The 72089-nt window shown below is 41.7% G+C and overlaps 1 protein-coding gene across 2 annotated transcripts in view; it reads right to left on the bottom strand.

The window, feature by feature from the left end:
- Positions 1-71161: 71161 nt before the first annotated feature.
- Positions 71162-72089, bottom strand: part of LOC122009964 — a 5643-nt gene continuing 4715 nt past the window's right edge. The window contains exons 6-8 of one of the 2 annotated variants that reach the window (XM_042566286.1): positions 71966-72057; positions 71499-71546; positions 71162-71427 (exon numbers count right to left, since the gene is read on the bottom strand). In XM_042566286.1, the coding sequence (XP_042422220.1) occupies positions 71313-71427; positions 71499-71546; positions 71966-72057 (255 nt within the window). In that variant the 3' untranslated portion in view covers positions 71162-71312. Of the gene's footprint in view, positions 71428-71498; positions 71547-71965; positions 72058-72089 lie in introns of those variants that run through there. The other variant, XR_006119738.1, reaches the window with a different exon arrangement.

Here is a 72089-nt window from a genome sequence, read left to right as displayed (position 1 = left end):
TTCTCTGGACTAGGTCAGAGAGGGCTCGGTAGCTCGTTCTCTGGACCGGACGTGGAAGTCGGAGAGGCGTTGGCTCGTTCTCCGGACTAGGTCGGAGAGGGCTCGGTAGCTCGTTCTCCGGACCGGACGTGGAAGTCGGAGAGGGCTCGGTAGCTCGTTCTCGGACTAGGTCGGAGAGGGCTCGGTGGCTCGTTCCAGTGATACTTTGGGTATCTGGATCGGTCTGCTGACCGATCCAGTGATACACTGATTCTCACTGTGGGTCATCTGATCGGTCTGGTAATCGATCAGTAACCAAACAGATTGGGAGAAGGAATAGAAGGGATCGGTCCACAGACCGATCAGGGATCGCAACCAACTCTCTGTAAGAGTTGGGATCGGTCTGGGGACCGATCAGCGTAGGGCCTGATCGGTCCCCTGACCGATCAGATCTACCCTGGATCGATCAGGGTGGAGCCTGATCGGTCCAGGTCTGGCCGTTGAGTCACAACGGCTAGAAATCTGTGTCTTCTTCTTCGCAGGTTCATATAAATCAAGAGGTGGCGGGCCTCTACAGTAACGACAGAACAGTAAGGTCGACTTCTTCTTGCTCCTGCGATATGAGCTTTGTTGAGCTCTCCACTGCTGAAGCTTCGTGTGAGCTTCCCTCGGCTGGGTCTCCAACTGATCAGTTGTTGTTGTGGTTGGCATCCGTGAAGTTGCTGCTTCATCAACAGTCGACGAGAAGGCAAGCAAACTAGTGTTTTTACATTCATATTGTTCTTGGCTTCTTGCTGTATTTCTTGTACTCTGATCTTGCTGTTGCAAGAGATTGTGGCAAGGTTTCTCCACCCAGAAGGAGTTTTTATTAGCCGGTTTTCTGGGGTCTCATCCACCGACGGATTGATAGGATTCATCCACCTTACGGACACGCCGAGTAGTAGGAGTATCATCTCCGAACCTCGTTATATCGTCGCGTTTGAGGTTTGTTCTCCATTTTCGTTTCTACTTTTTATTTCCGCTACGCTAACTCAAATTGTAGGAAGAAACGAGAATTTGGGGTCGGCTATTCACACCCCCCCTCTCTAGCCGCGTCCGAAGGTCCTAACAAGAAGAAAGGGACCTGCTCTGCTCGGCGATCAGAGATAGGGCTCTAGGGCTGAGGAAGGCCGGCGGCAGCGCTGGGTCGGTGGCGGCGAAGCAAACTCGGCGGCGGCACAACCCAATCTAGGGCACGACTGGCGCTGCTCCGGTCCAGAGAGGGCAGCGGCGTCGGCAGGGCTCGGCTAGGGCACGCGATGGCCGGCGCTAGGGCTGTGCTCGCACGTCGCCGGCGCTTGGACAGGGAGGAGGAAGGGGGTCTCGGTGTGAGGCGAGGAAGAACGGTGGCTCAAGAAGGAAATGGAGGAGAAGCATAGGATGCCAAGAACTCTCAGTCGCGGCTCTAAATTGCGAGATAACTGCTCGGCGTCGGCGCCGGTTAGTGTTGGAGTGTATACTGAAAGCCTAAGCTTTGTAAACATTCATTATGAATAAAGAATCACATTTGGTCTAATTATCTACATTTGTTTGTAGTTGTTCATTTAATTTATATTGTAGATAACATAGTATGTGGTGTCACATACAGAAGATGATGTTATCAGTACCTTATAAATTATAAACAGTAGCTCACGACCAGAATGGAAAGGAACAAACCATTAGAAGGTCGTAGTGTAATTAGGTATTAGTTTATCTTGACTATATAATTACACTAGTACACTCAGAGTGTATTGAGTAGGACCATTTGAGGTCGTTCCTTTTATACTGACTTTATAAAGGAACAAAGACCTCGGTTAGAAGTGTGTGCTCTTAATCCTAATATAATAACAAGCACATATGTTTGATATTTATTTCTTTAATTTATCAATGGGTGAGATTTAGTTCGATGAATCAATAAACCCGATAAATTGGGAAATGGTATCACTCATAGTGTGTGTTGTTGATTATAGAAGGAAACTGTGTCCTAGTGATACTAGGTTGATAATGTCCTCAAGAGGAGCTCATAAAGATTGTCATGTTAAACCTGCAGGTGGACTTAGTCCCACATGATAATAAGATTGAGTGGTACTACTCTTAGACTTAGATATTAATTAAATGAGTTGCCGGTAACTCACCTAATTAGTGGCCATTCGATATCTTAAACACGGGGAGACTAACACACTCATAATAAGAAGGAGCCCAAAATGTAATTTGGGATTGGTGCGGTAGTTCAATGATAGTTCTCTAGTGGAATGAATTATCATTGATAAAATTAAGTTGTGTGTTCGGGGCGAACATGGGATGCTTAATTTTATCGGAGACCAAAACCAATTCCTCCTCTCGGTCCCTATCGTAGCCTCTTATTTATAGAGTACTATACCCACATATACCCACCTTCATACCCACCTAAAGGGGCCGGCCAAGCTAGCTTGGGAACCAAGCTAGGGCCGCCTAGGTTTAAGGTTGGGCCTAACTTGAACCCAAGCTAGTAGGGCCGACCATAATTAATAAAAAGAAAATTTAATTTTAATGTTTATTATTATGTGGAAGATTTAATTTAAAATAGAATTAAAATTAAAATATCTCTCTTGTAAAGATTTACAAAGATTAAAGAAAGATTAGATCTCTTTCCTTATTTGTAGATTGGAGAGATGTTTTATTTTCTCTTTAAAATTATTCACATGTTAATAAAATTAAAATTATAGATATTTCCTTTTATTAACCATGAAGAGATTTTAAAGAGAAATTTTATTTTTTAAAATTTCCGGAAACAAATAAGGAAAGTTTTAATTGTTGATTGAAATTTGTCTAATTTGCTTCCTATTGATTTGGCCGGCCATCATTGTTTAATTGGGGAAATATTATTTTATTTTTCTCAATTAAATCATGTCAAGGAAATTAAGAAAAATTTATTGTAATTAAATTTCCTAATTTACCTAGGCCAAGGAATATAAAAGAAGGGGTGAGGGTGCCTTCACAAGACACAACATCTATTATTCCTCTCCCTCTTTTGTTCCTTGGTGTGGCCGGTCATCATCTCCTTCTCTTCCTCTTGTGGTGGCCGAACCTCTCCTCTCCCTTGGAGTTCTTGTGGTGGCGGATACTACTCGGAGAAGAAGAAGAAGAAGGAGAAAGCTAGCATCTCTTGGAGCTTGGTTAGTATTTTGGTTTTCTCCTTGGTAAAGCTTTTCTTTTGTGGCGAACCTTGCTTGGAGGAGAAGAAGGTGGTTGGTGGTTTCTCATCTTGGAAGATCGTTGCCCACACAACGTCCGAGGTTAGAAGAGGAATACGGTAGAAGATCAAGAGGTTTTTTCTACAAGGTATAACTAGTAATTTCTATTTCCGCATCATGCTAGTTATTTATGGAAATAATACCAAATACAAGAGGCTTACGTTCTAGTATTTCGAATATGTTTTTCGAAGTTGTGTTCTTTTGTTTCTTTCTTTTCCTTGTGATTTGATTGTTCTCTTTGGTTAACCTAAAGTTATTTTAGGAAATTAAATATTAGCTTTCTATTAAAGGTTTTGTCTAGTCGGTGGTGGTTGCTCCCATATCCAAGAAGGTCATGTGCCTCGCCACGTCAATACTGGGAACCTTTATGGAAATTAATATTTAATGGAATTAATAACTTAAGGAGACTTGGGTCGAACGTGTTAAGTTCCGCAAGAGATCCAAGTCAAAACCTAAAAGAACAAATAGATTAAGTTTTGGATCAAACGTGTTAAGTTCCGCAGGCGATCCAAAATTTAATTTAAAAGAACACATGGTAGCTAGGAAAAGGTTCAGACCTTTGTACAAAATTTTTGTACAGTGGAACCTATAGGTTTTCCGAGTAGCAACCAACAATTGGTATCAGAGCTAGGGTTTTGCCTCTGTGTATTTGGTATTTAGTTTAATTATGCACATGTCATACATAATTTAGGCAGGATAATAGTAGGATGTGCTAACTTTGTGGATGCAGGATCCAACTATTATGACTTTTAGTTAATTATGTGTGATTGGACCCTTGGACATGTCAAGGGCAATTTATATGTGTGTGCATGATTGTATTAAAATACAGCAGGAGCTATATTTAGTTTTATTAGGATTTTATTTTGATCTAGATACATGTACATTCCTTTTATGGAATATAGGATCAAAATGTAAAATTCTATTTATGTCATGGATCGAATCTTGCAAAGCGTGGAACCTTCTAAGGACCAGAGGTGCAGTGGAACTCGGAGCAAGATAGATGCGACGGTGGCGGTGGCCAAATATGGCGGCAGCTTTGGATGACAACACACGGAGGACAATTAAAGATAAAAGCCATAATAGTTGAAAATTAGATTTTCTATTTATTGCTTTTATATTATCTTTATGTGCATGTTAGTTTACAAGTTTAGTAGGCTAGCATAGTTAAAATTCCTCATTTATAAATAACTAAGTGGGAGAGGGATTTTAAATAAATCCCATGGTCTCCATTATTGGTTTGTAAGTGATGCAAACAAGCTGCGCGTTGGCTCGAGTGCCTTCCTCCATAACGGATGAGCTTGTTTGTGGATCACTAGAACAAACTTCCAATTTTGGATGACTATAGGAAATTAATTAAGAGCGTGTGATCTTCCCCAACGGAAGGGGCATAATCTTATTAATGGACTTAGTGTCAAGTAATGGTATACACTTAGACACATCTAATAGTATCCTCCCCAACGGAGTCACTATTATTATTTGTGTGACCAAATAATACCAACTATAAATTTTATTTGTCAAAAAGTTAGGTTGACAAGATAACAAAATTAATGGGTTAAAACCCTCCTTTTACAAATGTTGAATTTGTATACGTCCACACTAACGTGGCATACAAAATTCACGGTGTGATGAGGTGTTGGTTAATTTAAAATAGTATTGTTTGAGGAATCAATATTATTCTAAATTTAGAGTTCTGACCAAAAGTTATTTGTGATTCTTAGGATGTCTTTCAACCCACTGTCCATCATACTTCAACAGAATAGACTTACTGGACCAAACTACATAGATTGGAAAAGAAACCTGGACATTGTTCTTACTGCTGAAAGCTATAAATGACTGAGCGATGTCCTGATGCACCTACTTGTGAATCTACCCAAGAGGAGATTGAATATCATAGGAAATGGGTAAAGCAGATGAGATGGCGCGGTGTTACATTTTGGCTTCAATGTCAAATGTATTGCAACATCAGCATCAAGATTTACCAACAGCCTATGATATTATGAACAATTTCAAGGAACTCTTTGGTCATCAAGATAGGGCTTCTAGGCAAGAAGCCATGAGAAAGATAATGACAGCCACCATGCAAGAGGGTACTCCTGTAAGGGATCATATCCTAAAGATGATGGCTTATCTGAACGAGATACAGATCCTTGGAGGAGAAATTGATGGGAAACCCGGATCGATATGATCCTCCAAACGCTACCTAGAAGTTTTGGGCAGTCGCCCGAACTATAATATGAATAAGAGGGTTTATTCATTAGCGGAACTACTGACGGAACTTCAAGCAACAGAAGGATTATTTCGTCACAATGCTCAAATTCACTATGTTTGAAAATGGTTCTACTTCTAAACCGAAAGGAAAGAAGAAGAAGAAACAATTTGGTTCAGCAAAGAAAGTGAATAAATCTCAGAGTACGGGATTTAAAGTTGGAATGAAGAAGAAGGGCAAGTGCTTCATCTGCAAGCAGGCAGGACATTGGAAGGCGGATTGTCCTCGTAAGAACCAAAACAAAGGTATATCTCATGCTCTAGTTGTTGAAACATGTTTAGCGGTGTTATCTACCAACACCGGTGTGAGATACGGGAGCCACCGATCATGTCTGCACCTGCAGGGGTTCGAAACCCGACGACTATCTGAAGGGAGATTACCGTCTACATGGGCAATGCTACTAAGGTGGCAACTGTTGGGAGGCGTCTACTTATCTTTTAGTAGAAATAAAATTTGGTTTTAAGAAATTGTCTTTATGTACCCGTTTTAGAAAGAATTTAATTTCAGTTTCTAAACTGTTTTTAGATGGATATTCGGTTTCTTTCAAGAACGATGTAGTTATTAAAAGAAATAAAGTGATTATCTTCTGGTACATTAGTTGGCAATTTGTATACTTTAAATCCAATTTCTTCCATAAAGCAAAACATGGAAATTTATAACTCATCTTCTAATTCTAATAAGAGAAAAGAACCTTCGCAAATGAACCAAGCATATCTTTGGCATCTAAGACTTGGACATATTAACTTAAGTAGGATTCAGAGGCTTATAGCCGATGGACTTTTGAGTTCATTTGAGTTGGAAAATTTTCCAACTTGTGAATCTTGCTTGGAAGGTAAAATGACCAAGAGGTCGTTCAAGGCCAAGGGGTATAGAGCCAAAGAAGTGTTAGAGTTGGTTCACTCTGATTTGTGTGGTCCTATGTCTGTCCAGGCAAGAGGAGGTTTTGAATATTTCGTCTCTTTCATAGATGATTATTCAAGATATGGATACATTTACCTAATGCGCCGCAAGTCCGAGTGCTTTGATAAGTTCAAAGAATACAAGGCTGATGTGGAGAAACGACTAGGTAAAAGTATCAAGACACTACGGTCAGATCGTGGTGGCGAATACCTCTTAGGAGAGTTTAATTACTTATCAGAGGCCGGGATTCAATCCCAATTGTCTGCACCTGGAACACCCCAACAGAATGGTGTGGCAGAACGAAGGAATAGGACTCTTATGGAGATGGTTAGATCAATGATGAATTATTCAGAATTACCAAATTCGTTTTGGGGATATGCTCTGGAAACAAGCAGCGCACGTTACGAACTTAGTACCTTCTAAATCGTTTCTTCTACTCCCATAGAATTGTGGAATGGGCGAAAACCCGGTCTAAGACATATTGGATTTGGGGTAGTCCAACACATGTCTTGAAACCGGATCTTGATAAGTTAGAATCTCGTCTGAAGTTCGTGTTTGTAGGATATCCCAAAGGAACAAAAGGTGGTTTATTTTATAGTCCTAAGACCGGAAGGTCATTGTTAGCACCAATGCCCAGTTTTAGAAGAAGACTATATAATGGATCACAAGCCCGATAGTAAAGTCGTTTTAGAAGAACTTAGAGAGGACATGTCTACTTCAATACCAGCGGTACAAGATGAAGTACCACAAGAGACCGCAACACGTGTCACACATGATACACAACCACGTATAGTGCCTCGTCGTAGTGGGAGGGTTGTGAGGCGACTGAAGATTCATGTTTTTGGGAGAGTCTTGGACTTGATCCCGGAAAACATGAACCCGATCCCATCATATGATGAAGCACTCCAAGATATAGATGCATCTTGGCAAAATGCGATGAATTCGAAATAGAGTCTATGTACTCTAATAAGGTCAGGAGCTTGTAGAACCACCGATGGTGTAAAAGCCGTTGGATGCAAGTGGATCTACAAAAGGAAAGAGGGACGAGACGGAAGGTAGAAACCTTCAAAGGCTTGTTGCGAAAGGGTACACTCGAGAAAGAGGGAATCGATTATGAGACCTTTTCACGGTAGCCATGCTTAAGTCTATCCGGATACTCTTATCCATTCTTTGCTCATATGGATTATGAGATTTTGGCAAATGGATGTCAAGACGACTTTCCTTAATGGAAGTCTTGAAGAGAACATCCATATGAAGTAACGGAAGGATTTATTGAAAAGGCAAAGAGCATCTAATATGCAAGCTCAATCGGTCCATTTATGGACGAAGCAAGCTTCAAGTCTTGGAACATCCGGTTTAATGAAGTAATCCAGTCATATGGATTTATTCAAAGTCCGGATGAGTCTTGTGTATATAAGAAGTGTAACGGAAACGTGGTGGTATTTCTTGTACTATCGTAGATGATATTTTGTTAATTGGCAACAATGTCAAGGTATTATCGGGCGTAAGGGTATGGTTGTCCAAAAATTTGATATGAAGGACTTAGGAGAATGTGCACACATTCTTGGGATCAAAGTTATAAGGGATCGCAAGAAAAGAATGTTGTGTCTATCCCAAGCTTCATATATAGATACAATCCTTGCTCGTTTTAGCATGCAAGAAAGGTTTCTTACCTTTTAGACATGGAGTAGCTCTATCTAAAGAGATGTCTCCAAAGACATCAAAAGAGATAGAGGACATGAAAGCGGTTCCTTATGCTTGGTGTAGGAAGCCTAATGTATGCAATGTTATGTACGAGACCGGATATCTGTTTCTTGTAGGCATGGTCGTGATCGAGTAACCTGGACAAGGACATTGGCTGCGGTAAAGCATATATTAAAGTACCGAGAAGGACTAGGGATTATATGCTAATTTACCAAGCGATGATTTGCTCGTGGGTTACACGATTGATTTTCAATCGAGATAGGGACAATAGTAAGTCTACATCAGGCTATGTGTTTACTTTAGGAGGTGGAGCCATTTCATGGAGGAGTGTTAAGCAGAAATGCGTTTCGGACTCAACCATGGAAGCTGAGTATGTAGCAGCCTCTGAGGCAGCTAAAGAAGCAGTATGGCTCAGGAACTTTCTAATGGACTTAGATGTGATTCCTGGTTTGCCCAAGATCATCACAATTTATTGTGATAATAGCGGTGCAGTTGCAAACTCGAAGGAACCACGAGCTCATAAGGCGAGTAAACATATAAAGCGCAAGTACCACCTGATACGAGATATCGTGAAGCGAGGAGAAGTTGTCATTGCCAAGATTGCATCAGCGGATAACCTGGCAGATCCTTTCACTAAGGCCCTTCCGGCGAAAGCTTTCGATCGGCATGTGGAGGGAATGGGAATCAGATGTATGGTAGAAGATATGGCAGCTTAGTCATTAGTATAAGTGGGAGATTGTTGGAGTGTATACTGAAAGCCTAAGCTTTGTAAACATTCATTATGAATAAAGAATCACATTTGGTCTAATTATCTACATTTGTTTGTAGTTGTTCATTTAATTTATATTGTAGATAACATAGTATGTGGTGTCACATACAGAAGATGATGTTATCAGTACTTATAAATTATAAACAGTAGCTCACGACCGTAATGGAAAGGAACAAACCATTAGAAGGTCGTAGTGTAATTAGGTATTAGTTTATCTTGACTATATAATTACACTAGTACACTCAGAGTGTATTGAGTAGGACCATTTGAGGTCGTTCCTTTTATACCGACTTTATAAAGGAACAAAGACCTCAGTTATTATGGAAGTGTGTGCTTAATCCTAATATAATAACAAGCACATATGTTTGATATTTATTTCTTTAATTTATCAATGGGTGAGATTTAGTTCGATGAATCAATAAACCCGATAAATTGGGAAATGGTATCACTCATAGTGTGTGTTGTTGATTATAGAAGGAAACTGTGTCCTAGTGATACTAGGTTGATAATGTCCTCAAGAGGAGCTCATAAAGATTGTCATGTTAAACCCTGCAGGTGGACTTAGTCCGACATGATAATAAGGTTGAGTGGTACTACTCTTGGACTTAGATATTAATTAAATGAGTTGTCAGTAACTCACTTAATTAGTGGACATTCGATATCTTAAACACGGAGACTAACACACTCATAATAAGAAGGAGCCAAAATGTAATTTGGGATTGGTGCGGTAGTTCAATGATAGTTCTCTAGTGGAATGAATTATCATTGATAAAATTAAGTTGTGTGTTCGGGGCGAACATGGGATGCTTAATTTTATCGGGAGACCAAAACCAATTCCTCCTCTCGGTCCCTATCGTAGCCTCTTATTTATAGAGTACTATACCCACATATACCCACCTTCTATACCCACCTAAAGGGGGCCGGCCAAGCTAGCTTGGGAACCAAGCTAGGCCGGCCTAGGTGAAGTGTGGTCGGCCTAGCTTGAACCCAAGCTAGTAGGGCCGGCCATAATTAATTAAAAAGAAAATTTAATTTTAATGTTTATTATTATGTGGAAGATTTAATTTAAAATAGAATTAAAATTAAAATATCTCTCTTGTAAAAGATTTACAAAAGATTAAAGAAAGAGATTAGATCTCTTTCCTTATTTGTAGATTGGAGAGATGTTTTATTTTCTCTTTAAAATTATTCATATGTTAATAAAATTAAAATTATAGATATTTCCTTTTATTAACCATGAAGAGATTTTAAAGAGAAATTTTATTTTTTAAAATTTCCGGAAACAAATAAGGAAAGTTTTAATTGTTGATTGAAATTTGTCTAATTTGCTTCCTATTGATTTGGCCGGCCATCATTGTTTAATTGGGGAAATATTATTTTATTTTTCTCAATTAAATCATGTCAAGGAAATTAAGAAAAATTTATTGTAATTAAATTTCCTAATTTACCTAGGCCAAGGAATATAAAAGAAGGGGTGAGGGTGCCTTCACAAGACACAACATCTATTATTCCTCTCCCTCTTTTGTTCCTTGGTGTGGCCGGTCATCATCTCCTTCTCTTCCTCTTGTGGTGGCCGAACCTCTCCCTCTCCCTTGGAGTTCTTGTGGTGGCCGGATACTACTCGGAGAAGAAGAAGAAGAAGGAGAGAAAGCTAGCATCTCTTGGAGCTTGGTTAGTATTTTGGTTTTTCTCCTTGGTAAAGCTTTTCTTTTGTGGCCGAACCTTGCTTGGAGGAGAAGAAGGTGGTTGGTGGTTTCTCATCTTGGAAGATCGTTGCCCACACAACGTCCGAGGTTAGAAGAGGAATACGGTAGAAGATCAAGAGGTTTTTCTACAAGGTATAACTAGTAATTTCTATTTCCGCATCATGCTAGTTATTTATGGAAATAATACCAAATACAAGAGGCTTACGTTCTAGTATTTCGAATATGTTTTTTGAAGTTGTGTTCTTTTGTTTCTTTCTTTTCCTTGTGATTTGATTGTTCTCTTTGGTTAACCTAAAGTTATTTTAGGAAATTAAATATTAGCTTTCTATTAAAGGTTTTGTCTAGTCGGTGGTGGTTGCTCCCATATCCAAGAAGGTCATGTGCCTCGCCACGTCAGATCGGGAACCTTTTATGGAAATTAATATTTAATGGAATTAATAACTTAAGGAGACTTGGAACGTGTTAAGTTCCGCAGAGATCCAAGTCAAAACCTAAAGAACAAATAGATTAAGTTTTGGATCAAACGTGTTAAGCAGACGATCCAAAATTTAATTTAAAAGAACACATGGTAGCTAGGAAAAGTTCAGACCTTTGTACAAAATTTTGTACAGTGGAACCTATAGGTTTCCGAGTAGCAACCAACAAATTGGTATCGAGCTAGGGTTTTGCCTCTATTTGGTATTTAGTTTAATTATGCACATGTCATACATAATTTAGGCAGGATAATAGTAGGATGTGCTAACTTTGTGGATGCAGGATCCAACTATTATGGCTTTTAGTTAATTATGTGTGTGATTGGACCCTTGGACATGTCAAGGGCAATTTATATGTGTGTGCATGATTGTATTAAAATACAGCAGGAGCTATATTTAGTTTTATTAGGATTTTATTTTTGATCTAGATACATGTACATTCCTTTTATGGAATATAGGATCAAAATGTAAAATTCTATTTATGTCGCGGATCGAATCTTGCAAAGCGTGGAACCTTCTAAGGACCAGAGGTGCAGCGGAACTCGGAGTAAGATAGATGCGACAGTTAGACCCGGTGGCGGTGGCCAAATATGGCAGCAGCTTCGGATGACAACACACGGAGGACAATTAAAGATAAAAGCCATAATAGTTGAAAATTAGATTTTCTATTTATTGCTTTTATATTATGCTGTGTGTGCATGTTAGTTTACAAGTTTAGTAGGCTAGCATAGTTAAAATTCCTCATTTATAAATAACTAAGTGGGAGAGGGATTTTTAAATAAATCCCATGGTCTCCATTACTGGTTTGTAAGTGATGCAAACAAGCTTGCGCGTTGGCTCTGAGTGCCTTCCTCCATAACGGATGAGCTTGTTTGTGGATCACAGACTTCCATTTTGGATGACTATAGGAAATTAATTAAGGCGTGTGATCTTCCCCAACGGAAGGGCATAATCTTATTAATGGACTTAGTGTCAAGTAATGGTATACACTTAGACACATCTAATAGTATCCTCCCAACGAGTCACTATTATTATTTGTGTGACCAAATAATACCAACTATAAATTTTATTTGTCAAAAGTTAGGTTGACAAGATAACAAAATTAATGGGTTAAAACCCTCCTTTACAAATGTTGAATTTGTATACGTCCACACTAACGTGGCATACAAAATTCACGGTGTGATGAGGTGTTGGTTAATTTAAAATAGTATTGTTTGAGGAATCAATATTATTCTAAATTTAGAGTTCGACCAAAAGTTATTTGTGATTCTTAGGATGTCTTTCAACCCACTGTCCATCATACTTCAACAGAATAGACTTACTGGACCAAACTACATAGATTGGAAAAGAAACACGGACATTGTTCTTACTGCTGAAAGCTATAAATACTTGTCCTGATGCACCCATTGGTGAATCTACCCAAGAGGAGATTGAATATCATAGGAAATGGGTAAAGCAGATGAGATGGCGCGGTGTTACATTTTGGCTTCAATGTCAAATGTATTGCAACATCGACATCAAGATTTACCAACGACCTATGATATTATGAACAATCTCAAGGAACTCTTTGGTCATCAAGATAGGGCTTCTAGGCAAGAAGCCATGAGAAAGATAATGACAACCACCATGCAAGAGGGTACTCCTGTAAGGGATCATATCCTAAAGATGATGGCTTATCTGAACGAGATACAGATCCTTGGAGGAGAAATTGATGGGGAAACCCAGATCGATATGATCCTCCAAACGCTACCTAGAAGTTTTGAGCAGTTTCGCCTGAACTATAATATGAATAAGAGGGTTTATTCATTAGCGGAACTACTGACAGAACTTCAAGCAGCAGAAGGATTATTTCGTCACAATGCTCAAATTCACTATGCTGAAAATGGTTCTACTTCTAAACCGAAAGGAAAGAAGAAGAAGAAACAAGCTGGTTCAGCAAAGAAAGTGAATAAATCTCAGAGTACGGGATTTAAAGCTGGAATGAAGAAGCCGAAGGGCAAGTGCTTCATCTGCAAGCAGGCAGGACATTGGAAGGCGGACTGTCCTCGTAAGAACCAAAACAAAGGTATATCTCATGCTCTAGTTGTTGAAACATGTTTAGCGGTGTTATCTACCAGCACCTGGTGTGTAGATACGGGAGCCACTGATCATGTCTGCAATTCCCTGCAGGGGTTCCAGGAAACCCGACGACTATCTGAAGGAGAAATTACCGTCTACATGGGCAATGCTACTAAGGTGGCAGCTGTTGCAGTGGGAGACGTCTACTTATCTTTTAGTAGAAATAAAAATTTGGTTTTAAGAAATTGTCTTTATGTACCCAGTTTTAGAAAGAATTTAATTTCAGTTTCTAAACTGTTTTTAGATGGATATTCAGTTTCTTTCAGTAACGATGTAGTTATTAAAAGAAATAAAGTGATTATCTGTTCTGGTACATTAGTTGGCAATTTGTATACTTTAAATCCAATTTCTTCCATAAAGCAAAACATGGAAATTTATAACTCATCTTCTAATTCTAATAAGAGAAAAGAACCTTCGCAAATGAACCAAGCATATCTTTGGCATCTAAGACTTGGACATATTAACTTAAGTAGGATTCAGAGGCTTATAGCCGATGGACTTTTGAGTTCATTTGAGTTGGAAAATTTTCCAACTTGTGAATCTTGCTTGGAAGGTAAAATGACCAAGAGGTCGTTCAAGGCCAAGGGGTATAGAGCCAAAGAAGTGTTAGAGTTGGTTCACTCTGATTTGTGTGGTCCTATGTCTGTCCAGGCAAGAGGAGGTTTTGAATATTTCGTCTCTTTCATAGATGATTATTCAAGATATGGATACATTTACCTAATGCGCCGCAAGTCCGAGTGCTTTGATAAGTTCAAAGAATACAAGGCTGATGTGGAGAAACGACTAGGTAAAAGTATCAAGACACTACGGTCAGATCGTGGTGGTGAATACCTCTTAGGAGAGTTTAGGAATTACTTATCAGAGGCCGGGATTCAATCCCAATTGTCTGCACCTGGAACACCCCAGCAGAATGGTGTGGCGGAGCGAAGGAATAGGACTCTTATGGAGATGGTTAGATCAATGATGAGTTATTGAATTACCAAATTCGTTTTGGGGATATGCTCGGGAAACGATCATTCCGAACTTAGTACCTTCTAAATCAGTTTCTTCTACTCCCATAGAATTGTGGAATGGCGAAAACCCAGTCTAAGACATATTCGGTTGGGGTAGTCCAACACATGTCTTGAAACCAGGATCTTGATAAGTTAGAATCTCGCTGAAGTTCGCGTGTTTGTAGGATATCCCAAAGGAACAAAAGGTGGTTTATTTTATAGTCCTAAGACCAGAAGGTCATTGTTAGCACCAATGCCCAGTTTTTAGAAGAAGACTATATAATGGATCACAAGCCCAGTAGTAAAGTCGTTTTAGAAGAACTTAGAGAGGACATGTCTACTTCAATACCAACAGTACAAGATGAAGTACCACAAGAGACTGCAACACGTGTCACACATGATACACAACCACAGATAGTGCCTCGTCGTAGTGGGAGGGTTGTGAGACAGCCTGAAAGATTCATGTTTTTGGGAGAGGGGAAAACATGAACACGATCCCTGGTCATATGACGAAGCACTCCAAGATATAGATGCAGCATCTTGGCAAAAGGCAATGAATTCTGAAATAGAGTCTATGTACTCTAATAAGGTCTGGGAGCTTGTAGAACCACCTGATGGTGTAAAAGCCGTTGGATGCAAGTGGATCTACAAAAGGAAAAGAGGGACAGACGGGAAGGTAGAAACCTTCAAAGCTAGGCTTGTTGCGAAAGGGTACACTCAGAAAGAGGGAATCGATTATGAGGAGACCTTTTCACCAGTAGCCATGCTTAAGTCTATCCGGATACTCTTATCCATTGCTGCTCATATGGATTATGAGATTTGGCAAATGGATGTCAAGACAGCTTTCCTTAATGGAAGTCTTGAAGAGAACATCCATATGAAGCAACCAGAAGGATTTATTGAAAAAGGCAAAGAGCATCTAATATGCAAGCTCAATCGGTCCATTTATGGACTGAAGCAAGCTTCAAGGTCTTGGAACATCCGGTTTAATGAAGTAATCCAGTCATATGGATTTATTCAAAGTCCGGATGAGTCTTGTGTATATAAGAAGTGTAACGGGGTGGTATTTCTTGTACTACACGTAGATGATATTTTGTTAATTGGCAACAATGTCAAGGTATTATCAGACGTAAGGGTATGGTTGTCCAAAAAATTTGATATGAAGGACTTAGGAGAATGTGCACACATTCTTGGGATCAAAGTTATAAGGGATCGCAAGAAAAGAATGTTGTGTCTATCCCAAGCTTCATATATAGATACAATCCTTGCTCGTTTTAGCATGCAAGACTCCAAGAAAGGTTTCTTACCTTTTAGACATGGAGTAGCTCTATCTAAAGAGATGTCTCCAAAGACATCAAAGAGATAGAGGACATGAAAGCAGTTCCTTATGCTTGCTGTAGGAAGCCTAATGTTGTGTACGAGACCGATATCTGTTTTGCCGTAGGCATGGTCAGCAGATATCGAGGTAACCTGACAAGGACATTGGACTGCGGTAAGCATATATTAAAGTACGAGAAGGACTAGGGATTATATGCTAATTTACTAAGCAGATGATTTGCTCCCTGTGGTTACAGGATTGATTTTCAATGAGATAGGGACAATAGTAAGTCTACATCAGGGCTATGTGTTTACTTTAGGAGGTGGAGCCATTTCATGGAGGAGTGTTAGCGAAAATGCGTTTGGACTCAACCATGGAAGCGAGTATGTAGCAGCCTCCGAGGCGGCTAGAAGCAGTATGGCTCGGGAACTTTCTAATGGACTTAGATGTGATTCCGGTTTGCCCAAGATCATCAAAATTTATTGTGATAATAGTGATGCAGTTGCAAACTCGAAGGAACCACGAGCTCATAAGGCGAGTAAACATATAGAGCGCAAGTACCACCTGATACGAGATATCGTGAAGCGAGGAGAAGTTGTCATCGCCAAGATTGCATCAGCGGATAACCTGGCAGATCCTTTCACTAAGGCCCTTCCGGCGAAAGCTTTCGATCGACATGTGGAGGGAATGGGAATCAGATGTATGGTAGAAGATATGGCAGCTTAGTCATTAGTATAAGTGGGAGATTGTTGGAGTGTATACTGAAAGCCTAAGCTTTGTAAACATTCATTATGAATAAAGAATCACATTTGGTCTAATTATCTACATTTGTTTGTAGTTGTTCATTTAATTTATATTGTAGATAACATAGTATGTGGTGTCACATACAGAAGATGATGTTATCAGTACCTTATAAATTATAAACAGTAGCTCACGACCAAAATGGAAAGGAACAAACCATTAGAAGGTCGTAGTGTAATTAGGTATTAGTTTATCTTGACTATATAATTACACTAGTACACTCAGAGTGTATTGAGTAGGACCATTTGAGGTAGTTTTATCTTGACTTTATAAAGGAACAAAGACCTCAGTGATTATGGAAGTGTGTGCTCTTAATCCTAATATAATAACAAGCACATATGTTTGATATTTATTTCTTTAATTTATCAATGGGTGAGATTTAGTTCGATGAATCAATAAACCCGATAAATTGGGAAATGGTATCACTCATAGTGTGTGTTGTTGATTATAGAAGGAAACTGTGTCCTAGTGATACTAGGTTGATAATGTCCTCAAGAGGAGCTCATAAAGATTGTCATGTTAAACCCTGCAGGTGGACTTAGTCCGACATGATAATAAGGTTGAGTGGTACTACTCTTGGACTTAGATATTAATTAAATGAGTTGTCAGTAACTCACTTAATTAGTGGACATTCGATATCTTAAACACAGGAAGACTAACACACTCATAATAAGAAGGAGCCCAAAAATGTAATTTGGGATTGGTGCGGTAGTTCAATGATAGTTCTCTAGTGGAATGAATTATCATTGATAAAATTAAGTTGTGTGTTCGGGGCGAACATGGGATGCTTAATTTTATCGGAGACCAAAACCAATTCCTCCTCTCGGTCCCTATCGTAGCCTCTTATTTATAGAGTACTATACCCACCTTCTATACCCACCTAAAGGGGGCCGGCCAAGCTAGCTTGGGAACCAAGCTAGGGCTGGCAAGCATGGTTTAAGGTGGCCGACCCTAGCTAGTAGGGCCGGCCATAATTAATTAAAAATAAAATTTAATTTTAATATTTATTATTATGTGGAAGATTTAATTTAAAGAGAATTAAAATTAAAATATCTCTCTTGTAAAAGATTTACAAAAGATTAAAGAAAGAGATTAGATCTCTTTCCTTATTTGTATATTGGAGAGATGTTTTATTTTCTCTTTAAAATTATTCATGTTAATAAAATTAAAATTATAGATATTCCTTTTATTAACCATGAAGAGATTTTAAAGAGAAATTTTATTTTTAAAATTTCCGGAACAAATAAGGAAAGTTTTAATTGTTGATTGAAACTTGTCCAATTTGCTTCCTATTGATTTGGCCGACCATCATTGTTTAATTGGGAAATATTATTTTATTTTCTCAATTAAATCATGTCAAGGAAATTAAGGAAAATTTATTGTAATTAAATTTCCTAATTTACCTAGGCCAAGGAATATAAAAGAAGGGTTGAGGTGCCTTCACAAGACACAACATCTATTATTCCTCTCCCTCTTTTGTTCCTTGGTGTGTCCGGCCATCATCTCCTTCTCTTCCTCTTGTGGTGGCGAACCTCTCCCTCTCCTTGGAGTTCTTGTGGTGGCGGATACTACTCGGAGAAGAAGAAGAAGAAGAAGAGAAAGCTAGCATCTCTTGGAGCTTGGTTAGTATTTTGGTTTTCTCCTTGGTAAAGCTTTTCTTTTGTGGCGAACCTTGCTTGGAGGAGAAGAAGGTGGTTGGTGGTTTCTCATCATGGAAGATCGTTGCCCACACAACGTCCGAGGTTAGAAGAGGAATACGGTAGAAGATCAAGAGGTTTTTCTACAAGGTATAACTAGTAATTTCTATTTCCGCATCATACTAGTTATTTATGGAAATAATACCAAATACAAGAGGCGTAAGTTCTAGTATTTCAATATGTTTTTCGAGTTGTGTTCTTTTGTTTCTTTCTTTTCCTTGTGATTTGATTGTTCTCTTTGGTTAACCTAAAGTTATTTTAGGAAATTAAATATTAGCTTTCTATTAAAGGTTTTGTCTAGTCGGTGGTGGTTGCTCCCATATCCAAGAAGGCCATGTGCCTCGCCACGTCAGTACTGGGAACCTTTTATGGAAATTAATATTTAATGGAATTAATAACTTAAGGAGACTTGGGTCGAACGTGTTAAGTTCCGCAGGAGATCCAAGTCAAAACCTAAAAGAACAAATAGATTAAGTTTTGGATCAAACGTGTTAAGTTCCGCAGGCGATCCAAAATTTAATTTAAAAGAACACATGGTAGCTAGGAAAAGGTTCAGACCTTTGTACAAAATTTTTGTACAGTGGAACCTATAGGTTTTCCGAGTAGCAACCAACAGTTAGGGCAAGGGAAGAAGGCTTCGGGCGCGCATGGTCTCGGCGAGGAAGAGAGAACGACGGAAATAAAAGAAATAAAAGGAAATAAAGAAAAGGAAATATAAATATAAACATTTCCTCGTTTAAACGGGGTAACCTAATCAGGCTTTGCCGGACCCCGTTTTTGTCCCCGTTAACTCATCCGTACGAGCTCCGAAAAATTCCCGAAAAAATTCCAAAAATTTCGAAAAATTCCCTTATCAATATTTGCCTATTTTCGATATTTTACATTCTCCTCCACTAATAAAAATTTGGTCCCTAAATTTCATTATCTACCATCAGCAAGTACCAACAATAGACAGGAAGTATAAATGCTGAACGGTAAACTGAATCACATACCTCAAGTGAAAAGATGGGGGTATCGAGCTCGGATAGTATCCTCGAGCTCCCAGGTAGCCTTCTCATCCGAATGATGCTGCCATCCGACTTCAACCAGCCGGATAGTCTTGTTCCGCAACTGACGCTCCTTCAGGTCGAGAATCCGTACCGGAACCTCCTCATAAGGACCAATGTACCGCGGAGCTAGCTTACCTCTGAGGCCAAATCTCTTCACCCCTTTCGTGGGTGAAACTTGCAGAAATATATGGTCGCAAATGGAGAACTCTAAGAGTCTCCGACTACGGTCAGCATAACTCTCTTCTGGCAATCCTGTGCCTCTGACACTCTCCGTCTAATAGTACGGACCAACTCTTCCTCATGCTGGGCTCTATTAGGTCCCAACAACTGGGCCTCCCCAACCTCATTCAAATGGTGGATGTCCGACAAGACCTACCATACAACACTTCAACGGTGGCATTTGGATAGCCGAATGCAAACCGTTGTTGTAGACGAACTCTACCAATGGCAAATGGTCCTCCCAACTGCCTCCGAAATCCATAACACACGACCTCAGCAGGTCCTCTAAAGTCTGAATGGTCCGCTCTGACTGTCCATCTGTCTGCGGATGGAAAGTTATACTAAATCGGAGCTGCGTGCCCAAGGCCTGCTGCAGACTCTGCCAGAAACGAGACGTGAATCGGGGGTCTCTATTCGAAATGATACTCAAAGGAACACCATGTAGTCTGATAATCTCCCGACAATAGAGATCTGCCAATCGATCCAGGAAATCAGTCTTCCGGATCGCTAACGAGTGCGCGGATTTGGTTAATCGATCAACGATTACCCAAATCGCGTCGTGACCTCGTCGTGTCCTCGGCAACCCTACCACAAAGTCCATGGTAATGTGATCCCACTTCCACTCAGGAATAGGAATCCGCTGAAGTAATCCTGCAGGTCTCTGGTGCTCAGCCTTCACCTGCTGACAAATAAGACATCTTGCTACGAAATCCGCGATATCTTTCTTCATGCGGGTTCCGCCTGGATGGATAATAAATCGAGAACGGTGTGCCTCCTGGAGTAGCTCCTGTAAGACCAGATGAGACTGTGGTACGCATAATCTGCCTCGAAAGTATATAATACCCTCCTCGTCTCGTGTAAACTCAGTCTGCTACCCGGAAGCTATCTGACTACTAATGAACTGCAAATGCTGATCACCAGCTTGTGCCTCTCGGATCCTCATTGATCCGGTGGTAAGGACGGGGGACCCTCATGGGCGGAGGGTCAAAGACACGTGGAGGTCAACCCCAAGTTCGCGCCGAACGAAGGATGCCAAGCCGAACGGAAGGATGCCCTGCCGAACGGAGGATGCCGGGCTGAACGGAAGGATGCCCTGCCGAACGAAAGATGCCGGGCCGAACGGAAGGATGCCCTGCCGAACGGAGGATGCCGGGCCGAACGGAAGGATGCCCTGCCGAACGAAGGATGCCGGGCTGAACGGAAGGATGCCCTGCCGAACGGAGGATGCCTGTCGAGCGAAGGATGTCGGGCGAGCGGAAGGATGCCCCGCGAGCGGAGGATGCGGGCGAGCGGAAGGATGCCTGACGGAAGGATGCCCGGTACGACATTGGCCGAGAGCTTCCGGGCGGAAGACAACCCAACCATGGGCTCGGCCTTTCATAGTGAAAAGGTCACTGGCGGCGGATAGCCCGCTCGTAAAGCATCGCTGTCGTTCTTTGTGGAACACTCTCGTGAGCACCGGTCGGACCTATGCTAGCGGTGGCTACTCGTGAGGCGGAAGAGACAAAGGACAAAGGAAACATCGAGGAACATCTCCTGATATGTTCAACGACCAGGCCATACGCAAGATCTTACAACAGAGGATCCCGCTGTCCCATCATAGATGTGCTCGGACTGTAGCAGTATGGTGTCAGGTAAGCTCTTCTGACAAGCTCATACCGAGGTATGGACAGAGGACACGTATGCACCTCGGTATGTGTGCCCGAGCCTCTTCACAACTCTATATAAAGGGTCCTCACCCTTCGCCGGAGGTACGCGTTCTTTGATATTCTGAGCCACCTTTTGCTATCCACTTGCCTGACTTGAGCGTCGGAGGGTCATCGCCGGGAACCCCTTCCCGGCCCGACTTCCTGGGTTCTTTTGGAGGTCATGCGGCCAGAGATCTCGTCGGCAACTCGGAGGCGCCACGTGCCAGTTCGTTGATTCGGTCGGACGGGATCAATTTGGCGCCGTCTGGGGGAACGCTCCTGCAGGATGACCGCACACGGTGATGCTCTCCACAAAGGAGCTCGGCGCTCTAATCAAGGCAAGAGCGCTAAGCTTGTGGAGCAGAGAGAGAATCGAAGTCGGTGGTGAAGCAACAAACAACGTCGACATTGGTCGGCGGAGGCAATGATCCGGCGGGCGCCTCCCGAGACAATGATCCAACCGGCATTCAAGGGGGAGCACCACCGAGAGGACGAAGATGGATTGGGACTTGGATCAACCATGAAGCGCAAATTATCTCCAGCCTTTCCGGGGCAGGGTGAAAGGTGCACCAATATAATGTGTGTTGTATATTTTCCGTTTGGCTGTATATTTGAAATGCAGGAAGCAAAATGTTAAAACACAATTGACATTATCTGCCGAGCGGCCTATCTCCATGATGTATAAGATCCGAGGCACCGACTCAATGTCGAAGACCCCGGGCTGATCGGCCGGGCGTAAAAATTATCTGAGCCAAGTAATCGAAGACGAAGAGCCCTCGCCGCTCGGTAGGACGTATGTCATCAGTGTTAAAATTAGCCTTAAAGGCCGTCGAGTTCCGACGTTAAAAATCGAGAGTCGAGCCGGCGACTATAAATCATCCGAGCGGAAGACCGTCGAGCTCCGACGTTAAAAATCGAGAGACGAGCCGGCGTCTATAAACCCTCCGAGCGGAAGACCGTCGAGCTCCGACGTTAAAAATCGAGAGACGAGCTGGCGTCTATAAACCCTCTGAGCGGAAGACCGTCGAGCTCAGGAATTGAGAGAGCAGGCGTCTATAAACCCTCGGCGGAGACAGCCCCGACGTTAAAAATCGAGAGTCGAGCCGGCGACTATAAATCATCCGAGCGGAAGACCGTCGAGCTCTGACGTTAAAAATCAAAAGTCGAGCCGGTGACTATAAATCATCCGAGCGGAAGACCGTCGAGCTCCGACATTAAAAATCGAGAGATTCGAGCCGGCGACTATAAACCCTCCGGCCGGAAGACCGTCGAGCTCCGACATTAAATATCGAGAGTCGGACCGGCGACTATAAACCCTCCGGCCAGAAGTAATGCTGTTTAGCGGTAATTCCAGTTAAAGCCATGCATGTATTCAACTAAGCGAGTCCGGCGGACCAAGTGTGCAAGCGGGCGGGTTACCAAGAGTACCCCGTAAACATCTGACGAAAATCTCATTTGCGAAACGAGATATATTCAGCCGAGCGGACTAGCTATAAAAAATACTTCGTGAGAAATCCCTTGCAAAACGCAAGAGAGGTGGGATGAGAGGCGATTAACGAGGAGAAGCGGAGGATGGTTTTTTGGATGCACCGCTCGGCACTACGAGCGTCCAGTCAGTCGGACTATGCGCCTCCTTCGACTAGACTTGAAGGGGAGGCATGTGATCTGGTGGTAAGGACGGGGGGCCCTCATGGGCGGAGGGTCAAAGACACGTGGAGGTCAACCCCAAGTTCGTGCCGAACGAAGGATGCCGGGCCGAACGGAAGGATGTCGTGCCGAACGGAGGATGCCGGGCTGAACGGAAGGATGCCCTGCCGAACGAAAGATGTCGGGCCGATCGGAAGGATGCCTTGCCGAACGGAGGCTGCCGGGCCGAACGGAAGGATGCCCTGCCGAACGAAGGATGCCGGGCTGAACGGAAGGATGCCCTGCCGAACGGAGGATGTCGGGCCGAACAGAGGATGTCGGGCCGAACGGAAGGATGTCCTGCCGAATGAAGGCCGCCGGGCCGAACGGAAGGATGCCTGCGAGCGGACGGAGGATGCCAGAGCGAGTTCTCGAGCGGAAGGATGCGGTAGGCCGACCATTCGGCCGAGCTTCCGGGCAGAAGACAACGACCATGGGCGGGTTTCAGCTCATAGTGAAAGGGTCACTGGCGAGCGGATAGCCGCTCGTGGCATCGCTGTCGTTCTTGGAACACTCTCGGTAGAGCACCGGTCGGACCTATGCACTCGGCGGTGGGCTTCGTGGAAGAGACAAAGGAAAAAGGAAACATCGGGGCGTCTCACGGTGAGTCGTTCGGCCGACATACGCAAGATCTTACAACAGAGGATCCATTGTCCCATCATAGATGTGCTCGGATCGGTATGGTGTCGAGTAAGCTCTTGACAAGCTCATACCGAGGTATGGACGGAGGACACGTATGCACCGGTATGTGTGCTTGAGCCTCTTCAGCTCTATATAAAGGGTCCTCACCCTTGAGATGCGCATTCTTTGATATTCGAGCCACCTTTGCTATCCACTTGCACGACTTGGCGTCGGAGGGTCGTGGGGGAACCCCTTCGGCCCGACTTCTTTAGTCGGAGGTTCGGGCCGGTCGGAGATCTCGTCGGCAACTCGGGAGGCGCCACGTGCCCAGTTCGTTGATTCACCGTTCGGACGGGATCAATTTGGCGTAGCAGCTCATCCGATCGGAGTAATGGGCGAAGGCGGGCGCACACGGTGATGTTCTCCACGAAGGAGCTCGGCGCTCTAATCAAGGCAAGAGCGGCTAAGCTCGTTGAGCAACGAGAGAGAATCAGTTTAGTGAAGCAACAAACAACGTCGACATCGGTGGTCGGCGAGGCAATGATCCCCGCGGCGCCTCCCGAGACAATGATCCAACCGGTATTCAGGGGAGCACAGGACGAAGATAGATTGAGACTTGGATCAACCATGAGCGCAAATTATCTCCAGCCTTTCCGGGCAGGGTGAAAGGTGCACCAATATAATGTGTCTTTGTATATTTCCGTTAGTATAATCAAAATGTTAAAACGCAATTAACATTATCTGCCGAGCGGCCTATCTCCGTGATGTATAAGATCCGAGGCACCGACTCAATGTCGAAGACCCGGGCTGATCGGTAGGGCGTAAAAATGATAAAACGAAGGCGAAGAGCCTCGCCGAACGGCGGTGTTAAAATTAGCCTTAAAGGCCGTTGGCGTTAAAATCGAGTCGACGCATATAAATCATCCGGCGGAAGACCGAGCTCGAGCGTTAAAATCGAGGCAAGGCATCTATAAACCCTCCGGCGGAAGACCGTCGAGCCGGCGTTAAAATCGAGAGGCAGTGGCGTCTATAAACCCTCAGCGGAAGACCGCGAGCTCCGGCGTTAAAAGACGAGGCAGCGTCTATAAACCCTCCGGCGGAAGACCGTCGAGCTCCGACGTTAAATATCAACTTATCGAGACCGTCGAGCTTCGACGTTAAAAATCGAGAGACAAGCCGACGTCTATAAACCCTCCGAGCGGAAGACCGTCGAGCTCCGACGTTAAAAATCGAGTCGCGCGGCGACTAGAAACCCTCCGGCCGCAAGACCGTCGAGCTCCGACGTTAAATATCGAGAGTTGGCCGGCGACTATAAACCCTCCGCCCGGAAGTAATGCTGTTTAGCGGTAATTCCAGTTAAAGCCATGCATGTATTCAACTAAGCGAGTCCGGCGGACCAAGTGTGCAAGCGGGCGGGTTACCAAGAGTACCCCGTAAACATCTGACGAAAATCCCATTTGCGAAACGAGATATATTCAGCCGAGCGGACTAGCTATACAAAATACTTCGTGAGAAATCCCTTGCAAAACGCAAGAGAGGTGGGATGAGAGGCGATTAACGAGGAGAAGCGGAGGATGGTTTCTTGGATGCGCCGCTCGGCACTACGGGCGTCCAGTCAGTCGGACTATGCGCCTCCTTCGACTAGACTTGAAGGGGAGGCATGTGATCCGGTGGTAAGGACGGGGGACCCTCATGGGCGGAGGGTCAAAGACACGTGGAGGTCAACCCCAAGTTCGCGCCGAACGGAAGGATGCCGGGCCGAACGGAAGGATGCCCTGCCGAACGGAGGATCTTTGGGTTGAGCCAGGACGAACGGAAGGATGCCGAGCGCGAAGGATGCCCCGGCGAGCGGAGGATGCGGGCTGAAGATGCGCCGACGGAGGATGTCGAGGATGGCGAGCGGAGGATCGGAACGCGGAGGATGCCTCAGCGGAGGATGCCGCGAGCGAAGGATGCCCGAGCGGGGATGCCGGCGGAAGGATGCCACCGACGGGCCGGGATGCACGGCCCAACGGGAGGATGCCTCGGCGAGGCCGAGCGAGGATGTCCGGGGAGCCGAATGAGGATGCCGAACGGATTTGGCCCAGAGCGGGATGTCGAAGACGACCGACGCATTCATGCAACACCCGGATAAGCTCCCGGGTGGAAAAGAACACGATAGTCATTTAGAACACTCTCGGTCGAACACTCACTCGCTGCGTGGATCGCCTATGCCCGCCGGCGGCCACGACAGAGAGACAAAGGACAAAAGAAACATCGGGGAACATCTCCGGCACCGACTGTGCCATCGTTCAGCAGGCCATACGCAAGATCTTACAACGGATCCCGCTATCCCATCATAGATGTGCGATCAGAGGTAGAGGTGTCAGGTAAGCTCTTCTGACAAGCTCATACCGAGGTATGGACAGAGGACACGTATGCACCTCGGTATGTGTGCTTGAGCCTCTTCACAGCTCTATATAAAGGGTCCTCACCCTTCGCCGGAGGTACGCATTCTTTGATATTCGGAGCCACCTTTTGCTATCCACTTGCCTGACTTGAGCGTCGGAGGGTCGTCGCCGGGAACCCCTTCCCGGCCCGACTTCCTTACAGGTTCGTCGGAGGTCCGTATGACCGGTCGGAGATCTACGTCAGCAACTCGGAGAGCGCCACGTGCCCAGCGTTCGGACAGGATCACTCATCCTGATCGATGACTGAGCAACCATGGTAACCAGAATACCCTGCTCTGTCGGTCCCTGCTCCCCAAGATCTAACTCAGAGAAACCCTGAATCAAGTCCGTGACTGAAGTCCGGTGGCAAGCCAAAGTCCCTCTGGACTTTCTGCTAAGCGCATCGGCAACCACATTAGCTTTACCCAGGTGATAGCTAATGGTACAATCAAAATCCTTCAGAAACTCCATCCATCTCCTCTGTCGGAGATTAAGTTCCTTCCAAGTAAACAGATATTTGAGACTCTTATAGTCAGTTAGAATCTCAAATGTAACGCCATATAAATAATGTCGCCAAATCTTCATGGCAAAAAAATAATGGCGACTTGCTCCAGATCATGTTCAGGGTATTTCTTCTCATGCTCCTTCAACCTACGAGAAGCATAGGAGACTACCATATTGTGCTGCATCAGAACAGCGCTCAAACCCTGAATAGATGCGTCGGTGTAGAGGACATATCCGTCCTCTCCAGAAGGTAAAACCCAAAATTGGAGCCGACACTAATCTCCGCTTCAGCTCCTAGAAGCTGGTCTTGCCATCCTCAGTCCAAGTGAACTTCACGCCTTTCCTGGTCAAGCGTGTAAGTAGCATAGCAATCCGTGAGAAACCCTCAACGTATCTCCGGAAATATCGAGTCAAACAAAGGAAGTTGTGAGCCTCTTCTATAGACTACGTCTACTCCCAACGACAACAAACTCTATCTCCTGTGGAACCACGGTATACTCCTACTGGTGCCCGTGTGTCTCAAACATCTCACAGAAGACAACCAAAATACGCACTACTGATCTTCACATATAGATGTTTCCGTCGAAGCATCTCTAGAACTATGCAAAGAGGAAGTGCGTAACTCACCGTGGATCCGAAATAGATCACAACACCGTCAACAAAGACAATGGAAACCGATCCAAACATCCTGGGAATACCAAAATCATCAAGTCTCTTAAAACCTCTAAGGTTTCCCAAACCCTAATGGTAATATCATGACACATAATGTCCGTATCACAGACATTTCTAACCATAAGATCCCTGACAATAAGTCTGAAATATGATCACCAACGATATAAATCATCTAAGCATAGATCCTCCAATGTGAGAGCAACGCTCCATCACAGAAAATACCACATATGTGGGAGCAACGCTCTACCACAAGAAATCCTCAATATGTAGGAGTAACACTCCACTACAATAATCCATAGCATGTATCTGCAATAGATATGGGAGCAATGCTCCGCTACAAGCAATCCGAAATATGTATATGTGGGAGCTCCGCTCCACCACAAACGATCCATAAGTGTACAAGGCACCTAACTATCCAACTAGAGGCTGCACGAGATCACTCAACCACATATCATTGTGGGCAGCCAAAGGTATAAACAACCTAGTAAACAAATCAAATCCATAGTCAACTCTATCATCATCCTAGTGGGTTGGTCACCCACAATAGAAGAATTAGTTGACAGGGTTATACAACCAATAACATAATGTAGACACTCAGCATTCTACATTCAACATAGGTAGAATCATGCTGCTACCTGTTGGTTGCTACTCGGAAAACCTAGAGGTTCCACTGTACAAAATTTTGTACAAAGGTCTGAACCTTTTCCTAGCTACCATGTGTTCTTTTAAATTAAATTTTGGATCGCCTGCGGAACTTAACACGTTTGATCCAAAACTTAATCTATTTGTTCTTTTAGGTTTTGACTTGGATCTCCTGCGGAACTTAACACGTTCGACCCAAGTCTCCTTAAGTTATTAATTCCATTAAATATTAATTTCCATAAAAGGTTCCCAGTACTGACGTGGCGAGGCACATGGCCTTCTTGGATATGGGAGCAACCACCACCGACTAGACAAAACCTTTAATAGAAAGCTAATATTTAATTTCCTAAAATAACTTTAGGTTAACCAAAGAGAACAATCAAATCACAAGGAAAAGAAAGAAAACAAAAGAACACAACATCGAAAAACATATTCGAAATACTAGAACGTAAGCCTCTTGTATTTGATATTATTTCCATAAATAACTAGCATGATGCGGAAATAAAATTACTAGTTATACCTTGTAGAAAAACCTCTTGATCTTCTACCGTATTCCTCTTCTAACCTCGGACGTTGTGTGGGCAACGATCTTCCGAGACGAGAAACCACCAATCACCTTCTTCTCCTCCTAGCTAGGTTCGGCCAACAAAGAGGAAGCTTCACCAAGGAAGAAAATCAAAATACTAACCAAGCTCCAAGAGATGCTAGCTTTCTCTCCTTCTTCTTCTTCTCCGAGTATCCGGCCACCACAAGAGCTCCAAGGAAGGGAGAGAGGTTCGGCCACCACAAGAGGAAGAGAGGGAGAGGATGGCCGGCCACACCAAGGAACAAAAGAGGGAGAGAAAATAATAGAGGTTTTTTTTTCATGAAGGCACCCTCACCCCTTCTTTTATATTCCTTGGCCTAGGCAAATTAGGAAATTTAATTACAATAAATTTTCCTTAATTTCCTTGACTTGATTTAATTGAGAGAAATAAAATAAAATTTCCCAAATCAATTTCAAGTGGCCGGCCATATCATTGGAAAACAAAAGAGGACAAGTTTTAATCAACAATTAAAACTTCCTAATTTGTTTCCGGAAATTTTAAAAAATAAAATTTCTCTTTAAAATCTCTTCATGGTTAATAAAAGGAAATATCTATAATTTTAATTTTATTAACATGTGAATAATTTTAAAGAGAAAATAAAACATCTCTCCAATCTACAAATAAGGAAAGAGATCTAATCTCTTTCTTTAATCTTTTGTAAATCTTTTACAAGAGAGATATTTTAATTTTAATTCTCTTTAAATTATATCTACCACATAATAAAAATTAAAATTAAATTTCTTTTTTAATTTATTTTTGCCGGCCCTACTAGCTTGGGTTCAAGCTAGGGCCGACCACCCAATTTTATACCTAGGCCGGCCCTAGCTTGATCCCAAGCTAGCTTGGCCGACCCCTATTGGGTGGGTATAGAAGGTGGGTATAGGTGGGTATAGAACTCTATAAATAAGAGGCTACGATAGGGACCGAGAGGAGGAATTGGTTTTGGTCTCCCGATAAAATTAAGCATCCCGTGTTCGCCCCGAACACACAACTTAATTTTATCAATGATAATTCATTCCACTAGAGAACTATCATTGAACTACCGCACCAATCCCAAATTACATTTTTGGGCTCCTTCTTATTATGAGTGTGTTAGTCTCCCTATGTTTAAGATATCGAATGTCCACTAATTAAGTGAGTTACTGACAACTCATTTAATTAATATCTAAGTCCAAGAGTAGTACCACTCAACCTTATTGTCATGTCGGACTAAGTCCACCTGCAGGGTTTAACATGACAATCTTTATGAGCTCCTCTTGAGGACATTATCAACCTAGTATCTCTAGGACACAGTTTCCTTCTATAATCAACAACACACACTATAAGTGATACCATTTCCCAACTTATCGGGTTTATTGATTCAACGAACTAAATCTCACCCATTGATAAATTAAAGAAATAAATATCAAATATATGTGCTTGTTATTATATTAGGATTAAGAGCACACACTTCCATAATAACTGAGGTCTTTGTTCCTTTATAAAGTCAGTATAAAAGAAACGACCTCAAATGGTCCTACTCAATACACTCTGAGTGTACTAGTGTAATTATATAGTCAAGATAAACTAATACCTAATTACACTACGACCTTCTAATGGTTTGTTCCTTTTCCATTTTGGTCGTGAGCTACTGTTTATAATTTATAAGGTACTGATAACATCATCTTCTGTATGTGACACCACATACTATGTTATCTACAATATAAATTAAATGAACAACTACAAAAAATGTAGACAATTAGACCAAATGTGATTCTTTATTCATAATAAATGTTTACAAAGCTTAGGCTTTCAGTATACATTCCAACACTACCAACAATACACCTGGCACACTTGCTCACACAACATATATATGATCGACATAATCCTCCCACTTGTACACATCATACATACTCACAACACAGGTATAAACCAGTGTGACACCTCCAACAATACCTACCGAACCCGTGTGCATATATCAACATAGTTATAATCGACAATACACCTCAAACAACCTCACATGACATATATACACCTATGTCAAGAGTATAATCAACGTAATACTTCCAACAAAGCCTAATAGACACAAGTGCATCCACAAATCAAATATAATCAATAAAATGCCTCGAATATTACACCGAACACATCTGCACATATCAGAACTCATATTAAATCGATAAGATACCTCCAAATAAACAATCAGACACGTATGCCTAACCACTAGGGTATAATCTACTAGACACCCACAATAATCATAACTGAACAAGTATATACCACATAGATATACCTAATCAGCATATTTAATCCAATCAACCTGACATTCCCTATTTTACCTTCTATGTTATCCAAATCCGACACAATACTCAACCATTTTCCTCCAGCCTTGACATTGATGAAAAATTGGTTACATTTAACACTTCAATCTAATTTATATCCTTAATATCTGAAACCATTACTAATCATTCATATGGAGTTATATGATCAAAAATTTTGCCAGGATTCACAAACCAATCCAATCATAATCAACCGGATATCATGTTCCATACATGTATCCACTCAGCAGACCCAGAAAAATTTTTAACTATGACAACCAAAGGCAGCACAACAAAAATCCTACCAGTCCATTGATCCATAATCCATACAGAACTATCCGAAGGGATCCATCTTTATAAACACCAGAGCAAGTAACAACTTGACCCCCAAATAAATTGTCAAATAACTAAATCAGTTCATGGGTCAATTCAACACTAATTACATCAACTCAAACTAGAAAATACCAGCCCACATAATATCATATATATAAATGTATACGACCCAAATGAAGAAGTCAGAATTCAAGATCATCTAGACACACTCACTTTTATCCTCAAAAATATCAGATGAATAAATCTCTACTCCCCATGAGAGCAAGTTAGCATTCAAAACATCAAATCATTATTTATCCACATAGTCCAATATCCGAGGAAGCAAATATCAATTTTATCATCCTGTTAACTAACCACAACTAACCAGATTTATTAAAATCTCATAGACACACCAAACCGTAAGCTCTCTAGCACCCGATTTATAATCTGATCACCAACTATAATCATCAAACCTGTGAATATCATACATGACACTCACTATATCACTATCAACGACAACCCAAATAATGGAACATCAAAATAGTTGACACGAAAAGATCATCAAAACAAATATCCAGTAATAGATCATCAGACAACTACATAACATTTACTCTCATAAATCATTAGAAATCAACATATCACAATATCTGATCTCAAAATATCCCTCAACCTCAAACCATTCTCAACAATGATCAAACATGGTAACTCCCAAATGAACAATTTTCATCGTATCGGGTACCCTAATATCTAAAAGATACGAGTATAAAAACTCTACTGACTAAATCAACAGGAATTATGTAGGTATCATCCACTACCCAGCTAACAATAGTAGAGACTGGTATGTGCCTCCATCTCCTACTAGTAGTAACAGAAGCTAAAACTACTGATGATATGATAAGAAAAATCACCAGAGACTATAATCCTTGATCTCTATTAAGGTCAACCATGCTCAATGGCTAACCCATCACAGGTAATATGTGCTACAACAACCAAACAGGTACTACATAAAGAATGTTAATACCTATCATAAACTATAAAATTAAACATCATACCTATATGCCGTCTGGAGATGTTCCATCGCTATCCAATCTCCAACTTCTGACCTCAAAGTTCCGAACATGAAAATCACCGGAAATCCATATAAATCCGAAACGGAAGTCCAAAATATATACATAATGAAAAATCCGTGCAATCCAAATAACTACCCAGTTTGCCTCGCAAACTTGGGCTAATCCAAAAAATCCAGAATACCAAAAGCAGGTATCATAACCCACTCTGATACCAATAAATTGGAATCAGCCAAATCTCGAAAATCCATAACACGAAAATCAACAAGTATCGCCAAGCTTTGGCGCTCTGATACCAATAAATTGGTATAAGGTTATCCCCAATATCCAAAATACAAAACAAACGATCGTAAAACCTCGCTTTGATACAACTAAATTGACATGCCCCAGAGGAGTCCCTGCCCGAGAAAATTTCGGCAGCATCTCCCCTGTACGGTGGACAATCTGAAACTTTTCTACATCCTCATATACCTCAGCCACAGGCGGCTGGAATAATAAAAACCAATAAAATGCAACCACACATACATCCACGTAGTTTATATATAAGTACACAGATCAGTAATATCATGACTCGAAAACAACCCTACTCCACTACACTCGTAAAGCTCAAATCCGACAATAAAACCAACTTACCTCTTCTGCCATCTAAGCAGGCATGTAGTAAAAGCAAATCCAAAACCAAATCCATTGACATCACAAAATCCATACAATGTCCAAGTATCATAATCCAAAACATAACAAGTTCAGAACATAGTCTAAATAAAGAAGAAGACCAAAAGATCCTTAATATCCTCGAGGTCTGCAGGGGACTAGCAACTGGAACTCTCTCCTAACAGCATCAACCTGAAAATATCAACAATGGAGGCGGGGTGAGTCCAACACTCAACAGGTACAACTGATATACAAAGTAAGGAAATAACACCTAGCACTAATCATGCGTACAGTCTCCTGATGTAATTAAAAATAAATGCAAACTGAAGTAAACAGGAGAATACTGTACTAACCAGGACCTGGGTATAAAGACAAGCAGTCCGAGAGATATGGAAATCCTGTATGCATGTTAAACATAGGTATCCAAACAATATGCAGCATATAAATGCAGCAAACACAAACACAAGCAATAAATGCATCATGCATATGATGCCAATGATGCGTCCTGGTCACCCCTGACGTCAGTCGATCATCTCACATAATAGTGAGGCCGAGTGGGTAGGGCTGTGACAACCGTGCACTCTGTCGTCACTACTCCTGATGAGTGACAGAGTGGACAGGATGCTGTCGGAGTACACCTATCCTCCTACCCCAAATCATAAATGGGGGAGCGCAATGCTCTCATCTCCCGGTACACGATGACGGGGAGGAATCACTGCCAGATAACACGTTGTGTCACACTACCCATGAGTGGACCAACGGTGCCTAACAGAGTCCCTGCTGCAACACACTCTGCTTGAATCGACCACTAACCCATGAGTGGTGGTGTGTGCAGATCCATGTAACTGGCGATGTGCTCAACAATAATGGAGCGAACTATCGCACAGCATGCAATCATGCAAATGGTGCATGGCACTAACCACAAGATATCCTGACCTAATCCATATATATATATATAAGTGCATCATAGGTCAACGAATCAAATCAAATCAAAGGTACACAAGGTATAAAACCTAGGTCCTGAACATGGTGAAGCATGATATATCACTACCCCTCTAAGCATGTATAAACAAGTAATGTATACATGAGATGCAAACCAATCAATCAATCAAGCATGTATCATGTTTTGGGTAGTGATTAACCAAAACAGAATGAGAAACATAATTAATGCAATTTGTTAAATTCACTACAATGTATATCAAATGACATAGGTCAAAAGTACCCGCCTCCAATCGAAATGGTCCAATCCGAAAAATTGAGATACTCGTCTCGCGTCAAGGTCCTGTGATAAATCCTACAATTTAGCTAAGTATAAACAAATAACTAAACAAATTCCTAATCCACCGACCATCTAGGGTTAGTTTCATTAACCCTAATTACACCATCAATCGAAATCAACCAACATATTTGATTGTATTCATTAAGCCTTACCTCTGGATCAAACAAAAGGAAGATCACAGTTGTTAGTACTCTCTCTCCAGCAATGTCTGCAAAGGAAGTCACCATATAAGGTCTACACAGGATTTAATATAATTAACCCTATGCTTACATAACAAAAGTAATACCAATAGCTCAAACCATTGAAATCATCAAATTCATCTTTCCAAACTCACCTCAACATATTCCTAATTCTTCAGCCGAGACCTCCAAGCCATAGACTCAAATCAAATCTTACCTAAAGATGAAGTGGTTGATGGTGGCTACAATGGGTAGAGCTAAGCACAGCCCGGGAAGTCTTCGGCAGATCTAGGGCAGATCGGGTGAAGACTCGGCTGTACCAGGAGATGTAGGATGGCTAGGGCACAGGGCTAAGATAGAAGAAAGGGACCTGCTCTGCTCGACGATCGGAGATAGGGCTCTAGGGCTGAGGAAGGCCGGCGGTAGCATTGGGTCGGTGGAGGCGAAGCAAACTCGGCGGCGGCACAACCCAATCTTGGGCACGACTGGCGCTGCTCCGGTCCAGAGAGGGCAGCGGCGTCGGCAGGGCTCAGCTAGGGCACGCGATGGCCGGTGCTAGGGATGTGCTCGCACGTCGCCGGCGCTTGGACAGGGAGGAGGAAGGGGGTCTCGGTGTGAGGCGAGGAAGAACGGTGGCTCGAGAAGGAAATGGAGGAGAAGCATAGGATGCCAAGAACTCTCAGCCGTGGTTCTAAATTGCGAGATAACTGCTCGGCGTTGGCGCCAGTTAGGGCAAGGGAAGAAGGCTTCGGGCGCGCATGGTCTCGGCGAGGAAGAGAGAACGGCGGAAATAAAAGAAATAAAAGGAAATAAAGACAAGGAAATATAAATATAAACATTTCCTCGTTTAAACGGGGTAACCTAATCAGGCTTTTCCGGGCCCCGTTTTTGTCCACGTTAACTCGTCCGTACGAGCTCCGAAAAATTCCTGAAAAAATTCCAAAAATTCCGAAAAATTCGCTTATCAATATTTGCCTATTTTCGGTATTTTACATTCTGTTCAGGAGTATTTGTATAAGAGGTTTGATGAATGGTACCATCAGAAGCAAGTAATTGTGAAAAATGATTCAAAGTATATTCTGTTGGTGCAATCGACCTCCAAGGTTTTAATGTCAGACAAATATGTTTAAGTACGTTTTAAGTATGGAGCTTGATCAAGGAAAGTCCTAGTTGTAGGCTAGGCAAGGGAAGAAATCTCGGTAGATCGTGGAAGCCAGGTGGATAGGTTTGGAGGACCTGATCCCTGGGTAACCGAATTCTGAGTCCTAGTTATAGGCTAGGTAAGGGAAATCTCGGTATATCATGGAAGCCAGGTGGATAGGTCTGGATGACTTAATCCCTGGGTAGCCGAATACTGAGTCTTGGTGAGTGAAGCCAAGTGGAGAAAATCCTAGGGGTTGGTAACCTTAGGTTCTAGTGAGTGAAGCCAAGTGGAGAAAATCCTAAGGGGTGGTAACCTTAGGTTCTGGTGAGTGAAGCCAGATGAAGTAAATCCTAGGGGGTGGTAACCTTAGGTAACGAGAAGTCTTGGAGAAGTGAACTCCAAGCAACGTTGATCGCGCGATCGACCGGACCAGCGGATCTAGGTAAATCTAGATTTAGGTTTACCATTGTATTCTGTATTACTATTATTGTTGTTGGCTAATATAGTATTACAGGAAAAGTCTTAGTGGATCGGACGATCAGACACTGAGCTGGTAAAAGTCCAAACAGGTCTGGAGGACCAATGTTTGGTAGGTAAGTTGAGGTATGCAACTAGAGGAGCGATAGTGAGGTCGAGTTCCTAAAGGGAACAACCTTAGATCGCTGATCCAACTGAAGAAACCGGGAAGGTTTCCAAGTTGAGATCAAGACAGTTCTACTGTCTATATTACTCATGCATTATATTACTGTGGTAACCTTTGTTTTACAGGAATATTGTTTAACTCTGTTTTGCAGATTTGACCTAATCGATCGACCAAACAGGAGGATCGGTCGACCGAACCATCTTGACTCAGACTAGAGATCAGTTCAGACCAAAGCGAAGCACAATCCGATCGAAGCTTGATCGGTCGACCGAACTAGGGATCGGTCAACCGATCTAATCAGTATTAATGGAGCATTAAATGAAGATCTCAGCAGATTTCGACGAACAGGGAAGGAAGATGTTCGGTCGACCGAAAAATAGGTTCGATCGACTGAACCCTTAATGACCAGTTAATGCAGAAGATCGAGCCAGTATCAGACTCCAGCCAGGAAGGAAGGGAGCGGGTTCGGTTGACCGAACCTAAGGATCGATCGACCAAACGTTGATGATTCTTATAAAAGTCAAGCTCCGAGTCCGTGGCTAGGTAACGGGTTCCGATATCATCTCTGTGAAAAAGTTGTTTGTGCTACTACTCTTCTACACATCCATCAAGCAAGTTGTTGTACCATCCAAGAAGTACCGATCGAGCTATATCTTCTATCTAAGTAATCGGTATATTTGTTTAACTTGCATTGTACTTAATTCAAGTAAGATAGTAGGCTGTTACTATCTTACTCTGCTCATTTGTATAATCTGCTTCTTTCCGAGGATCTCGAAAAGAAGAGTTATAGTGGATTGCCCATCGGTGCGATCAAGGATCGCGGGCCTTAAAGTAAGAGTCGAGCTAGGCTCCGAACGAAGTAAAACAGACTTGTCTATTCTTTTACTTTCCACTGTGCACGACTCTGTTTTTAAAAGACTAAAGAAAAGTTTTAAAAAGACGCGATATTCACCCCCCCCTCTATCGCACTATTCGATCTATCAATTGATATCAGAGCAAGGTAGCTCTAAAATAACTTAACCATTTTTTCGAGCAACTTTTAAAACTTTTTCCTTTTCCTTAATTTTTTTTAAAAGTAAGACTTTTTACTCTTAATCCCGCACTACTAATCCCAAGACAAAAGTCTTGGAAATTTGTTTTCTATTATTTTCTTGCAAGAATGTCAACATCTTATCAAGAAGGGAGAAGTATCTATGAACCTCCACTATACGATCAAGTTTATTTCAATATCTGGAGGTGAATGATGGAGTCTTTCATAGGAAGTGAAAGTTTTGACAATTGGATCGCACTTAGACAATCTTCTCGAAACTCACAAACAAAAACAAAGGTAATAGATATATTAATTAGTGTTTTGCCTAACAAAATTTTGTGTCAATTAGAAGATTACAAAAACGCGTTTGAGATGTGGACCAAATTGATCGAGCTTCACGAGATTCCGTCGAGGCTAGAAGATCAAGGCGAAAGTGAGTCCGAATCCGAATCCGAAGAGTTATCCTCAAAGCCAGATCTAGAAGAACAAGACCAAATCAGCTTCATCGCTCTAGTGGCTGAGGAGGAGGCTGATGGATATGAACTCGAGTCCGACCGAACACTTGAGCCTGAATCCAAAATGGCAATGGTCAAGGGGGAGAATCCTAATGAGGATTCAAAAGGTAATATTTTAAATACAAAATTTAGAGAGCACATAACATGTTTTAATTGCAGTGAAAAGGGGCACTACAAAAATAAATGCCCGATGAACCAATTCGCACAACCAGAGGCAAAGGAGGAACCGATGCCTAAAGTCCGGAAAAAGAAGGACCATATCGAATGTTTCAAGTGCAAAAAGATGGGGCATTACAAATCTCAATGTCTGGAGAGAAGACCCAAGGATTCAGGGGGAGCAATTAAGGTAAAACAATTTATGTTACATGAAAAATTGTATGATTTAGATCCTTCGTGTTTGAATTGTACTATGAATCTAAAAATTCATGAAAATCCTACCTTACTTAACAAAACTAATTTAATTAATAAAAAATTAAATAATTAAAATATAATTAAAATTGATCAAATCAACTCAAACCTTAATCAAGACCCCGATTCAGTTAATCAAAGTTTATTTATTCAAGATAATTTGAATTTAAATCAAAATAATAATTATCTAGAATTAAATAACAATAAACATAATTTAACAAAAAATTTAAATAAAAATAAGAAACTAAACTATAAATCAAAGTTTAGAAAATTAGAAAAACAAAATAATGTTTTGAAAAACAAAATTAGTAAATTAGAAAACATTATTAATAATTTTATCAACTCACAAAATCTAGATTTAAGTTATAAATCAAAACCAAATCTAAAACAAAAGCTCCACAAACCTAATTATAATCATGTACCTTTTAATTATGAAACTAAATAATAATAATAATAATAATAATAATAATAATAATAATAATAATGACAATAAAACAACAACAACAATAATAAATAACAATAACAATAATAAATAATATAATAATAACAATAATAATAATAATAATAATAAATAATAATAATAATAATAATAATAATAATAACAATAATAATAAATATTAATATAACAATAATAAAATAAAACAACTATAACAATAATAAATAATAATATAACAACAATAAAATAAAACAACTATAACAAAGTAATAATAAACAATACTAAATAATAATAATGACTTGTTTGAATTGTTTGACTTGCTATGATCATGCATACTTATCTGTTAAATTCCATATCATGCATCTTCTCTTTATGCTGTTAGAACAATTAGTTATAAAAGGTTTACCAAACCCTACAACATAGCATCAGAATGGATTGGGATGATAGTACGTCAAGGAAACTTTGTCGAAGGTATGTCTAGGCTGAATATAGAATTCTACCTGGTGCACTAGACTTAGTGGATCTGACCGAAGCTACCCCAATCAAACATGGACTTGTTAGATCAAAATTTAGTATTAAGTTTTTTATGCGAGAACAGTTTGGAAAGTCTTCAGCAAGTGGTCCACCGTTGATACACAAGAAGGTCATATGTCTCGTCACTGAACTGAAAGCTTATACTTAGGAAGCCTGCTTGATTAACCCAAAGCTAAGTTTGAATCTAACATGGGTTCAATAACCTTTTTCAAAAATTCAAATTTAAATAATTACAAACATAATTAAATTAAAAAAATAATTTCAAACTTAACTAAATAATTAATCAAAATTATTTTTAAGCTTAATTAAAAACTTAAAATTAATCAAATTATTTTTAAACTTAATTAAAAACTAAAATTAATCAAAATTATTTTAAAACTTAATTAAAATTATTTTAAAACTTATTTTAAAAATTAATCAAAATTATTTAAAAAAACTTAATTATTTTTAACCTTAACTAAAAACTTAAAATTAATCAAAATTATTTTAAAACTTATTTTAAAACTTAATTAAAATTATTTTAAGACTTAATTAAAATTATTTTAAAACTTAATTAAAATTATTTTAAAACTTAACAAAATAATTTTAAAATTAATCAAAATTATTTTTAAACTTATTTTAAAACATAATTAAAATTATTTTAAAACTTTATTTAAAAAATTAATCAAAATTATTTTAAATAAAAAAAAACTTAATTATTTTTAAACCTAATTAAAAACTTAAAATTAATCAAAATTATTTTAAAACTTAATTAAAATTATTTTAAAACTTAATTGAATTTATTTAATTAAAATTATTTTAAAACTTAATTAAAATTATTTTAGAAACTTAATAAACTAAATTAATTAATTAACCCTAATCATTAACTAGTTTAACTTAATTAACTTAATATACTTAATTAATTCTTAATCTCAAATCTTAAATCAACAAATAAAATAATTTAACATTAAACAAAATTAAATTTTCAAAACTAATTCTAAAATATTTTCCTAATTAATTCCTAAGAAACTAATTAAATTCATAGTCAATTAATCTATAACTATTAATTATGACACTTATAATCAACCTTATTTGAAATAAGTAATAATTAATTATAAATCAATTTTTTAATCCTTAATTAATTAAAAATAAATAATCATACTAAATTAAACTAAATTGAAACTAACTTTTAAATTAAGTTTAAATTAATCAATAATCAAACAAATCAACCTATAACCAAAATATTTTTAAAAAAAAAACAAATTCTTAACCAAGTCAACTTAAGTAATCCTTTATTAATTAGCTAATTATCTTTAACAAATAACTTTACAATTCCTAAACTAAACGTTACCATCAACTTAATTACTAATTCATTTTAACCTAAAATTAATTTAATCAAAGTTCAACTATAACTAAATTTTAACTTAATTACAACGAAACTCACAATCAATAAAGTCATCTCACACAATTATAAGATTACCATACTTGAAAATTTGGAATGGGTGATGATCCGGTGGTAAGGACAAGGGACCCACGTCGGCGGCGGTCAACGGCACGTGGAGGTCAAAGGTCAATAGGAGCGACCCCGAGATCCTGCCGAGCAGATAGGACCTCTGATCGGCCGGCCGAATATCCCCCAAGCCGAACGAAGTATAGCTCGACTGCAGGTCGAGCTTCCGACGCTCAAGGTAAAGTAGCTTATGGGCCGAGCGGACATGCTACTCGGTCGGAGCACAGATCATGGAGGAGCGATCCCATCCAAGCATGGAACCGAGGATCTTCCCGCTCGGTCCGATGCATACACGGGCCCGAGTGCTAGGAGCGCCGAGCGGCAGGACCGCTTGGCCCTGGAACCGACAAGAGACTCAAAAAGACGAAAGAGACAGCTGGTAACATCATCCTCGAGACGTCTGTCGCCGACAAACAGCATGGTCGGCGGCCGAACCAGGCAGAGTATTGTACGGTGGAAGTTTCCACCGTCACGTCAGGGATATGCTCGGACGATTGCGGAATGACGTCAGGCATGCTTTTCCGACACATCCATTCTGAGGTATGTCTGGGGAAGTGTGCACGCATCGATAAGCGTGCACGCACCTCCTCGGGGTCCTATATAAGGACCCCAAACTTCGACGGAGGTATGTAGAACTCTCATCACTGTAACCACAGTTACTCTGCCTCTTTTCTTCTTCACCTGACTTGAGCGTCGGAGGGTCGTCGCCGGGAACCCCTTCCCGGCTCGGCTTCTTTGCAGGTTCACCGGAGATCCACATCACCAGTCGGAGACAGCGGAGAGCACCACGCCCCCAGCATCTGTCGACTCAGCGCTCGGACAGGATCAAATTGGCGCCGTCTGTGGGAACGCACCTGAATCCGAGTCGAGAAGATGGAAGAAGTTGGACGCCAACTCATGGTAACGCTCTCTCCTGAGGAGCTAGAGGCACTCATTCAGGCGCGAGCCGCAAAGATGGTGGAGCAACAGCAGAAGGCCCAAGCCGAGAGGATAGCGCAGCAGGCCGCCTCGGTTTCTGGAGGCCAAGCGGCAATGAAGGATCGACCGGAACAATATTCTACCTGGGCTCAGAACAAGGGGCAGACCAGCACACCAGGGGACGCGCCGGCCTCCCCTATTCCATTCCATCGAGCATTGTTCCAGACGCCATCGGAATTGGCCCTAGCCAACCAGGGATCGTCCGATGAAGCACCCGTACGGGACTCCAGAAAGGGGAAGGCACCGCGCGCGGAGTCATCCCCCGAGCGGGTTAATCGTCAGTTCTCGGAGGCGATCTTGCAAGACCCTCGCCCGAAGCATTATGCTCCAATATCGATCGGGGAGTATAGTGGTGTAACCGATCCGGACGACCATCTCGGTAAGTTCGATAATGCTACCACTCTTCACCAATACACCGACGGAGTCAAATGCAGGGTTTTCCTTACTACATTGTCCGGTTCGGCTCAACGTTGGTTCCGGAGGTTGTCGGACGGGTCAATTAAGAGCTTTAGAGATTCCCGAATGACCTTCCTCCATCATTTCGCTAGCAGCAGGTGCTACCAGAAGACCAGGGTCAATCTGTTCGCCATCAAACAAGATTCGAAGGAGCCACTCCGAGCCTACATCCAGCGCTTCAACCAGGTGGTCATGGACATCCCAACGGTCACTTCAGAAACTATGATGAACGCGTTCACACAGGGGCTTGTGGATGGTGATTTCTTCCGCTCGCTCATCAAAAAGCCGTCCCGCGACTACGACCATATGCTGCACAAAGCCAATGAATATATCAACGTAGAGGAAGTCCAGGCGGTCAGAAGGAAAGAAGCACCATCTGAGCCACCGGCCTCAACCGAGCGGAAGCCTCCCACTAACTACCATCCGCCTAGAGGACCTCGGGCGGAAGCAGCCCGACCTCATCAGCAAGCAAGGCCACACGTTGTTCAACAAGTAGCGGTCGATCGACCTAAGCCAAAAGGGAAGGTATGGACTCTCATGTTTTGTTTGCTCCATCAGTCAGCAACCCACAACATGCGCGATTGTCAGAGCCTCCCCCTAATCGCTCATCCTACGTCCAGGAACTATCGTCGTCGATCACCTTCGCCGAACCGGCGACACCGACACCAGAGCCCTGGTTGGCATGTAGAAAGAGAATCCCTCGAGTGGCAATGTCATCAGCAACCCAGGACTCAACCTTGGGCATCGCACGAGCGTCCCAGGCCATCCGCTCGAGAGGAAGAGAATAGAAGCAACGCGTCCCGAGGAGAAATCAACATCATCGCTGATGGACCAACCGGAGGTGACTCCAACAGGGTAAGGAAGGCACATGCAAGGCAGCTCACGATCCATACGGTTGGCTGTAGTCAGGAGCGGGCGAACGGGCCCGAGATCAGCTTTGGGCGTAGGGACCTCGAGGGAGTCGAAGTCCTGCATGATGACGCCCTCATCATCCGAGCGGTAATAGCTAACTACACTATTCACCGCATCTTTATTGATACAGGCAGCTTGGTCAAAATAATCTTCCATAAGGCCTTCGACCGATTGCAAATCGACCGAGCCGAGTTGCTGCCTATGACAACCCCCCTCTACGGGTTCACCGGTAATGAAGTTTTGTCGGTCGTATAGGTCCGGCTGGCTATCTCGCTGGGAGAGGAGCCGTTCAGAAGAACGTGGACTGCTAACTTCATCGTAGTCGATGCTCCCTCCGCATACAATGTGATCTTGGGGCGACCGGCTCTCAACGAGTTTCGAGCGGTAGTCTCCACCTTCTGCCAGAAAATCAAGTTCCCAGTAGAAGATCAAGTAGGGGAGGTCCGAGGAGACCAGCTGGCAGCCTGACGGTGCTATTTAGAGATGGTCCGAGCCGAAGCTAGAGGCGCTCGGAAAGTGCCACGAGTCGAGGTAAACGTTATAACCGAAAAGCCACCCTCTCTAGTTTATGAAGGAAAAGAGGAGGTACAGATCCACCCTGCCCCACCGAAGGCCACGACTTTTATAGCATCTGACCTAGAGGCAAGCCAGAAGGAGGAGGTGATCAAATGTCTTCAACAAAACTACTACGTCTTTGCTTGGTCGACTCATGAGCTGCTGGGAGTCTCGTCGAGCATAGCGCAGCATGAGCTTCATGTCCGACCGGACACCCGACCGATGAAGCAAGGAAGAGGGACTTCAGTGTTGAACAGAATGTCATCATCCGAGCGGAAGTAGAGAAGCTCCTGGAGGCCGGCCACATACGGGAGGTGCAATTCCCGAGCTGGCTTGCAAATGTGGTACTAGTCTCCAAACCGGGCAACAAATGGAGGGTCTGCATCGACTTCCGGGACCTGAACAAGACATGCCCGAAGGATTTCTACCCTTTACCCCGGATCGACCAAATAGTAGACTCAACCGCCAGGTGCGAGCTGATATGCATGTTGGATGCCTATCAGGGTTACCACCAAGTGCCGCTCGCCCAAGAAGACCAAGAGAAAGTCAGCTTCGTCACCGTGGATGACACTTACTGTTACAACGTGATGTCATTCAGGCTAAAGAATGCTGGCGCAACATATCAGCGGCTGATGACCAAAGTGTTCCGAGGGCAGATCGGGCGCAACTTGGAGGTCTATGCAGACGATATACTCATCAAATCACTCTGAGCGATAGATCTTTGCAAGGATATAGAGGAAACCTTCCAAACACTAAGGAAGTATGGAATCAAACTGAACCCACAAAAGTGTTTGTTCGGAGCAAAAGGCGGGCGTTTCCTGGGATACATCGTCACCGAGTGGGGTATTGAGGAAAACCCTAGCAAGGTGAAAGCACTACAAGATATGCCGCCCCCCAGAAATCTAAGGGAAGTTCAACGTCTTACCGGTCGGATAACGGTACTATTGCGATTCATTTCTAGAACGGCCGACCGGAGCCTCCCTTTCTTCAATATCCTGCGAAGAGCTACAAAATTCCAATAGGACGAGGAGTGCGATCAAGCGTTCGAGGAGCTAAAGATGTACCTGAATTCTTTACCTATGCTGGTTAAGTCGAGCGTAGGCGAGCCGCTCAGCATATACCTGTCCTCCACCGAGCATGCTGTCGGCTCAGCGCTGGTGAAAGGAAGCGAAGAGGAGCAGCCCGTGTATTTCCTGAGCCATATTTTAAAAGATGTCGAGTCTCGCTACACTGGCCTCAAGAAGCTTGCGTTCGCTTTAGTCCTCGCCGCTCGTAGACTCCGCCCATATTTCTTGGCGCATACGATCATCGTTATGACAAATAGCCCGCTGGGAAGAGTGCTCCTGAATCTAGAGGCGTCCGGGCGACTCATCAAATGGACGACGGAGCTCAGTGAATTCGACATCCAATATCAAGCCCGCTCGGCGATTAAGGCGCAGTCCTTAGCATATTTTGTAATTGAGGTACACAATCCTGAGCTCGAAGCTTCGTGGAAAGTATTTGTGGACGGGTCATCCACTCGGATCGGTAGCGGAGTCGGTATTTTGCTGCTTTCTCCTCAAGAAGAGCGGATGCATCTATCCGTCCGTCTGGATTACCGGGCAACAAATAATGAGGCGGAATATGAGGCCCTCATAGCCGGCCTACAGGCCGCACGGCATGTGGGAGCCCGCCGGGTGATACTGTACTCTGACTCCCAATTGGCCGCTCAGCAACTCTCGGGGTCTTTCGAGATAAACAATGCAAGGCTCTGGCTCTATGCGGAGGCCTTTGAAAAGCTCAGGACTAACTTCATCGAGGTTGTCATACAGAAGATCCCCCGAGCCGAGAACCAGTTAGCAGACGAATTAGCCAATCTCGCTAGCTCAATATCGTCGATCGTCATCTAACAACCAATTGAGCAAGTGTCCTTGGTGGTGCACATCGACCGGATGGAAGGCCTTACATTCCCAAGCGATTGGAGAACAACCATAATGGAATTTTTACGCTCGGAAGCCACACTGTCCAATCGGGAGGAAGCCCAGCTATTGAGGAGGAGAGTTGACCGGTTCACACTCATTGGGGACCAGCTTTACAAAAAGACGTTCTCCCGCCCGCTGTTGAAGTGTGTCAGCTCGGAAGACGCAGAATATATTCTCCAGGAAGTACATCAAGGATCTTGCTGAGGTCATCTGGGCGGGCGATTGTTGGCTAGGAAGATCCTACTGGCCGGATACTTCTGGCTAACTCTACAGGAAGACGCCGCTCGGACCGTCGCCACCTGCCTTTCCTGTCAGAAGTTCCACAGTTTCTCCCATAGGCCAACGGAGAGGATGAAGGTGTCTGTTGTGTCCTGCCTATTCGACCAGTGGGGTATGGATATAGTAAGACCTTTCCCTATGGCGACCGGGCAGCGGAGGTTTTTACTAGTGGCGGTCGACTATTTCTCCAAGTGGGTCGAAGCCGAACCACTGGCCAAAATAACTGAGCAGATGGTCAAGAAGTTCATCTGGCAGCATATAATCTGTCGGTTTGACATTCCTCGTTGGCTCATTTTGGATAACGGGCGGCAGTTCGTTGGTCAGCAGCTCGGAGAATGGTGTAAGGGATACAACATCGAACAACACTTCACTTCCGTGGCGTATCCTCAAAGCAATGGTCAAGCCAAAGTAGCCAACCGGGAGATCCTGCGAATACTTCGGGTTCGGCTCGATCGCATGGGAGGAAGTTGGGTGGACGAGCTGCCCGGCGTGCTATAGGCCATTCACACAACCCCAAAGGAGGGAACGGGGGTAACACCATTCCACTTGGTATATGGGTCGAAGCGGTTGCCCCAGTCGAGGTCGGAGTCGAGTCCGATCGGATCCAAAATTACGATGGGGACAACGTCGAGTGGAGACAGCTAGAGTTGGACCTAGTTGACGAAGCACGAGCTAAAGCAGCCGTCCGGCTGATGGCGTACAGGCAAAGAATGAAGTAGAATTACAACAGGAGTGTAATTCCCAGAGCATTCCAGGTTGGCGACCTAGTATGGAAGAAGGTGAAACCGGTCGGTGAAGTGATCAAGATGGAAGCTCCCTGGGCGGGGCCCTTCAGAGTCGTCGAGAAGCTCCGATCGGGTGCATACTACCTGGAAGATGAGGATGGACGGCGGTTAGAACGGCCATGGAGCGTAAACCACCTCCAGCCGTACCGAGCGGGGTAAAAGGTGCGCCAGTGTAATTTATTTCATGTATGCTCCGTTCGTGTGTATCATTTGGCTGCAGGAGTAAAAATTAAAAAAGACAAAGGATATGAGCATTTTGTGCCGAACGGAAAAACTCCCTGAAGACCATCAAGCGGTGACGTTAAACTCTAGAGTCGAACCAGAGACTATAAACCCCCCGGCCTAAAGACCGTCGAGTGGCGACGTTAAACTCTAGAGTCAAACCGGCGACTATAAACCCCCCGGCCTGAAGACCGTCGAGCGGCGACGTTAAACTCTAGAGTCGGACCGACGACTATAAACCCCTCGGCCGGAATACCGTCGAGCGGCGACGTTAAACTCTAGAGTCGAACCGGTGACTATAAACCCCCGGGTCGGAAGACCGTCGAGCGGCGATATTAAACTCTAGAGTCGAACCGACGACTATAAACCCCCCCCCCCCCAAGTCGGAAGACTGTCGAGCGGCGACGTTAAACTCTAGAGTCGAACCAGCGACTATAAACCCCCCGGTCGGAAGAAAGACTATCGAGCGGCAACGTTAAACTCTAGAGTCGAACCGGCGACTATAAAACCCCCGGTCAGAAGACCGTCGAGCGGCGACGTTAAACTCTAGAGTCGGACCGGCGACTATAAACCCCCCGGCCGGAAGACCGTCGAGCGGTGACGTTAAACTCTAGAGTCGGACCGGCGACTATAAACCCCCCGGCCCGAAGACTGTCGAGCGACGACGTTAAATTTTAGAGTCGAACCGGCGACTATAAACCCCCCGGCCCGAAGACCGTCGAGCGGCGACGTTAAATTCTAGAGTTGGACTGGCGACTATAAACCCCCCCGGCTCGAAGACCGTCGAGCGGCGACGTTAAACTCTAGAGTTGGACCAGCGACTATAAACCCCCCGACCTGAAGACCGTCGAGCTGTGACGTTAAACTCTAGAGTCGAACCTGCGACTATAAACCCCCCGGCTCGAAGACCGTCGAACGGCGACGTTAAACTCTAGAGTCGGACCGGCGACTATAAATCCCCCGGCCCGAAGACCGTCGAGCGGCGACGTTAAACTCTAGAGTTGAACCGGCGACTATAAACCCCCCGGCCGAAAGACCGTCGAGCGGCAACGTTAAACTCTAGAGTCGGACCGGTGACTATTGTTAGAATGTATACTAAAAACCTAGATTTTGGTATAAACATTTATCTATAAATAAGAATCACATTGGTCAAATGTCTACATTTATGATAAATGTAGTTGTTCAATTAATTTATATTGTAGATAACATGGTGTGTGGTGTCACACACAGAGGATCATGTTATCAGTACCTTATAAATTATAAACAGTAGCTCACGACCAAGATGAAAAGGAACAAACCATTGGAAGGTCGTAGTGTAATTAGGTATTAGTTTATCTTAACTATATAATTACACTAGTACACTTAGAGTGTATTGAGTAGGACCATTAGAGGTCGTTTCTTTTATACTGACTTTATAAAGGAACAAAGACCTCAGTTATTATGGAAGTGTGTGCTCTTAATCCCAATATAATAACAAGCACATATATTTGATATTTATTTCTTTAATTTATCAATGGGTGAGATTTAGTTCGATAAATCAATAAGCCCGATAAGTTGGGAAATGATATCACTTATAGTGTGTGTTGTTGATTATAGAAGGAAACTGTGTCCTAGTGATCTAGGTTGAGAATGTCCCCAAGAGGAGCTCATAAGGATTGTCATGTTAAACCCTGCAGGTGGACTTAGTCCGACATGACGATGAAGTTGAGCGGTACTACTCTTGGAGCTAGATATTAATTAAGTGAGTTGTCAGTAACTTACTTAATTAGTGGACATTTGTTATCTTAAACACAGGGAGACTAACACACTCATAATAAGAAGGAGCACAAAAATGTAATTTGGGATTGGTGCGGTAGTTCAATAATAGTTCTCTAGTTGAATGAATTATTATTGATAAAATTAAGTTGTGTGTTCGGGGCGAACACGGGATGCTTAATTTTATTGGGAGACCAAAACCAATTCCTCCTCTCGGTCCCAATCGTAGCCTCTTATTTATAGAGTACTATACCCACATATACCCACCTTCATACCCATGATAAGGGGGCCGACCAAGCTAGCTTGTGGTTAAAGCTAGGGCCGACCAAGCCTTGATTCATGGGTGGCCGGCCCTAGCTTGAACCCAAGCTTAGGTGGCCGGCCCCCATTAAATTAAAAAGAATTTTAATTTTTAATTTTTATTATGTGGAAAATATAATTTATTAAAGAGAATTAAAATTAAAATATCTCTCTTAAAAAGGATCTACAAAAGATTAAAGAAAGAGATTAGATTTCTTTCCTTATTTGTAGATTGGAAAGATATTTTATTTTTTCTCTTTGAAAATTATTCACATGTTGAAAAATTAAAATTATAGAAATTTCTTTTTATAAACCATGAAGGGATTTTAAAGGGAAATTTTATTTTTTAAAATTTCCAAAGACAAATAAGGAAGTTTTAATTGTTGATTTAAAATGATCTTATTTGCTCTATATGAGGTGGCCGGCCACATACAATTAATTAGGAAATTTTATTTAATTTTTCTTAATTAATTATTATCAAGGAAAGTTAAGGAAATTTTATTATAAATAAATTTCCTTATTTGCCAAAGCCAAGGAATATAAAAGAAGGGGTTGGGGTGCCTTCATGGGGGACAACTTCTATTATTTTCTCCCTCTTTTCCTTGGTGTTGTGGCCGGCCATCCTCCCTTCCTCTCTTCCTCTTTGTGGTGGCCGAAACCTATCTCTTGCTTGGAGCTTTTGTGGTGGCCAGATACTACTTGGAGAAGAAGAAGAAGAAGGAGAGAAAGCTTGTATCCCTTGGAGCTTGGTTGGTGTTATTCTTCATCCTTGGTGAAGCTTTTGTTTTGGCCGAACCTAGCAAGGAGGAGAAGAAGGTGCTTAGGTGGTTTCTCATCTTGGAAGATCGTTGCCCACACAACGTCCGAGGTTAGAAGAGGAATACGGTAGAAGATCAAGAGGTCTTTCTAAAAGGTATAACTAGTAATTTTTCCTTTCTGCATCATACTAGTTATTTTTGGAAATAATACCAAATACAAGAGGCTTACGATTCTAGTATTTTGAATATGTTTTCCGATGTTGTGTTCTTTTATTTTTACTTTTCTTTGTGATTTGATTGTTCCTTTCGGTTAACCTAAAGTTATTTTAGGAAATTAAATATTAGCTTTCCTTAAAAGGTTTTGTCTAGTCGGTGGTGGTTGCTCCCATATCTAAGAAGGTCATGGCCTCACCACGTTAGTACTGGGAACCAATTATGGAAATTAATATTTAATGGAATTAATAACTTAAGGTGATTTGGGTCGAACGTGTTAAGTTCCCAGGAGATCCAAGTCAAAACCTAAAAGAACAAATAGATTAAGTTTTGGATCAAACATGTTAAGTTCCGCAGGCGATCCAAAATTTAATTTAAAGAACACATGGTAGCTAGGAAAAGGTTCAGACCTTTGTACAAAATTTTTGTACAGTGGAACCACTAGGTTTTCCGAGTAGCAACCAACAACTATAAACCCCCCCCCCCCGACCCGAAGACTGTCGAGCGGCGATGTTAAACTCTAGGGTCGAAGCGGCGACCATAAACACTCCGCTCGGAAGGACGTCATGCGGCCGCATTAAAGCCCGACACTTAAGGGCAGGCGAGCGGCTATCCTAAATCCCAGAAGGGACCAACAAATAGAAGCATTTTGGCATAGACTCCGCTCGGGCCATAAGGTTATTAATGACAACCAGGGGAAAACAAGCTAACAGGACAAAAGTTGCATTCAAAAGTGGCATTTAAAACAAAAGTTGGCCGACCGAGCGGCAGAAATACAAAAATGCAAAAGGCACTTCATTCGAGATAATCAAAAACGCTCTTCGGTATGGTGGTAAGAAGCGCTGCATGCTCCTGGATGGGGATGACAAAGGACTCCTGCAAGTGACCTTGGGCCTTCAGGTGTTCCGCACTGGCAGTGATGGCCAACTCGAATGCAAGGACGAGCCGATCGCACACCTTCTGAACAAACTCAGTCGAGCAGATGTACTTCTATCTCAGTACGGCGAACCAGCTTGGCTCAGCCTCTTGATACTCCTTAAGAGCAGAGCGAGAGGCCTCGAGGGCCTCCTACAGGGTCTTCAGCTCGTCCTTGAGAGCCACCACCTCGATCGAACGACCCTTCTTTTCGCGGTCCAGCAGATCTGCCAACTCCTTTACTCGCTGTTCCAGGGCACAGGCCTCCACATTCTTCGCTTCCAAATCGGCGATAGCGGTATTCTTCCGAGTGGTGGCAAGTTCTATCTTGCAATCATAAGTTTTGACCTGCTTTTCGAGCTGGTCTAGCATGTAGGCCTGGTCGGCCGTTTTCTTCCGCTCGACCTCTAGCTGCTCCTTGGTCTTGGCCAGCTCCTTTTGCAACTCGGCATATGAAGGGACCTGAGAAGAGGACGGCCCGCCAGAAATTTTGAGATGCTTCAGCTCTTCCTCCAGCATCGCCAGACGAGCGGCAACCGCGACGTCTTCCACCCAACACTAAAGAAAAAGGAGCTTTTTAGTGCCGGACGGGGAGGCGATGCAAAGAAGTTGGGGTGGACAGAAGACTTACGTCGGTGGCATGCCGCATGTGACTGTTAGCTAGCAGACCGGGAGGCATTGCAGCAACGCGGGCTCGGGCATCCGCCCATACCTCGGTGAGAGGCCCCCTGATGGCGATCATATGCTGAGGGGCCGTGGGCCGATCTGACTCCACCAGGTAATCCTCGGTAGGGAGATGCAGAGTGGTCTTGATGGTGCGGCGCCTGCCCGGCGTCGTGTGAGCGGAGGCGGAGGGATCAGATGCTGGGGTGGACCGCGTGGAAAGTATGGCCGATCGACGGGCTCACATGGGCACGGGAGGCAAGGAGCTAACTGGCTGCACGATGATGGGTTCCTGAGAGGGCTCTAGCTGTGACGGGGTCCGATCGGAGGAAAGGGACTCGACGAAAGGAGCCTTGTCGTGAGGGGACAGAGGGCCTGCCCGCTCGGACGCTTGCACCGCGGAGGTAGCCGAACGAAGTGGCATCTCAGCGCGCCGTCTCTTCTTGTTGAGTGGGAGCTCATCATCCAGATCGGAGCCTTCCTCCCGAACGGTCGGTTCCCTGCTAGAGGCTGCGCCACCCGTCACCTCCACGGGAGAAGTCTGAGCGGCCGACTCCCCCACATTGGTCTCACTCTCACCCTCGTGAGAGCCGACCGGAGCAATACCCATCTGCTCCATTTCCTTGGCCACTGCCGCCTCGATCTCCTTCGCCTTTTTCTTCAGAATCCCGAACAGTACAGATTCCATCACGATGTTCGCTGCAAAGAAACGAGAAGGAAATCAGTTAGAACTCAAGGCAAAGGCACAAGTAAATTTCTTACCAAAGCTGCTCGGGAGTTTGGTTCGGCTCGGACTCAAGCCGAACATGTACATTACTCCTTCAGATAGGAGCTTGTTGATGTCAAGCTTCAGACTGGCTAGCATATTTGTCGCTTGAAGGTAGTCCGGTCGGGTCTTATACCTCTTCAGTTCGGGGGAGGTGGGCGGTCCAACCTGCCACTTGGTCAAGAAGGGGAGCCGTCCCGGAAAACGGAGGAAGAAAAAGTATTCCTTCCAATGTTTGTTGGAGGTGGACATTTTATCGAAGAAGACCAAGCCGATCTGAGAGTGGAATAGATAAGTGCCCAGCTCGGATTGCTTGGGGTAATAGAAGTAGTAAAAAACCTCTGGACGGAGGGGAATGTTGTGGATTTTGAACAACACAACAACTCCACACAAAAAGGCGGAAGGAATTTGGCACCAGCTGGCCGAGCGGAATACCGAAGAAATTACAAACTTCGACGATAAAGGGATGAAGAGGAAATTGCAGACCGGCTATATACTGATCGCGGAAAAAACAAATAGTGTCGCACAGCGGTTTGTGCAGCCGAGCGGAAAGCGAGGGCAAAATAAGTTCAAAATCAGAAGGGAGATCGAAGGCATTAATTAAGCTCTCTGCATCACACCGATCGAACCGTGACTCCATGGTAGTATACCATGGGCCAGGAGTGAGATCTGCGGGCTGGGAAGAGCTAGCCATCGCCGGAACAGTACAGAAGGCAAAGGTCGAAAGAAAAGACAAGGGGCTTGAGGAGAAAGATGAACGGAACAGTAACCAAAAAACATGACTACGGCGAGGAGTGTAAAGAAAAGGCGGGAACTAGGGAGCAAAAGGCAAAGGATCTTACAGAAAGTAGGGCGGGCGAAAGAAGAAGACAGAAGATCGCCAGAAGGACGAGAAATCTGGTTCGCCAGAGCACTGAGCGCAAACGAGAGCTCTACAAGCAGGAACGCGAAGGTGCGGCGGAAGAGGATGGCGAAGGCTTTATAAGGTTGGGCCCGATCGTCTCGAACCGTCGGATGCAGGTCACAGGGACTGAGGCCCGTATCTGGCCGCTCATTTCAAACTGGCAAAGGTCCCATCGGACGCGACGCCGTCGTCGTACGATGACGACAGAGGTGCCACGTGGCGTTAGGTCATAAGAGTGCATTTAATGAGCCTCATTACGGTGCAGAGCTCGCATGCTCAACCATAATGGCGGGGATTTGCACGCATTCCAAGGGAATCCTGAAGACGTCAGCAGTGACAGGCTGCCGACCGACCGGTCCATCATTAGTAATAGGTCGAACGGCCCCACTTGGCATCATACTGGCCGAGCGAAAGGGCATTTTAGAAAGCGACAGAGTGGTTGATGCCACCCAGCCAGACTCATAGTCCAGTCAGTCGAACTTAGCGCCTCCTTTGACTAGACTTGAGGGGCAGGCATGTGATTCGGTGGTAAGGACAAGGGACCCACGTCGGCGGCGATCAACGACACGTGGAGGTCAAAGGTCAATAGGAGCGACCCCGAGATCCTGCCGAGTAGATAGGACCTCTGACCGGCCGGCCGGATATCCCCCAAGCCGAACGGAGTATAGCTCGACCATAGGTCGAGCTTCCGACACTCAAGGTAAAGTAGCTTATGGGCCGAGCGGACAAGTCGCTCGATCGGAGCACAGATCACGGAGGAGCGATCCCATCCGAGCATGGAACCGAGGATCTTCCCGCTCGGTCCGATGCATACAAGGGCCCGAGTGCTAGGAGCGCCGAGTGGCAGGACCGCTTGGCCCTGGAACCGACAAGAGACTCAAAAAGATGAAAGAGACAACTGGTAACATCATCCTCGAGACGTCTGCCGCTGACAAACAGCATGGTCGGCGGCCGGACCAGACAGAGTATCGTACGGTGGAAGTTTCCACCGTCACGTCAAGGATATGCTTGGACGATTGCGGAATGGCGTCAGACATGCTTTTCCGACACATCCATTCTGAGGTATGTCTGGGGAAGTGTGCATGCATCGATGAGCGTGCATGCGCCTCCTCGGGGTCCTATATAAAGACCCCAAACTTCAACGGAGGTATGCAGAATTCTCATCACTATAGCCACAGTTACTCTGCCTCTTTTCTTCTTCACCTGACTTGAGAGTCGGAGGGTCGTCGCCGGGAACCCCTTCCCGGCTCGGCTTCTTTGTAGGTTCACCGGAGATCCACATCACTAGTCGGAGACAGCGGAGAGCGTCACGCCCCCAACATCTGTCGACTCAGCGCTCGGACATGATCAGGTGAGATGCTAAGAAAATTAAAATTTATTTTTTTAAAAAAAATGTTTTTGAAAACTTATAATTCTATTTTCTAATGAAATATTTTTCAAATCTTGATTAATGATTGATTGGGTGTATTATATATATAAATTATTGTCATTCACCGACTAAGTCTTTAGAACCTTAAGTCAATCGTGACCCTTAGACACACATAGAAAAGTCTTCCTTGTGGGTAACAAGGATATCTAAAAATAGTGTCTGGTTAAAGGGGAGAGACTTGATTGAAGGACATATTTTTTATTATATTATTCGAAATCATGCTTTTGAAAACATATTTTGAAAAATATTTCAAAACACTCTTTGAAAAATACTTGATAATACTTCTTTACAAATTTTTTTGAAATTATCTTTAAAATCTCTTAATCAAATACTTTTTTTAAATTACTTTTACAAACTTATTTAAAGAATTCTTGTTTTGACATTAACTTAAAAATATTTTTGAAAAATTGCTTACAAAAGTTTAACTCAAAATCATATTCTTCAAACTCATAGTTTTTGAAAACTTTTTGAAAAATCATAGTTTAAAAAATAGTTCCTTGAAAATAAATTTTTTTTAGAGAAGTCCTTGAAAATTACTTGAAAATATTTTGAACCCAATTTTGAAATAATCTTTGAAAGCTTGAAAAAACTATTTTCAAATATTTTTGAAAATATTCTTGAAAGACATTACTTAGTGCATTCTTTAAAAATATTTGAAATTTACTCAAATCATGGACGGATGCTTTTTCAAAATATCTATGAATCATTTTTGAAAACCCAAATATACATCTTATTATTATCTTTCAAAAGGGTGAGGGAATACCTTAGGAATATCTTGAAAATGTTTACAAGTATTCCATCATTGTTGGTGCAAAACTTAGGGATCCTTAGCAATTAACGCTATTTATGAAGGGTCTTTTTGTTGTATGACAAAAGGGGGAGAAAAAGGGTTTAAGTTAGAAATCTAAATCTTTTGAATTGACCTAACTTAAACATATTTGTCAAACATTAAAAAGGGGGAGATTGTTGGTGCAATCGACCTCCAAGGTTTTAATGTCAGACAAATATGTTTAAGTACGTTTAGGTATGGAGCTTGATCAAGGAAAGTCCTAGTTGTTGGCTAAACAAGGGGAGAAATCTCGGTGGATCGTGGAAGCCAGGTGGATAGGTCTAGAGGACCTGATCCATGGGTAGCCGAATACTGAGTCCTAGTTGTAGGCTAGGTAAGGGAAATCTCAGTATATCATGGAAGCCAGGTGGATAGGTCTGGAGGACTTAATCCCTGGGTAGCCGAATACTGAGTCTTGGTGAGTGAAGCCAAGTGGAGAAAATCCTAGGGGGGTGGTAACCTTAGATTCATAAGATAGAACAAAATGTAACGAGTGCAATTATCAATAAATGAAACATAATACCTTGACCCCCCCCCCCCTTTTTATAAGAATAAGATAGAGTCCCCACACATCAGAATGGATATGATCAAATGAAGCAGAAGAAAAATAAAGGCTTTTAGAAAATGGTAAGGCAGAAAATTTAGCTAGTTTATGTTGGGTTTTTCGGGCCGCAAAAACCGCTTTTTGCGTTGTAGACACCCCGAAATCCCCATGCCACGGATCCGTGCGAAGTTTATAAAACAAAATTTTCGTGTATGAGTTTCTCTAACCTAGATATACACTAGATCTACAAAGGAAAAAGAGGTTATCCTTGATGCGAAGCCCTTCACTTAATCCCGCTTGTCCAAGGTTCGCCGGATCTCTAGAGTATCAAAGTAGATACTCCTCTATGTGTATTCACACAACCAAGAGATGGAGAAAACCACACAAAAGGTGTGCTAGAACCTTTGATGGTCACGGCAAGGAGGAAGAGAGGGAGAAGAAGATGAGAGGAGGAAGAAGATGGGAGTTACACCAAAAATGAAACTCACACACAATGACATAAGTGGCCGGCCACTTTTCAAGAAGGCTTTTAAACCTCCATGGGATATCAAGAGTCACAACTCTTGATCTCCCTCATGAGGTGGCACGCACATGTGCTAGCCTTGATGATGTGGCATATCATAATTGGTCCACTTAATGCCAACTCACAAATGAGGTGGCAAATGGTCAAGTCAAACTTGATCCTTCATCTTCCTCTCAAGTCAAGTCAAACTTGACAACTTCTCTCCCATGGTTGATCTAATCTAACCATTGGTTCAAGTCAATTTTAATTTAATGAATCTCTATTCATTGAATTAAATTGATTCAATGAGTTTAAGTCCAAATTAGACTCATCTTACACATGAACCAAATTGAGTCCAACTCAATTAGCCTAATTTGGATTACTCTTAATCCAATTTGGTTCATCACATGGACCTAATCCTTTAGGTTCATCAAATGAACCTAATCTTCATCTAATTGCCCTTTGTGTGTGACCCTATAGGTTCTTATAACGTTGGCAATGCTCCTAAATCCATTTAGAAGCATAAGTAATGAGCGGTATCTAGCAACACATCATTACTACCCAAGTTATAAGAATGTTGAGATCCAACATCACCTTGTGACTACTAATTGTGACTCTTCACAATATATGACAAGTGTCCTTCTATCCTTGACATCTAGATTGATCAATGTGAGGCATAGACCGTGTCATCCTCTAATCAATCTAAATCTTGAATTCCAAGTAGACTCACTCAATCAAATGAGCTCAATATCTCATATTGACTCATTTGGGCATGGTCATGCACTTCGTGGTCTCACTCTATCAAGAATATCGATGTCACTCCCGCCATATAGGAGGGATAGATCTCATCTACATCACTCACATCCCTCCACATAATTTGTTACATACCCAGTAATCGCCTTTATAGTCCACCCAGTTACGGGTGACGTTTGACGAAGCCAAAGTACGTAACTCCTTATGTAGGGAACCATGGTGACTTCAGGTCCAAGGACTAGTAGTCATACTAATAGCCACATGAGAAAGTATATGACACTCATATAACGATCCATGATACTTTCTCATGGCGGGTCATTCAGTATACATTCTCCAATGCATACCCATGTGTCAACTTGATATCTCCATATCCATGACTTGTGAGATCAAGTCATTGAGTTGACCTACATGTAGTCTCATCGCATTAACATTGTCCCTGAATGTTAATACTTGACTAGGAATGATTAAGAGTAGTGTTCCCTATATCATCTCACTATTGATTCAACCAATCGATTGATATAGGTAAGAACCTTCTATTCAAGGACGCTATTATACTTAGTTATTTGGCACCAATATAAGTAAGTATAATAACCAAAAACAAATGTCTTTATTTATATACAAGAATATGATACAACGAGTCCATACAACAATCATTAAATAATTGGCTCTAGGGCTCTAACTAGAAATCTCCCACTAGCACTAGTACCAATCAGTGTAGGCTCTAAGGCCTAATGACCTAGTGTGACCATCATGCTTTCTTTGTGCCAAAGCCTTGGTCAAAGGATCTGCGATGTTAGCCTCTGTGGGTACTCTGCAAATCTTCACATCTCCTCTCTCGATAATCTCTCGAATGAGATGGAAGCGTCGTAGTATGTGTTTGGTCCGCTGGAGTGAGCGAGGTTCCTTAGCCTGTGCTATTACTCCATTGTTGTCACAATAGAGCTCTATGGGATCAGCTATGCTAGGAACCACCCCAAGCTCGGTAATGAACTTATGGATCCAAATTGCCTCCTTTGCTGCTTCTGATGCAGCAATATACTCGGCCTCTGTTGTAGAATCAGCTACTGTGTCCTACTTCGAACTCTTCCAGCTCACAGCACCACCATTTATGCAAAATATGAACCCTGACTGTGATCGATAATCATCCTGATCAGTTTGGAAGCTAGCATCACTGTAAACCTTTACAACTAGCTCATCATTGCCTCCATATATCAAGAAATATTCTTTAGTCCTTCTCAAGTACTTAAGAATATTCTTGACTGCTATCCAGTGACTTTCACCTGGATCTGACTGGTATCTGCTCGTCATGCTCAAAGCATACGAGACATCAGGACGAGTACATAGCATAGTGTACATGATAGATCCTATGGCTGAGGCATAAGGGATCTGATCCATGCGGTCTCTCTCCTCTCTAGAAGAGGGACCTTGAGTCTTCGAAAGACTCACGCCATGTGACATCGGCAAAAATCCCTTCTTGGAGTTCTGCATGGAAAACCGTAGGAGTACCTTGTCAATATATGTACTCTGACTTAGGCCAAGCAACCTCTTAGATCTATCTCTATAGATCTGTATGCCTAGAATGCGGGATGCTTCACCTAAGTACTTCATTGAGAAACAAGTCCCTAGCCAAGTCTTGACAGACTACAGCAAAGGGATGTCTTTCCCAATGAGTAGTATGTCATCCACATACAATATAAGGAAGACAACTGTGCTCCCAACAACCTTCTTGTAGACACAAGGTTCATCTTCATTTTTGATGAAACCAAACTGTTTGATTGCATGATCGAATCGAAGATTCCAGCTCCGAGAAGGAGAAGCTTGCTTTAATCCATAAATGGACCTATGCAGCTTGCATACTCTGCCAGTATGCTGTGGATCTACAAAACCCTCAGGTTGTGTCATGTACACATCCTCGTGCAGGTTTCCATTCAGAAACGCGGTTTTGACATCCATCTGCCAGATCTCATAATCGTGGTACGCTGCAATAGCAAGCATGATCCGAATGTATTTAAACATCTCTACTGGAGAAAAAGTTTCATCATAGTCAATACAATGAATTTGCTTGAAACCTTTAGCTACCAAGCGACCATTATAAATAAGTCCATCCATGTCAGTCTTTCTCTTAAAGACCCACTTACACCCAATGGGGTTGACCCCTTCAGGTGGATCAACCAAAGCCCATACTTGGTTAGTATACATGGATTCCATTTCGGATCTCATGACTGTTGGGACCTTGATGTTCGCTAGAGGGGGGGTGAATAGCGTCTCACCCAAATCGTCGCTTCCTACGCTTGTTAGTGCACAGCGAAAACAAAAATACTAACAAACAAAAGCAAAGCTAACCCTAGAAAATAATAAACAAGAAGCAAACCCAATGACACGTTGTTTAACGTGGTTCGGAGATGAAGCTCCTACTACACGGCTGTCCGTAAGGTGGACGATCCCGATCCGTCGGTGGATGACTCCCCGGAAAACCTCCGGCTAGCTCGTGTAGCTCCTTGTGGGTGGAGAAACCTCGCCACAAAATCTCACCAAGGACTCTTGAGAAGCTAGGGCACTGGTAGACTACTAATAGGGGTTAACCACCTCTATTTCGTCAACTTTAACCAAGCTTCCAATGCTTGGTTATATAGGCTACGGGTTGGAAAACCCCGCCTACCAGTCGACTGCACTTCGTGGAAATTCGACCGTTGCAGCCCAACGGCTCGATACCAGTCGACTGCACCAGTCGACTGATGAAACCATCAGTCGACTGCTACAGTACTGCTACAGTAACGCTGCAGTACTGCTACAGTAAACCCTAATTCTAGGATTTTACCCCCAGTACATTCACTCAGCACTCGTTCTCACCCGACCAACCTAGACCTAGCCTTCTAGACTCCTTTATCAGCCTTGCGTCCCTCGGATGCCTCCCCATCCTTCACGTCTTGCCTTCTGGAGCTTCCATCGGCCTTGTTATTATTGTCGGGTCTTCCTTTGCCAAGAGGTCACGCCTCCGGGACTTCATCCATTGCCAAGTCACACTTGGACTTACGTTGCCAAGACTATATGCTTGGACTTACACCGCCAAGACTCATCCTTGGATTTTCCTCCTTTGCCAAGATCACACTCGGACTTTCCTTGTTGTACCTGTATCCTGCACACTCACAATGCATATCAAATACAACAATAATCCTAACTTAAACTTTTGCACAAACATCAAAACTTAGGGTACCCAGATTGCTCTACCCATTTCTTGGAATCTGGACTCATCACAGCTTCCTGATAGGAGGTAGACTCATCCTCAATGAGCACAATGTCATCATGGTCAGACAAGAGAAATGAGTATCTCTCAGGCTGACGACGTACCCTATCAGATCTACGAAGAGGTAGGTCTACTTGAACTGGTTGTAGTTCCTCAACTTCTTGTGGAACAACATCATCCACAACACTTTGTGGTTCCAGTTCAACTTCCATCGAGGCTTCAGTGCTATGGTCCACATCCTGAACTTCTTCAAGATCGAACGTACTCCCACTATTCTTTCTAGAAACAAAATCCCTTTCTAGAAAAACCCCAGTCTTAGCCATAACTATCTTGTGTTGACTGGGAATGTAGAAGTAATATCCCTTCGTTTCCTTGGGATATCCAATAAAATAGCACTTGTCGGATTTGGGTCCCAATTTGTCCGAGACTTGACATCGAACGTAAGTCTCACAACCCCAAATTCTCATAAAAGACACCTGGGCATCTCTCCTAGTCCATATCCTATATGGTGTCTTTATTACAACCTTAGATGGAACTCGGTTGAGAATGAAGACTGTTATGTCTAGAGCATAGCCCCAAAGATACATAAGAAGATCTGTGTGACTCATCATAGACCGTACCATATCTAATAGGGTACGATTTCTCCTTTCAGATACACCATTCCACTGTGGTGTTCCAGGAGGAGTGAGTTGAGATAGAATCCCACACTCAGCTAGATAGTCACGAAACTCATTGCTAAGGTATTCACCACCTCGATCTGATCAAAGTATTTTAATACTCTTGTCAAGCTGATTTTGTACTTCATTCTTGAATTCTTTGAACTTTTCAAAGGATTCTGACTTATGTGTCATCAGGTACACATAACCATATCTACTGAAGTCATCAGTAAATATAATGAAGTACCTATAACCACCTCTAGCAGTGACATTGAAAGGGCCACATACATCACTATGTATAAGACCTAACAAGTCAGTCGCTCTATCACTGTGTCCACTAAAGGGAGTCTTGGTCATCTTGCCTAGAAGGCATGACTCGCATGTCTCATATGATTCAAAATCAAATGAGTCCAGCAAACCATCTTTATGGAGCTGGGATAAGCGTTTATCATTTATATAACCTAAGCGATAGTGCCAGAGATAGGTTTGGTTCATGTCATTTGACTTGAACCTCTTGGTACTTATGTTATAGATAGGGTTCTCAAGGTCTAGAATATAGAGTCCATTCATCAGAGGTGCACTACAATAGAACATATCATTTAAATAAACTGAACAATATTTGTTCTTTATTATAAATGAAAAACCTTTCTTGTCCAAACAAGAAACTGAAATTATGTTCTTAGTTAAAGCAGGCACATAACAATATTCATCTAATTCTAATACAAGCCCAGAAGGCAGAGATAGATGATAAGTTCCTACAGCAACAGCAGCAACTCGTGCTCCATTGCCTACGCGTAGGTCCACCTCGCCCTTCGTCAATGCCCTACTATTTCTCAGCGCCTGCACATTAGTACAAATGTGAGAAGTACATCCGGTATCTAATACCCATGATGAAGAAATAGATAGATTGACTTCTATAACATAGATACCTGAAGTGGAAGTCTCACTTCTCTTCTTCTTAAGATCTTCCAGGTACACTTTGCAGTTCCTCTTCCAGTGCCCGGTCTGACCGCATAGAAGCAGGTAGCATCCTTGGTGACCCCTCCTTTGGGTTTCAGTGCCTTGCCTTTGTCCTTGGCTTGGGACTTTTCCTTACCCTTAGGCTTGCCCTTGCCTTTTCCCTTTTGCACCATCAAAATGGAGTTGGGCTTAACCTTCTTAAGGTTGAGCTCAGCAGTTCTTAACATGCTAAGCAGCTCGGGCAGTGGCTTGTCAATTTCGTTCATGTTATAATTTAGAACGAATTGACTATAGCTATCTGGCAAGGGTTGCAAGATCATATCAGTGGCCAACTCTTGGCCAAGTGGGAATCCTAACCTCTGTAGGTTTTCTATGTACCCAATCATTTTTGAGTATATATGGGCCTACGGGAGTCCCATCTTGCATCTTGCACTGAAACAGTGCCTTAGAGATCTCGAATCTCTCGTGCCTCACTTGTCCTTGATATAGTTGACGAAGATGTTCAACCATATCATAAGCGCCCATCAACTCGTGTTGCTTCTGAAGCTCAGAGTTCATGGTCACGAGCATAAGACATGACACATCTAATGTGTCATCTTGATGCTTCTTGTAAGCATCACGGTCAGCTCGCGTGGCAGTGGCAGGAGGTGCCTCCGAAATGGGCTGCTCCAGAACGTACAGTTTACGTTCTTGTGTGAGAACGATTCTCAGGTTTCTGTACCAACCAAGGAAATTTGCTCCGTTGAGCTTGTCCTTCTCAAGGACGGAACGTAGGGAGAAAGAGTTCGTATTTGACGTCATGGTTATCTACAACAGAAAAATGCAGAAAAATAAATAAATATCATATTCTATTAATCATTTAATTAGGTCTTTTAATTAAATGATGCTCCCACTTAATTCTATAATTCATGTGGGACAAGATCCACATCATACTACGCCTTGAGTTAGCTTTAGCTAAATCGCCCAAGACTTAGTATGATCGGTAGGTAACTAATTACCAATTACATCTCTATGCAACTCTTGTTTATAGGATCAAGATCTGCATTTATATTAAAACTCGAGTTAGCTTTGGCTAATATGCCCAAGAGTTAATATAAACGTGATTTTGACCTATCTACCAACCATTGGAAAATGTCTATAGTTAAACTCGATCCAATTGAGTTAACTAGTTACTTAATCTAATTGAGTTGTACTCACCCATGCGTTGATAGGCGGGACCAAAATTGTCCCTCCGTACCCTACCAAGATAATATATGTTGCTCTGCTTTGGCAGATTCAACAACAATATGTGATCGAGGTAGTGATAGGTATCACGGCATGGTAGGCATTACGAGTTGACACGATTGAGATCTAATCTAATCGACGAGGTGTATCATATACGCGATTTAGATATAATCTAATCGTTAGGGCGCATCATGTACGCGATTTAGATCTTATCTAACCGTTAAGGCTCTAATTAATTACTATTCTAGCATGCATCACATATACACACACAAGCAATTAATTAAATATTTTATGATTAGTCATGACCCTACTACGATCTTCTCAAGCCAATGAGAAGATCGGATGGTCAATAGCTTCTCAAGCTCCTTCCTTTGACCACCTTGTGTTGCTCGCACCCTCCTCGTAACTCCGTCTCGAGTGGATCTTCCACCGCTCCAATTTGTACATTACAAAGGTGAAACTCGAGTTACATTCGATTCTAAACTATTTACAACAGGAATATAAAATAGGAAAGGCACGACGCGCAGGTCGCGTATCATATACAACACGCACATCACAGAAAATGGCTCGCAGGCTATAATATGAATTACAACACAAATTTCCAATCTAATTGGGTCTTTTGGGCCATGACCATCATAAAATAATACATAATTCTAAATTATGTAATTTCTATAAATTTCTGTAATTTTTCTTACAATTTTTATGAGTAAAACTTCCCAACGGTCCCGTTTAGCAATTTTCGGGCGCAATCGCGGAACAAAGCCCCTTGCGGGGTCAGGGGCAGCACCCCTACCCGCGATATAACCATCGCGAGTGTTCCTTAGCGATCCTACAGCGCCTTAGTCCGCTGTCCCAAAACGATTTGGGGTGAAACCTTGTCGTTTCGGAAATATTTTCTCAGTAGTCGAAGCTTACAAGTGTCTAAACACTTGTGCTTCGCTTCTACGAGAAAATTACCCATAAAATCTATAAAAACCACAAACTTACAGAAATTCACATATCTATAATTTTCATAAAAATATAAATTAAAACTCATACACGCTTCGCACGTGGCTCTGATACCACTGTTGGGTTTTTCGGGTCGCAAAAACCGTTTTTTGCGTTGCGGAAACCCCGAAATCCCCATGCCACGGATCCGTGCGAAGTTTATAAAACAAAAATTTTCTGTACGAGTTTCTCTAACCTAGATCTACACTAGATCTACAAAGGAAAAAGAGGTTACCCTTGATGCGAAGCCCTTCGCTTAATCCCGCTCGTCCAAGGTTCGCCGGATCTCGAGAGTATCAAAGTAGATACTCCTCTATGTGTATCCACACAAGCAAGAGATGGAGAAAACCACACAAAAGGTGTGCTAGCACCTTTGATGGTCACGGCAAGGAGGAAGAGAGGGAGAAGAAGATGAGAGGAGGAAGAAGATGGGAGTTACACTAAAAATGAAACTCACACACAATGACATAAGTGGCCGGCCACTTTTCAAGAAGGCTTTTAAACCTCCATGGGATATCAAGAGTCACAACTCTTGATCTCCCTCATGAGGTGGCACATACATGTGCTAGCCTTGATGATGTGGCATATCATAATTGGCCCACTTAATGCCAACTCACTAATGAGGTGGCAAATGGTCAAGTCAAACTTGACCCTTCATCTTCCTTTCAAGTCACGTCAAACTTGACCACTTCTCTCCCATGGTTGATCTAATCTAACCATTGGTTCAAGTCAATTTTAATTTAATGAATCTCTATTCATTGAATTAAATTGATTCAATGAGTCTAAGTCCAAATTAGACTCATCTTACACATGAACCAAATTGAGTCCAACTCAATTAGCCTAATTTGGATTACTCTTAATCTAATTTGGTTCATCACATGGACCTAATCCTTTAGGTTCATCAAATGAACCTAATCTCCATCTAATTGTCCTTTGTGTGTGACCCTATAGGTTCTTATAACATTGGCAATGCTCCTAAATCCATTTAGAAGCATAAGTAATGAGCGGTATCTAGCAACACATCATTACTACCCAAGTTATAAGAATGTTGAGATCCAACATCACCTTGTGACTACTAATTGTGACTCTTCACAATATATGACAAGTGTCCTTCTATCCTTGACATCTAAATTGATTAATGTAAGGCATAGACCGTGTCATCCTCTAATCAATCTAAATCTTGAATCCCAAGTAGACTCACTCAATCAAATGAGCTCAATATCTCATATTGACTCATTTGGGCATGACCATGCACTTCGTGGTCTCACTCTATTAAGAATATCGATGTCACTCCCGTGATATAGGAGAGATAGATCTCATCTACATCACTCACATCCCTCCGCATAATTTGTTACATACCTAGTAATCGTCTTTATAGTCCACCCAGTTACGGGTAACGTTTGACGAAGCCAAAGTACGTAACTACTTATGTAGGGAACCATGGTGACTTCAGGTCCAAAGACTAGTAGTCATACTAATAGCCACATGAGAAAGTATATGACACTCGTATAACGATCCATGATACTTTCTCATGGCGGGTCATTCAGTATACATTCTCCAATGCATACCCATGTGTCAACTTGATATCTCCATATCCATGATTTGTGAGATCAAGTCATCGAGTTGACCTACATGCTAGTCTCGTCGCATTAACATTGTCCCTGAATATTAATACTTGACTAGGAATGATTAAGAGTAGTGTTCCCTATATCATCTCACCATCGATTCAACCAATCGATTGATATAGGTAAGAACTTTCTACTCAAGGACGCTATTATACTTAGTTATTTGGCACCAATACAAGTAAGTATAATAATCAAAAATAAATGCCTTTATTTATATACAAAAATATGATACAACGAGTCCATACAACAATCATCAAATGATTGGCTCTAGGGCTCTAACTAACAGTTTATAACCACTATAATCAGAAATATTAGAACTTTTTAAAGGTCCTAATATTCTTGTAGAAGCTAAAAACTACAAATGAGATATTGAAACATAACCTAAACAAGAGTGGCACAAATAAAAAGTAGAAGATGAACGATTCAGATGAAAAGATGATAAATCCACACTAAAGCTACAACTTTTGATACTTTGAGTTGATCTAAAATATAGAGTCCTCCTTACCTACGACTTGTCACAATCAACCTCTGAGATTGCGGGTTCTGAACATACTAATTGGATGAATAAAAATAAAGACTAGGTATCCAGACTCACATAATTGACTAACAGAAATAAGATTTAAAGTAAGACTCAGAATATAATAAACATCAATAAGAGATAAACAAAATGTAACAATTGAACTGACACCTACTAATGATATAGGAGTACCATCAGTAGTCACAATAGATATAAATGAACGGGGAGAAAAAGAAACAAAAGATGATAAATTAGATGACATATGATGGGAGACACCAGAGCCTAAAATTTATAAGGATGAAAATATACTTGAAATACCAGATGATGTCAAACCTATATGAGAGGAAGTTGACATGGCAGAGAGCTGTGAAGCAAGGAACTGTTGAAACTGCTCCAACATATACGGATCAGATTTCCATGAAACATCTGCACGATCAGGCATGATGACAGAATGAATAATGCTCAGAATAACTAAATTGTAAGGATATACATATGTATGATCAGTAAAAACTGGTGTCAGACGACCCGTGGTCACACAGAGAATTCAAGACAGAAAAGGATGTCAAACATAGAAATCGCAACACAGGGTGTCGTGTCGAAATCAGTAGAAAAGAACGTTAATACCAAAATTGGTAACGCAGGGTGTCGGCAGCATAGGACGTCAGCGTCGAAATCAGTAGAAAAGAGTGTCGACACCAAAATCGGCAGAAAAGAACATCGGCGTCGAAATTGGCAAGACAGGTCGTCGACGTCGAAATCGGCAGGACAGAGCATCGACGCCGAAATCGGCAACAGCCGTAGGAGACAACAGTAGCAACAAGAAGTAATAACAGGGGACGATAGAAAAAAATTATGCCAGAGAAAGAGAACCTTGTTCTGATACCATGTAAAAATTAAGAAAAAATTAATAATAAAAAATATAGAGTATAAGGTCTTTATATAGTTTAGTTAAGAAATCCTAAACTCTAAATATAAAAGGGAAAATGACCAAATTACGTTAAAAGGTATAAATAAATATATATATATATAATCTAACATATTCAACTATATGCCCTAGTTAATAAATAAATTTAGCTTTAACGGGCAATTAACATGCAATCTAATAAGATCATCTCTTTCTTTGTTAGATTTAAGCTTAATTAGTAAATTTTCTTATTCACTGAGGGTCTAGAGTTGAATAGGCTTGTAACAAGTTGAGTTTGTACAATATGTCCTTACTAGTTTAAGGGATAATATTAACAAGCTAATTACGATCATTAGTAAATATGTAGGGTAGAGAATTCGATTGTAATATTTATATCCCTAATAATCTATATATTGGTAAAGTAGAGCTATTTAGGTTTATACGAGGAATAATTCTCCTTAATCTTAGCGGTATATGATTACCATTTTATTATTATGCCTGGTTAGAATACTTGATATTTCATTTGTCATGTAGGTGCAGTTTTTTTTCTACTTGGGAGTATTTTTGCTCTTTTATAATTTTGTGACACTTAATGCCTTTTTATATATAGTTGTGAAAAAAAATTACATTTTATTAAAGAAGAAGTTTGTTTATTTATTTATTTATTTATTTATTTATTTAATAATGTAGATCTGTTATATTAATAGTCTCCTTAATGTCGGCCCCACGGATATGGAGAGAGGTACATGCAAGTATACAGACATCAGACGCATAATGAGGTAAACCTTAGGTCGTCAGTTCCTAAGAATCGACCTTTGATCATGTGCCCACCGTCTACGTTACACTTTGAAATTTATTTATTTATTTAAGCAACCCAGGTATATAATCCAAGAAATAGAGAATCTCAATAAAAGTTTAGATCGATAGCCACTTATATCGAGAAATAAGAAATTAGGTAATAGTTCTACTATTAGCTAAGTTTGGAGCTCCAAGTACATTTTCTTTTGATAAAAAAAACAAAATATCTTTAATTCTTTTGCTACAATTAGGATATATAATTTTCTACGTAATGTTTCCATGCAAGGTCTTAACTATTTATAGTATGTTCCATTGAATGTTCTATATATAATTGGTACAATGAAGATTGTTGTTGATTGTGATCATTGGAAATAAATATAAATATTACCTCTTCTTCCTCACAAACTACTGTGCTATGGTGTTATAGTCTCTCTAACTCTTTTCTTATTTTGGCAAATAGATAGTTGAATTTATTAAAGAAATTGATAATTTGAAACAACTGCTTTGGAGTTTGCGGAACAATTTGCCATGAAGATTGAGATTTTTTTTTATTTTTTTAGTTCTTTTGCTTAGAGCCTCACGTGGCTACTGTTTACACATTTGACACATTGATATACTTGTTTTCAAAGTTTGTGCATTTTTTTTCAATTGCAAATTGACTTAACCAAACAACAATGGACTCAGGTGTTTCTTTATTACTCAAGCAACTAATTTTTAAATATTAATTGCTCGTTCACTTTAGAGATTTCATCAAAAAGAGATCTGGTAAGATAGTTATGGCTATACCATTCTATGATTCTGTAATACTAAGGTTTATGTGGATCATATATTTCAAGTCTTCTTGCTCAATGCCCCAAGTACAAAAACAAACAACAATGTTGTTAGACAAGATGCCTCTAAATGCCTCTCTTCCAAGCAATGAAAGGAACATTTTTGATACCCCTCAATAATAATATCTCTAGCATGCTACTCACAATCTGTAACCTACAAGTCCAATAATCCATTAGGGTTTTAGAGTTGGTTTCCTTATAAAAAGTTGTTATAATATGAAAATCATAACTCTAATTCTTTTCATCTTCTGCATTATCCTATTCTTTGGAGCGCCCAGGATCGCCAGCGAGGTCTAGTGAACCAATAGATTTGATCAGAACATTGTTACCAAAATCGATATGTGTGAGTTTGTAGAATGAGAAAAAAAATGTAGCTTTAAATCTAATCCAAGTTGTATCAATCAAGAAAGAGGATAGAGAACTAGTAGCAATTATTATAAAACTACTAAAACTAAAACTTGGAAAACAAAAAATTATTTGCATCTGGCTCCATTTTCAAATAATATCGTTTGTATATATAATCTTCACTTTGTGTTAATTACCTTTAAATCCTACACTTGGGTCGGACTTTCACAATCATTCATGGATAAGGCTTTTTGCTTTTCCAATTAAGTACCCTATTTTTATGCTCAAAATATTCCTGTCTCACGGAATTAGTTTTTTAGTATCAAAATTTTAGTCATTTAAACAAATAAGAGCGTTAAAATAAATTTAAAAAGGACACTCAATTACAAAACACTTTGATGGTCGTATTTACTTTAAAAAATATTTTTTTTTGATATAAATTAAAGCATTCTAATTGAGATTCTATGGAAAGCAATGATCTGATTTAAGTTTTTTATTATTTTAGCACTGACAAAGTGTTTTTGCCCTGGTAAAAAGTAATAAACATATTTGATGGTTTCATTTATCACGAGCTGATAAGACTTAATACTTTTAATCGAATTTCATTCGACTTCGCTCTCGAAGAAAAGACATGTGATAGTATCCAGTTATTCCTGAGCATGCCGAGTTGCTAGAGTCCTTTTCTGAGCAGTAGTCCTTGCTTCCCTAGCATCAGGCTTTGCGATGCTATAGTAATCATTGATTGCCATAGAACCTACTATTACTACAGTACCCAGTAAATCCAGAAACTCAGTCTTAACCTCCGACAACTCCCAACGACTCAACAATCTGCTGTCAACAATAAAACAATGTCAGCGTATGATCTAATGACTATCACCCTTAACCTCACCCAAGAACCCGACAATGTCAGATATTACATGGAGATTCCCTTCCATCAATTATATAAGGATCAACGGAGGTAAGTGAAGAGGATGATTGTTTCTTCTCGTGAGTGGAGGCGACTCTTCTCCACTAAAACCCTAATTATCTAGCATGTTTTCCTTCTTTTTCTTATGTCTCCTAGAGTTTTATTCTTGAATTTGAAACTAATTTGAGTGTCGAAATGACCGCGCCAATATAATAGAGCCGACTAACCCTATCATTCCTTACTTCGCAGACTATCAGATCTTGGTCTATTGAGAGACAATTTCAGCGTCACTAGGGGTTAGGGGAGAGGAGTCCGAGCAATCCAAAAGGACTCTGGAAACTTATGTCTTCATATGATGTAAAACACTTAGACGATCTTTCATTTGTTAAGAAAAAGAAAAATGAGATCATAAATATGTTCTTCACATCTTAAATTGCACATCTATTTTTATTTTTATAGTAATTTCAGATTATTAAAATATTTTTTTTCAAAAAGATGGTGGGAATCTTGGTTCACTAGAATCCCATGCTCCTCATGTCCTTTTCGATTCATCATTCAAATTCCATCTTCTGATTCTTTGGTCTAATTCTATAAATTAGAAATTGATTTCTTTTTTCAATTGGACTAGGAAATTTCAGCTGTGAATTATAGTGCATTGAAGATGGAACAGGAAGAATTTTGTTACTTATAGTTTTACAAGATAAGATTCAGCTATTCATATGCAAACAAATCATAATACTACATTTTACTCATGCTACTCCAATGAAAAGGATATTTTGATAGTACTAAATTTTACAAATAGATTGTAGCAAATGTATCAACCTATTCTAGTCACAATTCTAATCATTCTAAAAGCTACCACATATCAAATGGAGAGTGAAAAACAAAATTCTAATAATTTACGATTTGATTATTTTATTAATCACTCTTATGAGGCAAGGATTATGTGAATCACAATTACCAAAATATTTTGCAAGGATCAAGATCAAACTTGGGATGAAAATTCACAAACAATATCCATGATCTTTGCTTGGTACGGATCACGACCTATTACTTGGATGGTTCTTGCTCTACCATCACTAATTTTACTCTTTTACCATTCAATTTCTTATTCACGATTCATCAAACATGATGAGATTGAGACTCAACATTACCCTCTTATATTATTCAATTTTAGAAGGATGTAAAACTCTCATGTATTGTTCCATTTTAAAAAGAGAGTCTAGGTGCAACAGTAAAGTTATTGTCGTGTGATCTTATGGTCAGAGGTTTGAGTCACAAATACAACTTTTTACAATACAAGGTAAGACTATATACAATAGACCCAATGTGATCCGATATTTTTTTGAGATTGCATATTGATGTGAGCTTCGTGTACTGGATTGTCTTTTAGAGTTTGATTCATCGTAATCTATTAGTACATATGCCATTGGGTGACTACATTTACTTGCAGCATTAACCTTATTGAATTTGAAATATTTGCATGCGACACTTAGATCCAAGGCTTGGTTGAATATATAAAATTTGATGCTAAATATGTAAAAAAAAACTTGAGAATAAGTTTGTGTACCTTCACTTCACCAAAAATTTCACCATTTTTTAATTCATTCACACCAACACAGAGACAATTTGAGAATAAGATAAAGTTTAACCTTCAAAGATAGATTAACACAAATTCATGTCAAATAATCACTAACATAATAATTCCAAGGTGTTGTATCCTTTGTTCAGCAGTTTACACCCACAAAAATCAGATATACATATATGTGTGTGTATAATTCTAAACCTCAAGGTCTTCTATAAGCATGTGAAAAAATCTGGGAAAGAATTGAGTTTTTCGAACTCACTAATAATGAGTACATACCATAACAGGGGATGTGGACAAGAGCCAAGCAAAAATACCTGCGATATTAGTGTGGTTGTAAGAATCTTGTCCTGACAAATGGTGGAGAAAACAAGATTCTGATACTAACCATAGGGGAGCCCAAGGAGTTGAGAGCTTAAGAAAAGGGTAAGGCCACCTGAGAAACTTGTGTGTTAGCATCGACTTAAATCAGAAAGCAGATTATTTGCATCTTTCTACGACCAAAGATTAGCTCAATGATGACAATAATAAGTTATATCTAGAATAAGTTACACGAACTAACTATGAAACTTTCACTAGTTTCTTCACATAGTTTGACTATAGCTACTAAGCCCAACCATTCATTTTGCTTGGCAACTGACATTTATTATGTTTGTGGCCAAATGCAAGTACTAAGTAGAAATACGAGTGACGAATTCTTGATGCATACAATGCTTACCGGAAATCATACAGTAAAGCAGTGGAGATTTTTATGTATTATATATCTACAACTAGTACTGTAAGGATATTACCATCGTACTTATAGTTTTAATAGGTAAATGTTGGTGCGATGTAACAGAAAAATAACACACCCACCATGAAAATCCACAAGCGTGCAGGACCCACTGGAAGATTACATAGATACAACTCCAAAGGGTAAAATATGCCATTCGAAACCATGGAAAAGGCTGCAGATAAAACACATTACTTGTTAATTATT

The sequence above is a fragment of the Zingiber officinale genome, chromosome 8A (assembly GCF_018446385.1).
Source record: "Zingiber officinale cultivar Zhangliang chromosome 8A, Zo_v1.1, whole genome shotgun sequence".
Lineage (NCBI taxonomy): Eukaryota > Viridiplantae > Streptophyta > Magnoliopsida > Zingiberales > Zingiberaceae > Zingiber > Zingiber officinale.
The sequence above is the reverse complement of the archived record's forward strand: the minus strand, read 5'-3'. Positions and strand labels throughout refer to the sequence as shown.